The 72089-nt window shown below is 38.1% G+C and overlaps 1 protein-coding gene across 1 annotated transcript; it reads right to left on the reverse strand.

Annotated features, from left to right (window-relative positions):
• Positions 1-34118: 34118 nt before the first annotated feature.
• UFM1 (ubiquitin fold modifier 1) lies at positions 34119-45605 on the reverse strand. The gene is made up of 6 exons (XM_069882082.1): positions 45545-45605; positions 45398-45454; positions 43960-44017; positions 41232-41271; positions 40781-40813; positions 34119-35427 (listed from the first exon to the last, which is right to left on the reverse strand). Coding segments are annotated over exons 1-6 (258 nt in total). The 5' UTR covers positions 45547-45605; the 3' UTR covers positions 34119-35359.
• Between the last annotated feature and the right edge of the window lie 26484 nt (positions 45606-72089).

Raw genomic sequence — 72089 nt, forward strand, 5'->3', positions numbered from 1 at the left:
AGGGGAATGGTTTAGAGTTTCGTAGGAATGGTTGGACTCGATGATCCAGTGGGTCTCTTCCAACCTGGTTATTCTATGATTCTATGATTCTATAAGTACTGTTGGAGACTAATTTTTTGTTTAAGAACACTTGAGGCCATTAATGCCCATACTAATGTTCACTGTACATTGAAATGTACTCGCTAAAAGACTTCTTATCATAATTCTTTCTTCATAGTATATATGAGTAGTTATTTGTAAGAAAAACTAAATTCCTCATCAGCCTCCACACTCTGGAGTCAAAAGATATTTACAATAATTAAATCGCACATTTGTAGTAAGAGAGTTAAGCAAACGAAGCAGGCAGTCCAAGGAGAAAACAGCATCTCAAACCAATAATTTAACTAATTGACCATCTTTTATTCAAAGATGATCTTCTGCAGTACCTCATAGTAGGCACTCAAAATCAAAATTCCTGGTTGCTTTGTAGCCAATAGACAAATACCAATCTATTAGATCATTGTATTAAAGGTATGTATGGACCCATTGTATGGGTCAGGGCACTCTGCGGTTTCAATACAGGATGGAGTATGACATAATTGTAAGCAGCCCTGAGGAGAAGGACTTGGGGGTGCTGACTGATGAGAAGCTTGACATGAGCCAGTAATGCATGCCTACAGCCCGGAAGGCCAACCACGTCCTGAGCTGCATCAGAAGAAGAGGGGCCAGCAGGTCGAGGGAGGTATTCAAGGCCAGGTTGGATGGGTCCTTGAGCAGCCTGATCTGGTGGAAGGTGTCCCTGCCCATGGGAGGGGGGTTGGAACTAGATGATATTTAAGGTCCCTTCCAATCCAAACCATAATACGATTCTATGATAATTGAGGAGAATGGCAGCTGGTCCAAAGAATTTAGTGGACCTTACATCTTGCCCTAAAAATGTATGAAATCTGAATGAAAAAAAAAGGGTAAGACTCTGACACAATGATAGCAATGGTTACACTAGTGAAATATGTTCATTTAGGTGTAGGCTAATTTATTTTCCTCTCTTTTTAAATACTGCAGTGTTCTGTAAGATTTCAGAGTTCTCTGGAGTAACACTTATTATCCTCCATCAGCAGCATTTAGAATTCTATTATTTCGCTGCCAAAGTAGGCAGCCAAGCTTACTCTTGTTCCTATTATTGTAACAACAATACAAAAGTTAGGGCATTTTTCAAAACAAAGCTCATTGGAAATAATCCATTTTTGCAAGCAGAGAAAGATAAGAACAGGATCAGGCTGATTGCAAGGCTGTAGTCAATTCACAGTCCTTAGAAACCTCTCAGAATATGCAGCAGTTGTCAATTAACTTCCTTCTTAGAAGTCAGTCAATCTTCTTTTGGGAAGTGGTTAGTAAACAGAGTGGCCTGTTTCAAAACCTTTAAACTAATAACCAGAACCCCTTGTACATCTACTAACTCCAGTAAACAGAGTAATGGGATCTAAAGCCACTTTGCAGCTGTGTTTTTATAAATTGAAAACAGTATTGTGTTCAGCAAAATACAAAGTATTCCTTCTTGATTCATAACAGAATTTTATGAAATCTGAGTTCAAATTTCCAGCTGAGTAGGTGCCTACAGACACAGGCATTTGTCAAAACTTTGAAAACCATCTAGATACTTTTGTACATTTTTTTAACATCCTGCCCTAAGGTTTTTAATTTATTTTTTTTCAGTATAGAAGATGGTAGCTACTGAAAGAGTCTGTAATAAGGCAAATAAGGAGCATTTACCCCAGACATTCTTTGTATCTTGCAGAGTGCTGCTTTATCATTATACTGTTTATCAGAGGTTTAAACAGAGAAAGACATGGGAAAATAAGTTTTAAGGTGCATTCACAGAGACTAACATCAGCCTCCAGAAGATAATCTACCTATATTTCTTTCTGAGTGTAGAAACAGGAAAGATGGAAGTGGGAAAAAGGCTTGCCAGAACATAGGTCAGAAATGGGGTTGAAATTCAATTGTTTGAACTTACTCCCTGGAGTAAGTGTGTCCTACTACAGTAATCCTAGGAGGAATTTAGGGAAATTAACTCAGGTCTCTAAATCCAGTTATGAATTTAAATCCTGAAAACCAAAGTAGGAAGATACAAGCCTAAATACATGCCTCTCTAACTTTTGCTTAGCTTTTTATTAGAAAAAACTCACACAAACACCTCTGAACTATGTCACTTACCATATCCTGAGACAGTGCTCATTACTTAGGAGCAAGACTTGTGCGTGTCTCACATTGGTTAAACTGTGAGTAGAATTAGTCATGCTGGCTGGCAGAGACGATTGAAACTCAGCCTTTTTCTCTTTCACTGAGTTACTGATTGATTTTGCTTTTCTAAGTCTAAATCATTCATGGAAGAACCTATGAAAATTAATTTCAGCCTCTTCATTATTTGTGAAATGTCCACTGTGACAGTGTGCAGCTTGTGATCAATTACTGGAATAGCCTTTGTCCCCTCTCTTCTTGAAATGGCCATTGCAAATATTTTAAGCAGGAGGATAACGCCAAATATAGGTCATTTTCAAACATCATTTAGGGCTGAGGGAAGGAAGAAATAATCACTGGCAGGATAGTGTACATCTATATGTACAGCACAAGAACACTGCGTTTCTAGTGGAGATGTATGTACACAGTTTTGAGACTATTGACCAAATCTTAGGTGAGATCTGTTGAAACTTTGATTTACAAGAGGAATTTACAAAGAAATATAAAAAGAATGGAGGATGAGTCTCCTTAGGACAATAAGCAGCACAAAAATTTTCAGCTGTAAATAAGAACCAATTTGAAACTCAGATCAATTTCTCATTTAAAAAAAGAAAAAAGGAAATGATCTTTTGAGTTCAGACAAGTGGGCTATTATCACACAGCCTAGATTCAGGCCGCTAGAAAAGCTTGTTTGTTTTAAAAGTATTATTCACATGCTTGAGAAACATTTCTAGATATGGGATTGAAGTAAGTTTAAAAATTTATTAGCTAACATGTATCAGTTCAATTTTTCTTCAACATAATATTGTTCAATAAATTTAGGCTTCTTTATCAGAGGCAACCTGATAGAGGGCAAAAATCTTGATATTAATATCAAGCCCTTGAGCTGTACTTATACATAAACCAATTTAAACATGAAACATCTCTAGCATCCTTTATTTGAGATATTTAGGTATATCTGCACCTTTCAGTGATACCATTTACACTTCAGAGTATAGGTAAATGTAGTGTTTACAGCTCCCCCTGTACTGGAGCTGCAGAATTTTTGTTGTGATATTGTAGGTTATAAAAGAGTGAAAAGTACCCAGGATGGATCAAGAATCACAGATATTCCAGCAAGAATGAATTGCCTAGTGAAAATGAGTTGCCAAATTCTTTTGAGCCTTAACTACTTTTCAGCAGATGGCACTATAAGAACATTTGAACTAAATTCCAGAATACGCTTCATATGTTTGATTGTAGACATAAATTAGTCCTTAACATTGAAATTTGGCATTTCAAGATAAATGACTCCTTTTGAATGATTTTTTTTGAATCAGTGGGAGAGAGGATAACACCTAAATAATAAAGTAATATAGCACTGACTTGGGATACTTCATTTTGGATTACTACACACACATCTAATAACAACAAGGTTATTTTAACTTAAGCTAAAATGTGATCTAGCCCCTTTTCACGTATCTATAACATTAATATATAGAGTAGTTTGTTCTGATGCTTAAACGTATGTTTCCCACTTCATGGGAAAAGGTAATGTCAAACTGAGGATTGCATTTTCTCTCTGGATATTTGACCAGTCTCATGTGAAAGTAGAGTCGAGCCAGTCTATCTACCATTGTCTCTAAGCATATCTTGGAAGCTATTTGCTATACTGTCTAAAGCTTTTATGCACCGATACAGTGGATATTGTCATTGCTTTGGATCAATATTTGTCTTTGTTCTCAGTATTTCAAATGTTAGTTTAAAGCTGAATACATTTAACTCCATCCCCCAAGCACCAACACAGCAACCAGTCAACCACTTCGTATTCCTTCATGCCAGGGTCTTATTCCCTTTGTGGTTCATTCCTTACACCACTTCATCCTTTCTCAGCCACAAGTTCTCCAGTTCCTTCATCTTAAACATGTTTCTTTCTCCGTAACTCTTCAACTGTTATTTCTCACCTAGCCCCTCATTTCCACTGCTATCATCTGTTACTTTGCTGTTTTCTTGTTACAATTTACATAGGAACTGCAGCACTCGGTACTGTTTTGGGATCCTAGCCCACTCTGACACTCCTAAGCAACCCAAAGATGCAAAGTGAAAAGCAGACATGTCAAGGTTAAAGGTGAAGTGAAAGAATGGTCATGCACAATATTCCAGTCACATTAAAAACTGAGCATGGGTTATTTGAAAGAAATAATAGTTCTGAGAAAAGTTGAGAAGATGCATGGCCTTTCTGAATCTTTAACTGATGCATTTGTTACCATTTATCACTATGGAGCAGATCAGTGAATTTTCTGATCTAGAGAATAGAGATTTTTGACAAATCAGAATTTGAAAACACTTATTTTCGGGGGGGGGTGGGGAATTCTTTTTGAATGTTCACAGTAGTTTTTTTTCAAACCTCAAAACCACTCTTAATCTTTCAAAGTTCTCCCTCTCCATATCATTCTTCTTTCCAGGAAAAAAAAGGGAACAAAAACTTGAAGCAGCTCCTGAGAAAGAGGGCAAGTTATGGCTACTGCTTTGAGTTGGGTTTTCCTGATACTTTCACTGACTTGTGGACTATGAAGAGAACACTGGCTCCAGCTGATAGAACAATGGGAACTCTTTGAGCAGGAAACCAGACAGATAATGAGAAAAAGAGTGACTCTCAAAGACCTGTGTGTACCTTCAAGTCCCTTGAGGAATATGGGAATTAAATACTTTTTATAAAGTGTTTAGGTTTTCATTTAATTGACATATTATCCATGGCTCTGATTCAGCACTGTACATGACTACTTTCTGTGAGCTTTTACTGAGATCAATAAAACAACAAATGTACTTGAAGTTCATGAATCGCAACAGTGATGAATTCACTTCTGTTCTGCGAGGAGCCCACCACAACTAAGAATTCAGTGCCTGAACAGTGAAGCCTGAGTGACTCTGATGATATATGAGACTGAGAACTAGATATTTGTGAAGAAAGAGGACAGAGAGTTTAATGTCTTAAAGTCAAGGGACAAATTATGAAACCAAATGAGTGGATAGTACATTGGGGAGCGGGTGTGGGAGAGCTAATGGAAGACTGTGTGAGGTGCCAGAAGAATTACAGCTAGTAACAGCTATATAGACATAATTCCTGGGTGACATTACAGGGACAGACCAGCTAACTGCCTAGCTAAATATAGAATGTTGAAAGGAGAATGTGTGGAAACGGCTAAGAGCTCTTGGCATAAATAACCAGAAAATGAGAAAATTTGCTACTTTCAGAGAAGTCATGTTTTGGATATTGATCACCAGCTTTTTTAGTTTGATTATTTAAATGTGTATAAAACAGTTATAGTGGAATATTTTACCAGATAAATTACTTATAATTTCATTCAGCTTCCATGAGGCATCTATCACACCTCTCAGGCATCTAAGAAAAACTGGGAATGATCTCACTCAGTGTGCTTGAATACACCTCTTCATAATGCAAAGACATGAACTACTTTTAAGCTCAGATTTGTGTAACTTTCAGAATTTATCTATACAATGTCAGGAAAAAGATGCCATCTCTCTCCCTGTCAGAATAAATTAAAATCTGTTCACTTATTTCAGTTAAATGCATCCATCTTAATGTTACAGACACCAGAAGTACAACAAAAGATCATTCCAGAATTCTATCACAGGTCAGGTATCTAAATCTAGTTCTAAGGAAAAGACACCTTATATATAAGCAAACTGGGTATGATTTTGTCCTGGAGTGAAAAAGGTCTAATCATATAGGTAGTGGAAAGGCCATAATACACTGTTTTCCAGAAGTCATTAAAACTACAACATGTCTTTGGCTTTTCCCCCAGGAAACAGTATATGCACAGTCATGTTACGTAACTGTCTACTGGCCTCAAATCCTTTATTCCTGAAATTTTTGGCTAATTTCAGCTAAATTTGAGTATTGTGAAAGGTGGTATTGGGCACAGAGCTGACCTGTTTCTCGTGATAAACAGAGGAGTAGAAGGGAAAGAGTCCTGCTCACTGACAGAAGTCTGCAGTGTCAGATTAACTAGACTATTAGACAAAAGAGAACTTGCAACTCTCAGTCTCAGGAGTAGGCTTACCTGGAATTTGTATTTAATTGACTATTGGCTATTACAAACCCAGATGACAAAATGTCAGGAAAGCAAGCTTCAGGCCCCTTGACTACAGAACTAGATGCTTTTCAGAAGCTTTTTTTTTTTTTTTTCCATCTGTATCTGCCTTCCTTTGAAGATATACATTTTCTTACACATTTTAGAAACCCAAGCCTCTGTAACTAAAGTTATCTAAATGTACAATTATAATGGAAAATCTGTGTGTGAAAGGTTCAAAACTGGTCTAACCTCATTGTTTTTTTGCAAACAGATTATATTCCTTTGGTACATAATTGTATACCAGCAGAATTAAAATCGAAGAATTGCACTTCATTTAGTTATCCTTGTATAAAGCTTTGCAATAAATTGTTAACAATGGCAAATGGTGTATTAGTTACTTGATGTAAGCAAGTGAGACATTATTACTTGCCCTGATGTTTCTGCACATTTCCTTAAAATTTTAATAAAAAAAAATAAAAATGAATAAATGTGCTGCAGCTCTTATGCAAAAATCACTGTTCCAGAGCAAGTCTGCAGTGGGATTATGTGGGAGAAGGAATCTCTAGAGACACTGTGACTGACTCATACCAGCAGTGGCTGAAGAGACTGTATATTTCCCTCTAAACATATGAATTTAATTCAAATTAATAGGAAAAATAGATGTATTCTTTTTACTTGGGAGAATTTATGCACAAGCAGAAATACTGTTTCAATACAGCTGTCAAAGTTTTAAATTTTCTTGACTGTGAAGTATTTTTCTGACAACAGAAATATCCCCTAACCAGTTCCTTGCTTCTGTGTTACTTATTCCTGCCTCCAGAATTTCTTTGAAGGTAATGCCCATTCTTCTTTCTCTGCCTATAACTTTGTGTCCTTTTCTGGAAACATAAACCTTTCTTCAGATATTTTAAATTACTTGTACTGAGAATAGAATAATCCCCAAACATACATCCCAAACTAGTAGCTGTAACTGTAGTAGCACTAACTTAAATTATTTTCTTATTTGCAGTGCATTTTAGGCACATTCAGGTCATATCTCATTGACTGTGTGCTTTGCAGACATTCTGGCATTGAACAGGGACATGAACAACGTTAAGTGCATTGTCACCCGGAAGATGTAGTAAGTTATTCTGACATTTATGAGAGGAAACCTATCCCTTTTCTGCAGTAGAGACTTTAGGATTGATTTAAATATTATCATAAAGGAAACTAGAAATCATACAAATCATAGATTCATTTATGTTGGAAAAGGCCTCTAAGATCATCAAGTCCAATCGTAAATCCAACAGTCTCAAGTCCACCACAAAATCATGTCTCATGGTGCCACACGTTTATGTCTTTTAAATACCTGCAGGGATGGTGACTCAATCACTTCCGTGGGCAGCCTGTTCTAATGCTCAATAGCCATTTCAATGCAGAAATTTTTCCCAATATCCAATCTAAATTTCCCCTGACGCAACTTGAGGCCATTGCCTCTCAACCTATCACTTGTTATTTTGGAAAAGAGGCCGACACCCACCTTGTTATAACCTCCTTTCAGGTAATTGTAGAGTATCAAGTTGTCCCCTGAGAGAGTAATTTCAATTCAGTGCTCTTTCCTGTTTTTTTTCAGCCTCTCACTTCTTCCCCTACAAGTGAAATCAAACAGCTTTCTGCTCTAAAAGGTGGGGACAATTGGAACCCCACCAGATATCAGAATGTGTCAAAGCAGGAACTTTGGAATATGTGCAGCTGTGGAGCTGGGGTTCAATGTGGCTTCTAAGCAACTTTGACATCTTTTTACATGCCAGCTGTTAAACGTCCCAAGGTAGTCTTTGTCACTCAGTCCTACTTATTACTGACACTGTTTACGTGGTGCTCGAGTCCTATATAGGTCTATCTACACCTATTAGGCATTAATTAATTAAGCTTCACATATGTCCAGCATCCAGACTTCTTTACTGTGAATTAGCCCCTTTCCAAATGCAGCAAGGATTTTGGCAGTTAGCAGTTCTCTGCCCCTACTGTCTTCCACCAGGTCACCCATGCAGAAGAAGAGGTGCTAAATACAGACAAATACATATGACAAATTGCAGGAAAACAAAGAGAGATTAACTATGTACAAATACATATCACACACTGCAAGAAACCAAATTCAAAGGAGGGAAAATATATCAAGAGACTGTAATGTTCTTGCAGAACAGTGATTCACCACCAGGAAACTGCTACTTGCAGGAATTCTCACCCACTCCTGGCAAGACGGAGACCAGCATGGTGGGAAACTCAAGAGTGCAATCGGCAAGCACTGGCTCACAGCTTGGCTGCGCCCCAAGTTCCCCACTAAGAAAAGGGGTAGGAACGGAGGGGGAAAACCACCTATTCTCCTGACTGGCTTAGGTGTGAACAGCCAGGCTACTGGCAGTGCTGCAACAAAGGTGCTTCCACTGCTGCTGTGATTGCTGCCGCGAGACTGGAAAACAAATATTGCAATTGATTTTTAGGCTAGAGACCTTTTTCTGTGAAGACATGGCATTTTAAGGAAGGATGTGAAGTCTGACAAAAGGTCAGGCTACCTGTATTTATATAACCTATAAATTGTAGCAGTTTCTTTTACGCACTGCCTGGGAACTCTTCTCCAAAATGTTTATCTTCTTCATCCAGTCTATTTCTTCAGGACATTTTGAGTATGAGAACTTTGAAAGTTTCTCTTACAGCTGTCTCCTATGATGTCTAGTAATGTTTGTCTCCAGCTAAACAGATACCATAAATACTGCTTTAATGCTTCTATCCAGAAACAGTGTAAGAACAACCTTGTACTGTACATATGATGGGGAATAGAGAACTTATCCAAGGTGTACAAAGCTCTGCAGTTTCAGTCCACAGGAATGTAGAAGACAATTTCCTTTTATTTCAAAGGGGCATGGTTTAGTGTTTGATAGGAACGGTTGGACACGATGATCGGGTGGGTCTCTTCCAACCTAGTGATTCTATGATTCTATGATTTATAGACAGAAATCTTAGATAATTCAGAATTTCAAAGTAAAACTCAGTTTCACGTATGTCCCTTTAAAATCCATTTAAAACCCATTTAAAATTCTACCTCTTCTTTAAAAAGAGAGTAGCATGAAAAAACAAACAAGGCTTTGCCATAATAAAGAATTTATATACATGCTTAACTATACACACAGCATTTAATCTCAATTTCAATGAAATGTACAGTAGTGTGTATATATATATCTTTACAGTGTAAAGATATAAATAAATCTGCAGGATTGAGATTTGTTTAAATTTCAACTTTGTAAGAAAACTGTAAACTAGACAATTTCCGCAAGTCACAGACTTTTCAAAGCTCTTTTTTCAGAACAGTGTAGTGGAGGATTTGTGTGTATATGGGGGAGGGAGTCCTGTAAAGAACTGGTAGAATCCTTCTTACCAATATGCATGTAGGAGGTAGGGTCAATTATCTTTAGCATATACAAGGTTTTTATTTCCTTTATCCCTGCTAACAATACTTGCTGTAGTGTCTGGTCATGTAATGTCAAAGAAGCTGCATCATTACAGAGCTGTCACATGCTTTTCATACCTTGCAGAACTGGCAGACCAGGGTGGTTACTTGCAGATAGTTTGTTAATTGAACCAGAATCATAATGAAGTATAGCTTTTCATATAAGAGAAATGCCAAAAAAAGCTATTCTTACCATGTTGAAGACAAATTTGATCAAAAAGTGAGCTGGAATGTTAACTTTAAGTACCTTTCCATTTTTCTAGGGTTCTGGATTTGATGTCATTTGAGACATTGAAGAAGAGACAAACTTGTAAAAGGATTGTAAGCCCAAGTCAAGTTTAAGAATGTGCTTATAATGCTTATAAAAATGTACTTATAAAATTAAACATGGATTGTTTATCATGCTCATTCTTTCTTTAATAAATGACACTTACTTCTTAGAGGCAATGCCTCTCAGAGTATATTCAGTAACAGCCTGCTTCAGGACTCCTTTTTTTACTCCTTTTCTGTACTTTGGTCTGTTCCCAAACACCTGGATCTCTCCCTCTCAGGCTCCACTGTCACATATCTCTGTTTACTGTGGAAACTTGTCGCTCACTTTTATTTTAACAAGGTAATTTTATTTTGCAGTCAGTGATATTTTTCTTGACCTTTTCTTCTTTCTTTGGCATGGATTAATATGTTGCTTTAAAAAAAAAGAGTGAATGGAAAATGGATACAAATGACCGTAGAGCATGTAATGCACCATATGATTTATTCAGCACAATTCAAAATTAATTACTGGTAACAAGCAACTAAGACTGATGGTGTTCATGTTTGGGACTGAAGCTAACAGTTATAAAAGCAATGGTTTCTCAATGACCTGAAATTTTAGTACAATGACTTATTTGAAAGTAAGATATAAAACCCCCCACAAAGAACAAAGTTGAATACCATTCATTTGAAGAAATTATGCCTTTGGCTGCTTTTTCTGGAATGTTTTTGTCAGAGTGCCATTATTTCACTGTTTTCTTTCTGAAGTGGGCCTGGGGAATATAGGATTTTTCTTTGCTCCTTGTGTGGGTTTTATATGGAAAGCTTCAATATGAACTGTGATTGACATAATTAAGTCCTTTTGTATCTAGGATACCAGTATGACCTGAATATTTATGATTGAAAGTACCTGCTATCCTGAACAAAGTTCAGTTAATAATATATGTGGGTAGGCATATTGATTCCTCTTTCAAATCCAACCTGCAAGTAGTGAGTGTAGTTTCTACATGATACGTAGAAAGAAGTGCCAGAAACATTAATACCACATACAAAATAACACATTGCCTTAAAGCTGCATCAACCCTAACATACTCAGTAAGTTTAAAGATTTATCTGTCTCAGCAATGGCTAATCTGTGTGCCGTTTGCTGAAGACCACTGTAAAATAATGAAGAGAAATACATTTTAAAGTAGGCAGTCTAAATCATTCTATTGCTAAACTGAGAAAAGCCAGATGTAGCTAATTTGTAAACTATAGTGACTTGGACTAGATGAGACCAACCAGCAAGAATTAAGTTAAGACAAAGACAGCATTCATTGCATACAGGCTGTGATAAGTGCTCCTGGCTCCTATATTCACAGTCCACTCTCTAGCTTGCCAAGGTCAGTGAAGTCAACCAAACTAGCAGAGTTTGCTGAAGATCTGATGATTTGTCTTCAAACAACTTGACCTACAGGTGACAAGCCCGGGACATTTTACTACGTGCAAATTCATGACATGAAATAGAGTACAATAAACCCAAAACAGAGCGAAAGGGAAAAGTTGAGGGTGAATTTAAATATTTGGGTCCAGATAAAATCTTATATGTATCTTAAATATGTCTCAGATGAATGCTAGAGGAATCTGTGCTCCACTTTCTGTGAGGCTACAAATCTGTTCCAAGCTGTCCCATCTGAGCACCTCAGTTCTAGCTCACTTTCAAACCAAATCCTCCTTTTTTATTTCTTGTCTTAGTCCATCAGATGATTTCCAAAGACTCTTTGCATGGAGTGGCAGGATCAAGGTCAGCTATGAAAATGGCAGCAGATAGGTTTTTTTTCTTTTAAAACTGATGGATGAGATAAAACTCATCATTTATATCATACCCTGACCCAAGCAGTGGGATACTTGTGTTGAAATCATAATTTAGTTCATAAATTCAAAACTAGCCTTTTGAACTTCAAAATAAATGAAAGGTAGGTTGAGTTGCACCCTAATGGTTTAAGCACGCAGCTGGAAGAGAAAGCACTGGATTTCATTTTTCCGATCACTTTATACATAAATTATAACACAACCATATTATTAAAAAATGGAGAATGAGTGGTAAGTTCCACACTGACAAGTGTGTACCTGTGCTAGAACTAAGGAAAAATGAAACCAACCAAAAAAAACCCCATTCAAAGCAGCAATGCTCTTGAACTTCTGTTTGACAGGGGTTTAACCGCATGGGGAACAAACAATTGTCCTGTGAGGACAAAACTGTGTTCCCCTAAAGAATTGCCCACTCATTCAGACAACACAGAGGACATGACCCAGTCTGCATGGGTACTAAAGGAACCCCTTTTTTCATTTTTTTCATTTTCATTAAAACCATGTCCTAAGATGACACAAAATTCCTGCATGTTATCAGAGGAAAGCAGAGGCATCATACTAAGTAGAGACTATTGTCTTAGCAGCTGAAACTGCAGAACAAAAAAAAAACCAACCCCCACATCAAAAGAACAAGATTGGAATCACAAAGACGAATATTCAAAAGCAGGGAAGTGACAGAATGAAGACCTCCAGAGTTTTCTTATAAACAATTTTAACTCTGAGTATATAGCTGCATGTTGTTGAATGGTCACCAGCCTTCATTTCTTGCACAAGAGTGAATAGTTACTATATTCAAATTAATGAGTAGTTATGCTTATTTTCTTCTTATTGTTGTGTAGATAGCTCTGTGCCTTTATACAATACATTTCGAAAATTTCAGAGTAGTAAGAGGTGATATTAACCTCAGTTTTATGGCTCTGGAACTAAGGTATGAAGAAAACGAGATGCAATGTTTTCACTAATTTCAAATGACAATTTCAGAATAATTAGAAGCTCATTTTTCAGAGCATATGAGCTTGTACAACACATTACATATGCGACACGGCTTTATTTGCAGTTGCCATTGACTTACCCTATCTAAAAATCACACCTTAGTGTCTTACATTAGGTATACATAAAATGGGAAATATGCACTTTGTAGTTTTCCATTAAAAGATTTTGTGAAATGATTTGCCCAGAATTTCTCATGCACATTATGGAAAAGCCAAGGATGATACTACATTTCAAGAGTAGCAAAAGGAAAGTCTGGTTAATGCTGGAAGTAATTAAGCCAGAGGATGGATCATTTGGAGATTAAACTATTGAAATAATTTTCTCTTCATCAAGTGTGAACTGTGATTATCAAACACTCAGTCAGGAAAAAAAAAACCTTCATGACTGATATGTATCAAAGTTTTCTGGTAAAATTTTTATATTATATACACAGTGTGTGAATTTATGCTAAGTATACACAGAGAGAGCTGCATCCAACTGAAAAGACTGGCTACAGATCTTCTTTTTTTGTTAAGAAGGGAAACTCCTTTCTCATTACTTTTCAAATACTGAAAGTAAATTTTAAAATAATGTTTTGGTACATATAATAAAAATTGCCTTTCTCTATACACATTTCTTTTGGTTTTTAATGACCATGTTGCATTTACTAATTCCATGTCAAGATAGGAAGTGGGAATCCTTTGTGACAAAGCACACATGAGACGTATGGAAAGGCAAATGCACACTGGGCTGCACACTTCTGGCCTCCTTATGTTGTTCCCATTTTATACTACTGCAGCTGCACTTGATTTGAATGTGGAGCTAGTCTGTAATGACATACATGAAAGTAAGAGGAGAATTGGCTCCTGCATAATGGTTTCATTCTGTGTGGCCAGAAGATAATGGATGCAAACTTTTACATTAACTGTAAAAGTCAGTTTACTGAGAAAATATTAAATAATTTAAATCAAGACTTTTTTTGTCACAACAAAACAGCTATTAGTGTAGTCAGATCACTCATGCAGGCTTGAGGGAGTGCATGTGCTCCCTGGTAATGGTAAGTGTATTATTAATGCATATAACTTGCTTGAGTACATAATAGCTGTCACCTTATATTTAATCTGTGTCATCGGTTGACAAAAACATACACTGCTTTTGAAACAGCTAATTTGGGTTAGCTATCACTATGGAAAACTCTTGTCAAGGCAAAAGAAAATCAATTTTACCTCTATGTCAATAAATATAGTAAAGTTTAGACTCTTCCCTGATATGCTCCCACAGCTCCTTCAGCAGCCAGAGATGCAGAACTACCCAGCGTGCTAGTTTCATCTCCAGACTTACAGCAATTCAGGAGTACCTGCTACAGATTTTGGCCTAAAAAAGGAAATGACCTTTTGTCTTGACAGGTGAGTATCTTGGTCCTCAAACAGCATAAAAAAATCACATATATGTTGGCTGAATTCCTGAAATACGACACTATCTTCCAACATGCTGAAGTTTCCCTAGAGGTCTCTCATTCTAGTCCTAGTGCAAATGTGCCTTGTTAGCAACAAAAGTCTTAGATGTTTTCTACATAGATGACTATATCTAAGCTAGTAACTACAAAGTCCTTCTATAATTAAGGAAAATCAAAATACACTTGCGTAAGTTTTGAATTTTTCCTCCACTGACAAAGGTAACCTAGGGAAAACAACTCACCTGTTATTAGTTGAAGATGGCTGAAGTCAGAGAAGATGAATACCACCCACAATGATGAGATTATAAACAGTTTATATCTGACAAAAGGTTTTTTGTTCCAGTTACCTGAAGAACACAGGAAAGGATTAACTCTGCTAATAAGGTTATCCAAGGCGTAAAATAATACCAGTAGAAGTCTTCTGTAGATTTAATGAGCATACAACTTTCTCTTATTTTCCCTACATATATATATTGAAAATAAAATAGGTCAATTTCTTGAACATTTCAATTGTGAACTTCTTTCCTAATACTAAAATAGATAAAAGCATTTTATTATGCTGATGACTCCTACATTTACATAATCTTGCAAATATTGTCTACCTGGACAGTATTAAGACATACATTCAATCTTGAAATCAGTTAAGTCCTCCTTCTTATTCTAAAAATATCTGAGACCATTGACAATTTGAGTTTGAAGGTACAGATATTGCCAGAATTTTCTAAAACTAAGATTTCTGCTTTTATACACCTGGGCTATGACTACAGATACATTGGTCATTAAGATTTTCATGTACCACATTTCTTAGTACGTTCTTCTGGTGCATTTTTATAACTGGAGGTGAATAGCCACCATTTAAGCATGGTATCTATGTGAAAGCACCTGCTATAATCAGCAGAGATCTAGGACAGAATTTAATTGCATAAACATAGGCATCTGACATCATTTGAGGTACTACAGGGTATTTTATCATGCTTCTAGCTGCAAAAAGTCTCCCATAGTCCTAAATATTTAACTCATACAGTCAGCAGAGCTCAGACCGTGACTAAAGTCATCATAAACTGACCTATATTTAGTGAGCTGACATGCTCCCCAGCCTATTACAGGCATAAATTTTCACCACAGAGCTACAACAAATCTGGGTAATGAGTAAGAGGAGGCTGAGGTACAATCTCCTACAACGGTGTGGCTCACCACTCTAACCACTAATTCTAAAGCCACATTCCAGGCTTTCACATTAGTACTTTTTCATTGATGTCTGAGTTAGGCACCTGATGTACTTAGGGCTAGGTTAAACTGCCAGACTGTAGATGTTTAATGTAATGGCTTGTGATTTGCGTCAATAGAGAGATGAATGGATCAAAACACTGCTGTCTTTGGCAGCCAACTACTACCTTTCCATACCTTCACTGGATAAAACAGTGATTATGTTGTCAAAGCTCATGTCTTAGAAGAGTGGAAAGGTTAAAAGCTTTCAAACTCCTCTGGAAAACCCATAGTCCTCTGCTTATTAATAAATGGTAAAACAAATTATAAGATGAAGCAGGATAAAGTATTGATGGAAATATCCTATTAACTACTAAAAAATCTTGCAACAGAACTATGTCTGATATATGAAAATAGATGTTTGAAAATAAATACATGAAATTATACAAACTAAAGCAGAAACCAAGTAATTCTGAATCACTAGAAGTGACTGCTGAAGAATATCTAAATAACGTTTCCTTGAAATCAGCCCTATTAGTCTATGGAATAATCTCCTCCAAAAAAATTATTATTGTCCTCCTTTGGGATATTTAATACCAGGTTAGGTGAAACCTCAAAATCCTTTAAAACAAATCCAACATTTGCAGTAGAATGAAACTGATAATTGGCAAGGTTATATCCTAGGTCTGACCCCTCAATGTTGAGTGCTTCTTTTATTGTATTTTACTCAGTCAACTTACATATTGCTTTTATTTTACTTATGATCAGATGTATCTTGATTATTTTAGAGCACACTGTGTTGATCATCGTTCACTCTTTTCCTCCAATAACTAAAGACTTCTGCAGTTCCCATTTTCAGCTGCTTGCTCTTTAGTCTTCATTCAGAACAGTAACTGGTTTCATAATCAGACTCTGACTTTTCTTTTTAAGGTTTACAATAATCAATTTTAAGGGGAGCTTGACTCTTCCTATTTTTTCCTCTCAGAAGTAAATACTGCAAGAACAGAATATTGGTAACATGACAGCAGCTCTGACAGCTTGTTTCAAAAGGTATGATTTATAGTTGCATATGAGATACTGATCATGTATATAATTCTTACCTACTGATTTTAAAGCACTTTACAAAGAAAGGATAATTTCCATATTATATTTTAAAGTGCCCATTTATTTTTTCCTCTCACTTCTAACAAAAGTCTCTGTCTTTAAGTAAATGTTTTTACAGCTCTGACCTCCAGATATCCTCAGACTCATAGATAAGGAACATTATCTTTTTTTGAGGGTGCACATATGTCTGGCCTTCCAGATATTTTTGGAAAGACTCTTATTAAGACACATTATTGCAAAATTACTCCAAGGAGACCATTGCACAGGATGCGACAATTCTCTCAGCTGTCCCGAGAACATCCCTTCCCTTATCGTCAGCACACTGATATCGCAGTACCTGCTAAGATGGCAACACCTTATAGGTTTTCCCTTATAGTTCAGTTCCCAAGGTTTGATCCAGAGCTACTCCACATCCCCTGAAGAAAGAGGAAAGCACCTTCAGCCTCAGGGTCCTCCAACAGCAGATACGATGCCCTGGGAAGTCTACAGCTTACTCAATTGCTCCATCCCTCTGCCTGGTACTTGAGTAAAGCATGAAAAGATGAGAGATAAGAGGGAAGGCAAAACAAGGCAGGTAGGACAGACAGTGTGGGTTAGGGAGGCCATGGGATGCAGGATAGGAAAGGGTGGGAACTGGAGCAGGACCAGCAGAGAAAGGAGAAGGAAGAAGACATCATGACAGGAGCTATGAACAGCTGTGAATTATTTCACAGGACTAGCTAACCAGGTAACTAACTCTCCTCTTCATTTTTTTCTTCAATAATTACAATACGAATTGTTCTCTTCATGGATATTTTTCTTATTCTTTTGGCCTCCTTCTGGGAGATTCAACGGATCTGTCTTGGTTTTAATTTCAGTAATAAAGCCTAGCAGTGATACTTCTATAATTTTAGTGATTTACTAATATTATAGATGAATATAAACTGCCTGGGCATCAGTTCTCCCTATAGCTCTTTTTCAATATTGCAGAATTTCTCTTTTTTCTTATGTTCTTTCAATAACAGTGAAAAATGTTCCCTTTTCATTCATTCATCTCTCTTCTTTCTCCCAGTATAAATAAATAAATAAATTACCCCTGAAATATAGATAGGGACCACATAGGGGATCTAGGAAGAGACATTGTTGGCTGAAAGTGGGCTCATGGAAGGAGGCTCTCAATGCCGGAGGAGATATGGGATTCTACCCACTCTGAGAGGACGGCAGTTGCGGCAACACAAGTGCCAGGGTGGGGACACCCCTAAGGAGCTGCAGCCCTTGGGCAATGTGTGTAAAGGTGGGGAAATCCCCAAAGGGACTGCAGCATACTGAGGAACCCATGAGCAGAGGAAAAAAAAAACAAGAAGAAAGTAGTGGAGACATGAAGCGCAACCTCCTTTGTTGCCTGTGCCTGTCACCTCACTGAAGGGATTAAGAGGGTGTGGGTGAAAAGTGCTGCAAAAATAAGAGAAGTCAAGACCAGAAAGAGAAAAGATTTTTCAGCAATTACTTCCAATGACAACAGAAGAGCAGGTCAGGACAGTAAAGAATGTAAAGGAAGCATGAAGAAAAGAAATGTTGCACAAAAGTTGTGTTAAGCTCTTGATCTTCTGTCAAAACTCCCTGTTTTTTCTTTCTTTTCTGAGGTAGCACAGAGTGTATTGTCCAAAGAGCAGCAAGGTCTAGAAAGGACTGAAGTTTTGACTCCAGCATAAATGAGTTCTTACATGAACATCGTATCAGTTTCCGTGTATGCCACTATGCAGACAAACTCCAATATATAATACTAGACACTATAGCGTCATAATATCAGCGTGGGTGTCTGGCATACTGGACACAACAAAATCATACATTTGATCTTTCCCTTTTCAGATCACTTGCATGAAGGCAAGAATTACTAACCACACCCCTATTTCCAAATACTTTATCAATTCTAGGAACAAGTGTCATAACAAACAACAAGAAGATGAAAGAAAATGAGCACCACTAATATGAGTTACTTGGGGGACTGAAATCAAATAAGATATTAAAATTTTATGTAAATGTTTCAAGATCATACATCTTGGATATTACATTGAGAATTGTCCAGTTCAGGTGCAACAGTGAATGCAGTTGGTCCGTACAGACTCATACATAGCCCAAAAGAATAAAAATCTCTGAGTGACATAGATATAAACCCACGACATTTCCCAAGACCTTAGACTTGTAGAGGGCAAGACATTGTTTGAGGAATGAATGGTTGGGAATTACGGTTGTTGCTTTGAAACTTTAGATCTACTGAGAGAGAGAAAAGAAATTTCTCTGAAACTGTGGTGACTTCTAACCTGAATTTCCCTATAACTTCACATTCTTTTTTCTTTCCTGATTGTAGAAATACATCAAGTGGTCATAGTGCTGCTCCTACAAATATCACAGTACAAAAAGAAATGTGGCTGAATTTAGTTTTGTGATTAAATAGACTTTCTTTCCAAAGAAAATTGAAGCAGGGATTTAAAAGCATGGTGTCATTTTTCTAGTTCATTGCCAAGCAGTCTGTGTGCAGTATATAAACACAACTGTTTGAGGAATCATATTTTACTACAGTGATCAAGAAATGTGCTCCATTTTAGGAGCATCAAAACAGACTGCAGAAAACAGGAGGCTCTAATCCATCTCGGTTTACTATTATGCAGGTCCTAACTAGTAATGATTTCCCAGCTCCAGGACATAACATGAAGAATACCAAAACCAAAACTTAAGACTTATTCTTGATTTTCCCCTTAATCATACAATTAGATAATGGCAAGAACTATATAGTTATATGGATGATCAGCTCTAAGTTCTAGAAATTACAGCCCTCATACTGGGTATGAATGAGAGTATAGTAGCTGGTTTGGACCTAGTTTGCTAGTGTTCTTGATTAAAATACTAGTGAATGTGAAACTGCCTGTACTCTTTCTTTCCAAAAAACTTTGCATTTCTTGTTGTTGAATTTTATAAGGTTCTGGTTAGCCTATTTCTCCAGCCTATTGAGGTCTCTCTGCATGGCAGCACAATCCTCTGGCATATCAGCACCTCCTCCCAGTTTGGTACTGTCTACAACCTTGCTGAGATCACACTCTGTTCCATCATCCAGTTTAATAATCAAGATGTTAAACAGGACTGGATCCAGTACTGACCGCTGGGGTACAGCACTAGCCACTGATGCACAACTAGGCTTCATGCTACCAAACATCACCATCTTGGCATGTTCACTCAGCTATGTTTCAATCCACCTCACTGTTCATCAGTTTCTCTAGTGGGATCTTCCAGGAGACAATATAGAAAGCCCCGCTGCAATCATGGTAGACAATATCCACTGCTCTCCCCTCACTTACCAAGCCTGTCACATCATTGTGGAAGATTAGCAGGACTTCATAGACCCTAAAATTAAATGGAAGTTTTGTTTGTTCATTATTACTGTTTTGGAACATTTCAAAAATATTAGGGACAACTAATAAATAAATGTAATTTATTATTATTATTAAAATAAAATAAATGTAATTTAGGAAAAACTAAAAATAACTAAAAAGAACACAAATCAAATACTGGATCATTTTGAAAGATTGATTTGTATCCTCCCTCTGTACTCGGCACTGGTGAGACCGCTCCTCGAATACTGTGTTCAGTTCTGGGCCCCTCACCACAAGAAGGATGTTGAGGCTCTGGAGAGAGTACAGAGAAGAGCAACAAAGCTGGTGAAAGGGCTGGAGAACAGGCCTTATGAGGAGCGGCTGAGAGAGCTGGGGTTGTTTAGCCTGGAGAAGAGGAGGCTGAGGGGTGACCTCATTGCTCTCTACAACTACCTGAAAGGAGGTTGTAGAGAGGAGGGTGCTGGCCTCTTCTCCCAAGTGACAGGGGACAGGACAAGAGGGAATGGCCTCAAGCTCCGACAGGGGAGGTTTAGGCTAGACGTTAGGAAAAAATTCTTTACAGAAAGGGTCATTGGGCGCTGGAACAGGCTGCCCAGGGAGGAGGTTGAGTCGCCTTCCCTGGAGGTGTTTAAGGCACGGGTGGACGAGGTGCTGAGGGATATGGTTTAGTGTTTGGTAGGAACGGTTGGACTCGGTGATCCGGTGGGTCTCTTCCAACCTGGTTATTCTGTGATTCTGTGATTCTGTAAATATTTTAAACACTAATTAAAAAAACTGACCAGCATAAGAAATATAGTTTAATGTGGATTCATATTTAATTATCATACTTTCTGTACTGACTAGATATCTACCAGGAAATTAATTGAACTAATTTTTACAATGAATCTGTACACTATACAACATTTGAAATTATTGTAGTGCTGTATAAGAAATAATAAATGTGTATTCATTTAAATCCCTCACTGTTAACAGCTTAAATTACAAATCTACAGCCTGACATAAGAATTATGACAACTCAATAGGATTCTGTGACAGTTTAAACTTATTTAGGCATGAATTTATTTTTAATAACTGAAAAAAATTAATATTTGATAGACGTGTCAGTCTGTGGAGTAGACTTCATCCCGCACAGATTTTATCAGGTAGTAGTGATGGCCAGTGGCTTCCTAAGGGACGAGGAGCCAGGGCAGGAGGGTAGGTTATGGCACTAAGGGCCCGTCCCACCACCCCAGCCAGAACAAGAGCAAGCTAGGGAGCAACCCAGTCTTTAACACACAAGGTACTTCCACCTACTTCTAACCTACATTTATGCACGGAATTTTGTATCCATTTGTTCTTGTGCCAATACTGACTTTTAGTTTTAATAGCTGCTTTCTTCCTTAATGTTTGTTGCTTTCATGTATTTATGAAAAGAAATTATTTCCACTCTTATCCTTCATTTTGAAAGAATGAACAAGCCCAGGTTTAAAATTTCTGTTCATAAAACAAGCTACCGTTTTCCTTTATCATTTTAACAGTTGTCTTTACACCCATGCCATTAAGATTTATCTTAAAATATGAAGTTGTGGGGAGTGTTCTCATGCAAAGTGTCATCAATGCCCATTATTTAATCTAGACTGTCAGATGCTACATGCTGGATGACATTTGTTTCCTCATATGATAGCCCACGATCCAGATGTATTGTGATGGACTGCTAAATTCATGTCTTTCTCTGAAGTATTTCAGCTTTTCTACAATGCATGTCTTGTATAGGGAAGACAAGTCTGAAATCTCCCTGGGACCAGATGCGCAAACTAGTGGGGCGATGGCTCAGTCTTTTATCAGGTTTGCATCCTGAGACTACTACTTCCGCATCCCTAGAAGACTTAGTAAATCCCTTAAATTCAGTCTTTCACACCTAAATGCAGGTATTCAGACAAGTAATACATTATTTTTTATTTATCTGTACATTTTGCTGAATGCATGAGAAATTTGTAAACACATTTTCATTCAAAAGAAATGGAGTTAGTGGGAAAATTATATAGTTTAGTCAAAAAGGGTGGGATTTACATTCCCTTATTCCTCACAGCTCTTCTTCACTGTAAACCTTCGCCATCCTGGATGATGTCCCATCACAAACAAGGGACTTGCTTTTTCCTTGCTTTCTCTGTTTTTGCCTGGATTCCACTATACATCTAGGACAGCCTGATCTGTTTAGGGCAGTTCCTCAGAAGGGAAGGATAGCAGGGAAGTCTCATGGGCTGCATGAATGCATCATGTAGTGTAACAAATAAGACAGAAAAAGTTTGCCATCACTTATCTCATGGACTATCATATATCAAACATACAAGATGAGTCCTTGGTCAAACAGTGATGTCATCCAGTTGCCCATGGAGCCTGGCAGAAAGCTCTATCTGCAGTTTTAAGAAAACTATTTTCCATGTTTCATATTTCTGCCAGCAAGAGTTTGTATTGAGCCCTGTGCTTTTAACAACTTCAGGAATTAATTTAATAAACAGGAATTCATTGTGACTTTCTAGACAGAAATCAAATTTCCCAGGCAGCTATAATTAATAATAACATACTGTATCAGAAAGTCTTGCCTAGTGCTTACATAAGAACATTTTATAATTCTTACTATGTCTATCTTGTTTGGAACTGTTATTTTACGTAGTGCCAAAATGTAAAATTTATGTTTTGAAGAGACAAATGAAGCAGCAGAGGTATTCTGAGTTTCTAGCCATTTAAGGCATTTTCCTTAGCAGGCTTAATAAATCAATAAAGTTTGATTAATTAAATTCTTCTGTCTTGCTTTTTTTTTAGGAATGTAGTGAATGCACTTTTATCCTGTTCTGGAGTCACAGATCTATAGAAATAAATCCAAATATTTCCAGAGGAAAACTGTTCTTCCTCAATCACATTCCATCTCACATTAAGAACGTACCTTCCATACACATGAGAGCAGACACACTAGTTTTTGTTATTTGAAATATTTTGTTCTATGGGGTAATTTTACTATTTTTTCTCCCTCTATCATGAGATTTTAAGAAAAGGTCCTTCCATTTCATCAACTTTGTGCTTTTTCTGATGAAAAAAAATTACCAAAACCAAGACTGATCCTAAATCTTACCTTAAAAATGTATGAGCTGACAGGAAGTGCTCACTGAGGAATTAGAAGCTGAATATTACTGTAGTCTTGTTGACTGATGTACGTATTGCACTAGAAAGGCAATTTATATCAGCTTCACACACATACTGTTCTGTTTGATTTCTCACCTCTATATAAATTACATTTATGTTTACATTATTGCAAGCTGTCATACTTGATATTATTACCTACTTTCTACAGTTATATCTCCTGACATAACAACTTCCTAGGGCTTACACTACTGACAATAGAAATTTTGCCAAAAAGAAATCTAGCTCTCATTTCTAAAAAATATCTGTCTGTAGCTCAGTTCAGTCCTTGAAGGGAAGCATGCCAAGAAAGAACAGCGGAAGCCTTACAGTGTTATCACATCTTTGGAGTCAGAGAGCCCTTATATCACATTTACCCCATATTATGGGCAACACATATTCTCTTGGAGGTGGAGGGAATTTTACAGTTTACGGTCCTTCCTCTGTGATGTGCAGAAAGGACATGCATTTGGAGTACTACAGATGAAAGGAACAGAGTCATAGAAGAACCAGCTCTAATGCCTCCTTCTGTTTTTCCTTATCTGATTTTATGTATGTTTGATTATGCATAAGGCAAGGGCAGGTGTTCTAACTGCAACAGAAGGAAAGCAACCATAACCGAAAAGAAGAATTGCGTATTAATTTACTCTCCTATAAGCTGGATCAAAATGTTAAGTTAGCATTTCTTAGTGGCAGACAGTTAGGGAGTTTCCTGCAGCAAATAGTCACTCTCAGTTTCAGATATTCAGCCATAAAGCTAAAAGTTCATACTGTCACAGGTTGCTTTCCACAGAATCATAGAATCATAGAATAACCAGGTTGGAAGAGACCCACCGGATCATCGAGTCCAACCATTCCTATCAAACACTAAACCACAGCACACTAATAACAGGAATGCTGCTATTCAACAGAATACACAGCTTTGCAAAGTGTTTTGTTTAACAATAACAGGAGTGTGCTGCAAAGTGGCAATATTAAATATGGTGAGAATCCAGCCAATTTTTGCACCCCTGCAAGGCCCACACTGAATGAGATGTGTGGGCTGTACTCTCCAGCAATACAAACCCTGTATTAGCTTCTACACTTCTGAAGGGAAGGCAAATTTGCGCTGTATTTGAGGTGTGCTGGTGCCAAATTACTATTCTGCTCCCCTTCTTCAAGATTGGTGGAACTTTTCTCAGCAATAAGTAGATGGAAATGCTAATTAGCAGGAGGAAAGGCGATGTATGGGGGTGGGGACATAGAAGCAAGAATGTCTGGAGTTCATGCATATGTGTTCAGAGATACCAATAACCTATTTCAAGACATGCTGACTCTTGGAAGATAAGACCCCTTGTATTTTTACTTCTTCCTTTTTCCTAGATTAGATCTTTTTACCCAGCCCACGTCACACTTAAAATCACTCAATAACATTCATCAGACCCTCTTCTGTTCCTAGAAGGTGGCAGATCTGTGCATCTCCTGAGAGAAGTACCTCAGTGCTCGAGACCATTTTTATAGCTTCCATGAAGGATTAACAAAAAATTCTGTTACTTAATTAAGTAAAGACTTTTTTTTATTATTACAATTCTCCAAATACCTTAAGTTTTATAGTCTCTTACTGCAATTAGGCTTATTTTAAAATCCTGATTCATTTTCTCATGCTCCATTCATTGTGTTTTCATCACTTTGCATGGCAGCTGGTCATACTAATTATCAGCTGCTATAGTTAGCAAGGAAATAATAGCATCTGGTGATTTTGTAGGATAACGGGATAGTTTTGTAGGATAATGGGAAGTATAAACTATTCCAGAAAACAAAAAAAAGAAAGAAAAAAAGAGAAAGATAGGCAAAGTAAAAATTAAAACCAAACCCAAAGAACGAAAGGAAAACTAAAGAGGATAAATAACACGCAAAAGTAATATATGACTTGTTTAAAGTCACTCAAAGTAGCTTAGGTTTGCTAGTTTATGGCTTGCTCAAAGTTCTGCAAAAACAGATACAACAATTAGAGAATTCTTGAATCCCTTGAGTGTTAGTGCTCTAACCAAAAGAGACCATCATGCTTTTGTCTTCCTGTCAACTACCTGCAGCACTCTTGGTCTATACCATAGAAATCCCTAATCCAAAGCTCACCCAGCTCTACAAAAACATCTATCCTTGGTTTTTCATAAGCAGTAAACATATATATACATATGTATATATGTATACATATCTATTATGTACATATATATATGTATACATATCTATTTTTCAGAAAAATAAAGTACACTTAATTATGGATGTGAAAAGAACCAATGTTTAGAAGAATACACAATTACCAAACCTCTGCTGTAATATAAACAGAGGTAATTAATGACCTAAAACAATAAGGTTCTCAAGAAAAAAAGATTAAACCACCCTGCAATGGGATGGAAAACCCACTTTGCTGTTCACCAGGTGCTCAAAGGAAAGTTCTTCTACCTCAGAGTACGTTCCTACTTCACACAACTTCTTCCAGTTCTGAATCTTTTGAGTAACACAAACTTACTTCTACTGAAGGACTGTAGAGATTATTAAAAAACATCAAGAATAACATTAAAAGGACAAATCTAATTTAATTATTGAATTGTCCAGACTGATATATTATGTTTCCAGAAAGATGGAGCTTGTGATCTGCATGTCTGGTGCTTTTTTAATTATTATTTTTCTTTTTTGATGAACTTGAATTTGTATCAAGGAGACTTTTCCACCTATATACACTAACATTCCAGCACCTCCTCACACACAAAATTAGCCCTGGGGCTGGGAAGAGGCAAAAACACCACAGACAAGGCATCAGCTAAACTGGAGCTTAAGAAAGGAAAACAGGCAGGAGGGTTGTTCAGGAATTCATAACAAGTCAGCAACATGGACCACTTCAATTGTACTACATTAAATAACAGAAATAAGGACTCTGAGAAGGTCTCAGGCAAAGGAGGGAAAAAAGGAGTTCAAAGAGCTAGGATGGAACAAAGCTCAAACTAATGACAGACATCTGACTTGGATTAAAACAAAGGGGGAAGGGAATTATAAAAAGGAAGATGGGGAGAGAATTCTGGAAAAAAAAAGAATGAAGTGTGAAAATGACAGCATTAACTAAAGTGAAAAAAGCACCTTAGTGAAGAGAGATTAACAACTTCAAATGTATGATGTAAGAAATTAATTAAATTGATAAAGCTATTTATAAGATTCCAAATTAATTTATTGCCTGAATACCTCTGACAGGAGTTTAATTAAAGCAGAATCTACAGGGATTTTTCAGCTTAGTTTCCAACAGTTTTTTAGGCTGCCCAAGTTTATGACCAGCAATACTGTGGATAGCCAGGAAGCTAATTAAACCAATGATCTGTAGAGAACAGGAAACACCATCTCCCACGTCTATGCTGTTCATTAAATGCATTAAGGACATGTTTGTTTTATGTAAGTGCCTCCCTCACTGGAACCCATCTTACCTGTACTAGTAGACCATTTAGCCAAATTTATTGACTAGGCTTCTCCTATACCCGGTAGAAATAGGAACCTGCATTTATCAGTTCCATCAGTTGTTCTATGTATACACTGGGAAAAGAGGAAGGAGAAGAGGGCTTAGTTTTCATAAAATAAAATGGAGTTTGGGAAAAACTTTCTAAATGTATGTGTAGTAAAGCACTGGACTTGAAAACCTCCATAGACTGCAGCATTTTTATTACTAGCATTTGAAAACGTTTGCAGAAATATTTTCTATTACAGTTAGAATTATTCTTGTCTTATTCTTTAACTGTTGCAGGACCAATAGTTAAAACAGGTTAATTTTATTCAGCCATTTTCAATTTTAGACCCCTAACAATTTTCCAGAACAGTTGCAGATCCATTTGGAAATTTCACCTCTGACAAAAGTAGAGAATTCCTGTAAGTTGACAACAGAAATAGGTGAATAATAATTGTATTTGAAAATGTTACAATTCTTTGTACTTAAGTCTTCTGCATTAAATCAAATAGAATGGTCCTGACACTGTTTTTGGCAAACCAAAATGAAGCAGAGTCAGTGCATTTCATTTCAGTTGCAGCTATTCCCTATCCATCTTATGACAATATTTCTTTTTTTTAATACTAATAAAGTTCACATGAACTTAACTAGATGTTGAACTAAAAGCATGTTGTTTTTCCTTGTATTTGGACAGAATTGATGTTTCAGTCCACCACCACCGGATAGCGGAAGTAATTATTCATCTTCATTCAGCATTTACATGGAACATGAACTGCAGTACAATGTGGAAGATTTAGTATGCAGTGTTATCCTTCATATCAGGGAAACATTACTAAAACATATTTGAGCACTAACAAGCAGGAATTAATTTTGCATTTAGCATCGTCTAATGCCATACCTTCAGACAAAAGCTGTGAAGGGTTACATTAAAATAATTTCCTCTAACTAGACAAATCCTGATTTAAAACATCTTCACAAACATCTTGACTTTGTGATGAACAATGGAAGCTGTTACAGCCTTTCCGAGCCATTCTAATTTGAGGTCATCAAGTAATGCAAGAATATCATAGCAGCAAGTTGATAAAGGTTTATTTTCCAGGCAGTCTCACCATTCAAACTGAACATAAAATATGTATTTAATACACAAAATGAAAAAATGAATGCATACTTCACTTTGATAGCTGCCATTTTCAGTATGAAGTGGTAAAGTTGCAGGTTTTCTTCTAACTTTATTTCGGGGAGCTAAAAATACCTGATAACTTTGATAGAATCATAGAATCATTAGGTTGGAAAGGACCTTAGGGATCATCAACTCCCACCATAACTATCTACTACTAAATCATGCCCCCAAGAACCTCATCTACCTGCTTTTTAAATGTGTCCAGGGATGGTGACTCCACCACCTCCCTGGGCAGCTTGTTCCAGTGCTTGATAACACTTTTGGTGAAGAAATTTTTCCTAATGTCCGTCTAAACTTCCCCTAGTGCAGCTTGATGCCATTTCCTCTTGTCCTATCACCTGTCACTTGGGAGAAGAGACCAACACCCACCTCTTGCCAACCTCCTTTCAGGCAATTGTAGAGAGAAACAAGGTCTCCCCTCAGCCTCCTCCAGGCCAAACAACCCCAGTTCCCTCAGCCACTCCTCACAAGACTTGTTCTCCAGCCCTTTCACCAGCTTTTTTACTCTTTACAGGACACGTTTCAGGACCTCAGTGTCTTTCTTATAGTGAGGGGACCCAAACTCAACACAGTATTCGAGGTGCATTCTCACTAGTGCTGAGTCCAGGGGCAGAATCACTTTCCTGGTACTGTTGGCCATTGTTTCTGATACAAGCCAAGATGCTGTTGGCCTTCTTGGCCACCTGGGCACACTGCTGGCTCATGTTCTGTCAGCTGTCAACAAATACCCCCAGGTCCTTCTCCCCCAGGCACCTTTCTAGCTGCTCTTCCCCAAGCCTGTAGTACTGCACGGGGTTTTTGTGTCTCAAGTGCAGGACTCTGCACTTGGCCTTATTAAACCGCATCCTATCCAGCAGTCCAGCCTGGTCAGATCTCTTTGCAGAGCCTCCCTCCCCTCTAACAAGTCAACGCTTCCTCCCAGCTTAGTGTCATCCACAAACTTTCTAAGGGTGCATTCAATCCCCTCATTCAGGTCATTGACAAAGATACTGAATGGGACTGGACCCAGCACTGAGCCCTGGGGAACACCACTTGTGCCCGGCCCCCAGCTGGATTTCACACCATTCACCATCACCCTTTGGGCCCGGCCATCCAGCCAGTTTTTAATCCAGCAGAGGGTGCACCTGTCCAGGCCAGCAGTAGCCAGCTTCTCAAGTAGGATACTGTGAGAAACTGTGTCAAAGTCATTACTAAAATCCAGGTACACTATATCCACAGTCTTTCCCTCATCCATAAAGTGGGTCACTTTAACTATTTATAGAATAGGGCCCAAGACACTTTGTGTATTTGCTCTGTTTCCTTGGCTGGGAGTGCTACCCAGTGCAAACTGCACTACTTTAATCATTTAGAAACAAGAGTCTAGGCTACTTGGATGACAAAAGACACTATCACTGATATCAGAGAGAAAACTGTCCTGAATGGTCAGAACCAAAAGAATTAAAGAGTGTTTTTTAAGAGAGTTGCCTTTTCAGTTCATATTTGGAAGTGTTTGGAATCAGGGCAATGGAATAACCAGAGGGCAGTGGTCAGCAATTAAAGTTGGGAGAGAACTGCAACATTGAAACAGGATGCCAAATCTCATCATTCCCGAAGCACTAAAGTGCTCTCATTTTTATGATCCTCTAGAGTTTTTTATTTTAACCCTGTCTAAGCATTTTCCATGGCTGCAATTTTTTTCGGCATTGTTAAATTCCACTAGCATGTCAGTAAGACAGAAGCAATTTTAAAGCCACATCACATTGGTAAATCACTTCTTTCCTCTATCATTTGCAGATGTTCAGAATCATTGTTTAAATCTTCAGGAATCCCTGACCCTAAAGGCTGAAAATCAATGGAAGATCTCTGTCCTAAATTTCGATGGCCACAAGATTACTAATAAAAATGAAATCAGTAAACTTCAGATCAGCTTTTAAATGACAGATTCCTTGACCCAAGACCACAGTGCTCTGACTTCTCCTGCAATCCCTCTCTGGAATAGGTCTGTCTTGGAAACAGTTGGAATTGTGCAAAACAGAGCCATGAAATAAGAATAACCGGTACCTGAGCTCAATCTGGCCACTCTTTGTGCTACAGATGCATTTATCTGGAACAATATTTAGTCAAGATGTGGGAATTAAATGAATCTGACATAAATAATTGGACCATTTTGATTTCATTGTCACCCATAAAGGATAACATCGACTACTATGCAGTTGGCAAGACGTGCTGTGCCCTTGTTCATGTACTAATAATCTGCCCTGCATGGATGGTGCTTATTGACATTGAGTGCTGGTATGATCTTTCACTAGTCATGCTGGGGGAAAAGGTGCCTAGCTGCTGTTATTGTTATCCAGTATTTTTTGTACCTTCCTCAACAGCCCATAGCAATAGAACAGAACCCTGTCACAAATTAATGGGTCTCCACTGCTAAATCACTACCGCTAACTGGAAACGTCAATGCAAAAATGAAAGATGTTAATTTTTCAGGCAACATGGATCTCTCTGACAGCATTTTATTACAGTAATGCTATTTACATTCCCTCCCTCACCCACATGAGAAAAATGTGGTTTAGAAAACTACTGCAATGAACATTACCTGATCAGCTACATTCAACATTCTTTTTGTTTTCAATGTAAAAAATGTAATTTACAAAATGTTCAGTATTAACACCATAATGAATATACGTGCATCTATATTTCATCTATCAGACTCCAGACTTCTCATCTAACTGTCACAGCATCACAGCTTCCACATAACAGTACAGGATATTAAGATTCTGACTGTTTCCTCTGGTCAAACTTACTGCCACACCAGCAGGAGGTCAAAGACTAAATCTTTACAGGTATTCTGAGAAAGTACAGGCATGCAAGAGAGCAAAAAGTGGTCTAGTAGGAAGAGCTGGGGATCTGTCATGTTTCCACTATCTGGGCAGATACCCAAGGTAAAGCAAGACACATCTTGAAGAAAAAGTGGGAAGAGAGAGATTAAAGAAATAAATGGCCAGGGACTCTTAGGTTGGAAAGCACCTCTGGGGTTTATCTGGTTCACAGGGGCCAGCCTCAGTCACATCAGTTCTCCAGGCTTTGTACAATCATCTTTTGAGTATCAGCAAAGATAAAGACTGCACAGCCTCTCTTCACAACCAGTTCCACTGTCCAAGCACGCTATGAATATTTCTTCCCTTATAATTAATGAGAAATTTCCATTTGACAATCTACGCCCATTGCTTTCACCATCGACTTCTAACTCAATTTTGTCTTCATCTTCTATACAACCACTCCTTAGACATTTGAAAGATTCCCCCTTACCTTTCTCTGCTTCAGGCTGAATAAAGCCAGGCCTGTCACTCTCTCCTCCTTCAGTATGTGCTTCAGTTCTCTAACTATTCTGGTAGTCCACTTTACCACTGCTCTTCATTTGTACTGTATGCCCTTCAAAAATCTGCTAACCAGAAAGATGTGTATTGAGATTATGTGGCAAGGTTTTGGTCATGGGAAGGGGCATGTGCAGCAACAGTGGTGGCTTCTGTGAGAAGCTGCTAGAAGCTTTCCCTTTGTTTGATAGAACCAATTGCAGGCAGCTACAAGACAGACCCACCACTGGCCAAGGCCAAGCCCATCAGCGACAGTGGTAGCGCCTCTGGGATAACCTAGTTAAGCAGGAAAAAAATGCACAACAGCAGCCAGAGAGAGGAATGAGAATAAGTGAGAGAAACAACTCTACAGACACCAAGGGCAGTGAAGAAGGGAGAGGAGTAGGAGGAAGAAGCAGCAGAGACAAAAAATTCCCCTATTCCTGTGCCGCTCAGTGGGAGGACATAGAGAAATCAGGAGTGAAGTTGAGCCCAGGAAGAAGGGAGGGGTGGGTGGAAGGTGTTTTAAGATTTGGTTTTATTTCTTATTACCCTACTCTGATTTGATCAGCAATAAATTAAATGAGTTTCTTTGAGATGAGTCTGTTTTGCCCATTATGGTAATTGGTGAGTGATCTCTTCCTGTCCTTATCTCAATCTATGACTCCTTCTGTTGTATTTTGCTCTTCTCTGTCCAGCTGATGAGAGGAAGTAAAGCAGCAGTTTTGTTAGGTACCTGGTGCTGAACTAATTTTAACCTGACAAAGTTTTCTGTAAAGAACAACAAGCCTTCCCACACTCCCACCAAGGCTGCTGAACTTGTATAAAGAAGAGAAACGATATGCATTCAAATGGTTATATCACATAAAAAAGCAAGTTTTAATGCAAACAATTTCTTGTAATTTTGGTTATGAATATGTCCCTGGGAGCTTTGTATCACATGCTAAACATCAAGATTAAACAACAGTGAGTAGGCAGTACAACGCTGTAACATAATATTGACAGGAGGTGAAAGTGCCTGTCAGGAAAGTTATTCACAAATGTTAACATTAGCCCCTGCAGGTTAATGCCTCAATGGCTTTTTTCTAGTCAGTATGAGAGAAAGGCTCCTCCAGAGGGCTACTCAGACCTGAAGATTCATTTAGCTACTCAGTCGCTGAGGAGGAACCTCACTCCCATTAAATTCAGTAACAGCCTGCAGAGATTAGCCTCAAAAACATCATGCTACCTTTATGAAGATATTTACCTTTCATCAGAAGCAGCAGCGGCTGGAATTCACTACGGAGAGGTACAGTTGAGTACACTGTTTTTAAATCAGAGTACTATGGACTGATTTTACTCAGCTGGAGCTTAGTGCCCCTGCCAGTAGCTCTGAAACTCAGTCTTCACAGCGCTACTAGGATTATTTAGTTTTTTCTACTGCCCATGAAAGTGATCCATTTGATGGCCAGCCACATGCTGTCACAAAGAACGGCTGTGCCCCCCGCACCTTCAGAATCCACTAACATTTTGCAGTCATGCTGGCAAAGCTCCTTTTCTCACTCTGACTGCTCATAGTATCACTGGAGCAGCAGTAGAAGCTGGGTTTTCATCACCAAAATCAACGCAAAGAAGCAATATTCTCAACTTTTGATACCTCCTGTCAACAATGGTTATTATTTAGTAGCAAAATGAGAGAAAAATGGTCTTTTAATCTCAAACACAGAAAAAAGTTGGATTTCGTGGCTTGGTAACATAAGCCATAGCCCTGTCAAAACTATTATCAGGGCATTTCCTAAATCTTCCAGTTCTTCTACACTTTATCAGATCATTATGCCTCCCTCCCTGAAGAATTTCGATGATATCTTCAAATTCTGTCATATAATAGATTTGAGAAAAGAATAAGACCTGTATAATACTATATAAAGCAAAAGAATGACTACAGCTCTGTAGAAGTTTAGATGTGGTGGGACTTTTCATAACAATGCTGTATGATTCTGCCAACATTTATCTTCATAGAATATCTTTGTATAAACCAGCGATCTTTCTACAAATGTAAAATACAGAAAAAACCAAAGACCTTTTAAATTGACTTCAGCTAAGGTGTGACACAGTTAATCACAAAAAAAAGGAAGTCTTTCATTTAACATTTATCAAGTTATAACCAGATCCAGAGACAACATAAACTCCAAGTAGAGTCAATTTCCAATGTATGCATTAAGTATGGTCAGACAAACCCATATCAGTCGAGTACAGCACTTTCCACAATCTTATGACAACTCCCAGGCCCTAGGAAGTCTGGTCCTAAACTTTCATTTTTCCTGTAAAACCATGTCAAACATGACCTAGACATAATAAAATGAACTTGCAAATGTCAAATCAACTTGCAAACATCTGCTAAGTACATTTTACCATGGAAATCAAATGTCTTTACCAAGCAGAGAAGCTATGTTCAGATTTTAGAGAACATATACAGGTAAAGGTGTAATGAACATAGAACATACTACAAAGACCAGTTATTGTTCCAAATGAATAAATCTTTTCCACACTGCATAAACAACTTGCAATTCAGTACGTCAAACAAACACTTCATTCTGTGTTATTATCTAATTAAGTGTAAAAAATGTTAGCCCCCGGGTGAAATTATTTTGACATAACCATCTTTTGCATATCATCAGAGAATCTTAGTTTCAAAACGCATTTAACCATGATGGCCTTTAGAAAACAATTCTGCAGCCTCAGACAGGAGAAAAAATAAAGGTTCATTTGTTATATTCGTGTGTATATGTCAGGTGTTTTTTCCAGGTATTCAGTCAAGAGATTTTCAGACAAAAAGTACAAGTAATTAATTTTGTTCATCCTGATTATATTGTGTCCTTAAGGGGAGTGTTCTGTAGAATTCTGCATAATAAGAATCTTTTGGCTTGAAATGAAACTCAAAGGATGTTGATTAGAAGGTGAAAGGGCAGAATTGTTAATTACTGTTAAAACCTTATTCAGAATATGAGAGAAGAACAAAGTTTGCAGGGTTTTTTTCATATAATCATTTATTAAAATAAAGAAAAATCCAGATTTTGATAGTTCATCTTAGAGCTGGAAAATGTTTATGGTCAAATATCACTTTCAAGAGAGTTTCCCCGTATATACTCCATCTACACGCACTCAGAAGGCATTTAATACTTCTGCACTATCTGACATATTAGCGGAACATCTTTCTAAAGCACGATTATTGCACAGGACAGTTGTATTTGTGACAATACTATTTAACCAAGCGCTACATTGCCTATTGTTCTCTGTGTTAAACTCAGCAGGGCAGAAAAAATTCAATAAGGGTACGATTCTGCCAAATATATTATATCACAAAATAGATTACCATTTCAGGAAAAGCAGCAATTTCTCTAATTAAAATACACAACTGGTAGTTTACCCCAGCAATTTACAAACAAGAAGCATATAGTCTGAACACAAACATTTCAGAATTCTATGCTGTTTCCCATCCAACACACAGTAACAAAACAAGACTTTGAGAAAGAACGAATATTAGTTTGCTGAAAAAGGAATGATATATTTGACCAGTATCTACACATTCCCAAATCACACTGCAATCCTTCTCAGCTGATGGCACTTCATATAAGGAGGTTAGGTCTCAAATTAAATGCAATTTCAGAGAATTTAACTTCACAACATGTCAAATGAAGTTTTGACATACAGACACCTCTGTTTTTCTCCTTTGGCAATTATTTACTTATTGGAGTAATAAACCCCTGAAATAAGCTTAATACTTTAACCATGGGAAAATTGTTCCTCTAAACATGGGTGTAAGTTTAGGAAAAAAAAAAAAAAAGGAAGAAATATTAAAAGTTTTAGCACTCAGTAGGAACAATTTCTTTGCAGCAAATCCATAACACAGTTCCACAATGTAGGCTCAACAATAGCCAATATTTTAAATATCTATTGTTCGTGATTGTGTTTACCTTTGTAATGTCAGTAACACCAATAGAGAAGTCCATCCTTCTTTCAGGAACATAATATGGAATCATAAGCCCGTTCTTCTACTAGTCAGGGAAGAACCAGTGTATAAGTTAATATATTTGAACACGAAAGGAAACCTTATCTCTGTTTCAAAAAAAAAGAAAAATCAAATCCAGGGAAGTCATTTTTTCTAGCTTTAATAAAAGCCAATTCATTAGTTGCATTCTGGAGTTCTGTAAAGCTTTTGCTGCATGGCACCGTCAATTATTCTGAAGCTTTCAGTAGACGTTAAGATCTCCCAACTCGATCTCTAGGAATAAGCCGTAGATCTGAACCATGCTTTAGAAATACATTTCCTAAAAGAACAAACAAATTAGAATGTGTTACCCACAGACAAAATAAAATGTTACCTAAAGAAGCATACACATTTAAAGGATAATAATGTTAGGTCACTGGTTAACATCTTGTAGTAATTCCTCTAATATACTAGAAATGTATTGTTTATGTTCCCACAGATTATCATCTTATCCCCCTTACTCCAAAGAGTTCTCGTTTTTAAATAACAATATCAAACTCCAAGTAATAGAGTAAGACTTGCAAGCTATGGCCTTTCAAACTCTGCAATTCCATACTTGTATATCTGATTTCACTTATACAACGTAATAATTTCAAGACCAGGAAATGAAGTTTTATTTCTCTGTAATTATTTTTTTTTTAATCTTGAAGTCATTCATGCATATACTCAATTTAATTCTCCCTGTGGTTCAGTACTTATCTGCTTCTAACTTCAGAACCTTAACTGTACTTTTCTTTTAGGAAGGCTTTCCACATATCCAAGCATAAATCAGTCTCATTTTAGCATAAAAGAATCTTGAACGTCATACTTATTACTATAAAGTCTTAATTACGACAGTCTTTTCAAGAGGCCACAGCATGAAAATTAGACGTTTCTAATACTTCAACATCTGGAATATTTACTGTATGTATTCCGGATGGTCATTTAGGTTGCCATATTCTTCTATTAAATGTAAAATTTGAAAATGAAACCACATGGCTAAACATGATGCATTATTTAATAGGGAACTTTTAACTTCATACTGCTACTGCATGAAACAGACTATATGTAACTCTACAATATCAGGTTTTAAACAGTATCTACCTAGTCTTACTCATCTTCATGTTGACTTGCAAGACCAGAATAACTGTATATCTCTCCCAAGCACCCCATTTCAGGAAAGTAGAGTGCTTTTATAAAAAAGGATTAAGATATTTAACATCTGTTCAGGTTATTAGCATATTGGAACAAAGCTACTCTTTCAAACTTCATTTTCCCAGCAGGTGGATCAGGATCAAAACTATTCTGCTTACTCAACATAACGAGTATTAGAAAACTGGCTCAGGAGAATATATTATCAGAAGATGTTCTGTATTTAGAGAACCATCAACATCACATATGGAAGAGATCTACAGAACTCACTGAACACAAACCTGTCACACCAGCAAACTAGAGAACTAAGCTCACTAACCTAGATTAAAGGTATCTGTATTGCAATGGCCATCATAAAACTCTCAAATTTTAAATCAGGCCACAGCTACACCTCATGCAGACAACAGTTCACCCCACCTCTCAGTCTCTTTCCATCACGAATATTACAGTGATATTATTAAGGTTATGGTATACTACTCCCTGAACAATCAAGGACTTAAAATTTAAATCAATACAGGAATTAAGTGCTAAGCCGTGATTTTTCAGCTTTAATTTCCCATGCTCCATAGAATCATGTACGGAGAATGAAAGTCATACCTGAGGAGTACTTTCATTCAGAAAGGTTGGAAAATCATGGAACAGTACAAAACCTCCCAATTCCCAAGGATTACTAAGATTTTATTCCTGGATCACCTTAGTTTGGGAAGTTTCTGAGGACTAAAGTAACTGTTTAATCTACAGGAACTTTAACGTATGCAAAAAAAACACAAAGAGAAAAAATAGTTCATTTTACTCTTATCAAGTTTCTGAGATATCAATTAATAAAGCTGAACATAAGGTTATATCTAAGCTGTATGTGTTAACTTCTAAACTGAGGAGGGAATTTGGCCTGGGTTTTGGGTTCGATGTAGGTGTTTTTGCTTGTGTTTTTCTGGGGGAAAATGGATTTGAGGATAGTTTCCACACTCCCCCACTCCATTTAAAGGCAACACCACACAGCACTGTCAGGGCAACAGTACCTTCTAAAAAAATAATCCATGCGCCTAATCTTACATTTGCAGATAAGATTAAGCCTGTGGTGAAAACATTTTGCGTCAAGATGTTTTTGATTTACCCAGTCCTTGATTATGAGATGTTGTTTTATGTTACTACTGAATAATTCCTAAATATTTTTAAGAACTTAGGAGATGCAAAGCAAATCAAGTGGAGATATGAATTCAATATGCATAGTAGCAAGCATGATGAACTACCATATGCATGTTTTCATTCAGGAATCAAGTAGTTCTAAGTACATTTACTTTGCAGGAAATGAAAGTAGGCTTTTGAGGAAGAGAAACGGTGTAAGTATACCTTACTTAAGCAACTGACTTTACCTGTTTTGCCTAAGCATTCATAGAATCATAGAACCCGTAGGTTGGAAAAGACCTTTGAGATCAAGTCCAACCGTACCTGTCCACTACTAAATCATATCCCTAAGTACTTCATCTACCCATCTTTTAAATACCTCCAGGGATGGTGACTCAATCACCTCCCTGGGTAGCCTAGTCCAGTGCCTGATAAACCTTTCAGTGAAGATTTTCCTGTTGTCCAGTCTGAGCCTCCCCTGGCACAGGCTGAGGCCATTCCCTCTTGTCCTATCATCTGTCACTGGGGTAAAGAGACGAATACACATTCTGCTACAATGTCCTTTCACACAGCTGTAGACAGTGATTTCAGCCTCCTCCTCTGCAGGCTAAACAACCCCAGTTCCCTCAGCTGCTCCTCATAAGACTTTTTCTCCAGCTCCTTCACCAACTTCATCGCTCTTCTCCGGACACGCTCCAGAGTCTCAACATCCTTCTTGTAGTGAGGGGCCCAGAACCCAGAACTGAACACAGTATTTGAGGTGCGGTCTCACCAGTGCCGAGTACAGGGGGAGAAAAACCTCCCTGGTTAGTGTTACCTGCGAACTCACTAAGGGTACATTCAATACCTTCAGCCAGGTCATCGATAAAGATATTGTACAGATGAGTTCTAGGGGACACAACCTGTGACCTTCAACTGGATTTATTTCCATTTACCGCTCTCTGGGCCTGGCCATCCAGCCATTATTTTACCCAGCAGAGGATACTCCTGTCCAGGACAGTGGTAGCCAGTTTCTCAAGTAGAATACTGTGAGAAATCATAGAATCATAGAAGAGTTTGGGTTGGAAGGGACCTTAAAGATCGTCTAGTTCCAACCCCCCTGCCACAGGCAGGGACATCCCACTAGATCAGGTTACCCAAGGCCCCATCCAACCTGGCCTTGAACACCTGCAGGGATGGGGCATCCACAACTTCCCCTGGCAACCTGTTCCAGCGTCTCACCACTCTCATAGTGAAGAAATTCTTCCTAATGTCTAGTGTGAATCTGCCCTTCTCCAGTTTATACCCATTCTCCCTTGTCCTATCACCACAAGCCTTTATGAATAGTCACTTTCAGGTACTGGAAGGTCACTATATAATCACCTCAGAGCCTTCTCTTCTCCAGGCTGAACAAAACCAATTCTCTCAGCCTTGCAAAGGCTTTACTGAAGTCCAAGTACACTACATCCACAGCCTTTCCGTCATCCATTAAGCAGGTCACCTTGTCATAGAAGGTGATCAGGTTAGTTTGGCAGGACCTGCCTTTCATAAACCCATGCTGACTGCGCCTGATCACCTGGTTGTCTTGCGTGTGCTCTGTGACAGCACTCAAGACCCGTTTCATGATCTTCCCCAGCACCAAGGTCAGACTGACAGGCCTGTAGTTTCCAGAATCCTCCCTTTGGCTCTTCTTCTAAATGGGTGTAACATCTGCCAGCCTCCAGTCAAGTGGAACTTCCCCAGTGAGCGAGGACTGTTGGTTGATGATGGAAAGGTGTTTGGAAAGCACTTCCGCCAGCTCCCTTAATATCCTCACATGGATCCCATCTGAACCCACAGACTTGTGAATGTCTAATTGGCTGAGCAGGTCTTGAACCATTTCCTCATGGATCATGGGAGCTTTGTCTTCTGGCTCATGAGGCTGAGTATCCAGAGAACATCTTACACAATTATTAAAGACTGAGGCAAAGAAGGCATTAAGTATCTCAGCATTACCCTCACCCTTTGTCACTAATGTCTCCCCTACATCCAGTAAAGGATGGAAATTATCCTTTGCCCTCCTTTTGTTGTTGATATATTTGTAGAAAGATATTTTATTATCTTTCACAGAATCAGCCAATTTAAGTTCTAGCTGGGCTCCAGCTCTTCTGATTTTCTCTCTATGTGGTTTCATTTCATCCCTGTAGTGTTCCCAAGATGCCTGCCCCTTACTCCCAAGCTCATATATTTTCCTGTTTTTTTCTGATATCCACCCAGATCTCTCTGCTCAGCCAGGTTGGTTTTCTCCCCTGATGGCTCATTTTCCAGCACATGGGGATGGCCTGCTTTTATGCTGCCAGGATTTCCTTCTTAAAAAGCACCCAGCCCTTTAGGATTGCCTCCCATATAGAACTTTATCAATCAAATGCTGATAATACCTTCCTTTCTATACTCTCTATAGATCTGAAAAAAAAAGGTATGGTATGTTAAATGACTGGCGGACAGAGGGCACAAATGAATGAGACCTGGGAGAGATTTAACGCAAAAAACAAAGAAGTGGCAAGTCTCCATCAACTGTTCATCATATTTGCAAGTAGGAGTAAAATTAGATTCACAGCTTTCACTGGATGACTGTGTTCCACAAACACTTATGCCATTTTTATTTTTCGTAGAAAGTTATGAACATTTCTTCCCTAACAAGATACTCCACTCCACTATAACTCGTCTCAAATGGATTGAGATTAGATTGCTGTAGTCATTTCCAAATTAATTTAAAAGCACAGCTATTCAGGAAAGGGTCCAAAAAAGCCTGCTTCCAGACAACAGATAGTTCAGAACCTACACTACATTCCCATGTATTTCAGGAGGAGATGGGGAAAAACTTTACACTTTGCTGTGACAAGGGAAATTCTTGTCTCATAGCAAGCCTCCACAATTGAAATTAGAGATACCTCACATGGAGTCCACTGGGAATAACAAGAGGGCTAGTGGCAAGAAGATCCTTTCTTCTTGAAAGCATGCTTTCCAAAGCACCTAGAGTTCCTGTTTTAAAACCGAGTACTATTTTTCAAACAAATCAGAAGTGCTGCTAAAATAGCAAATAATTCTGAGTTAGATAGTGTGGGAAAAAATATACCTATTACTTGTTATTTCAGTAACATGTAATACAGTAGTGCTCTTTTAAACTGCACACAAAATAGCTAGCTGAAAATGAGAAGTGCCTCATTTGTTCACAGACCTAAATAAACAAATGCTGAATAATAGTTCTGTGGATTTAACTACACTGATGGTAGTTTCCAATTAACTTCTCCCATTTAAGAAATCAAAACTTAAAATAAATCAATCCTGAGTGCTATGCTTTAGTTTAAAAGAAAAATAACTGAGGTTTTTAACACCGAGCTTCATAAATAATAACCTACCTGCTGTCTGTGCAGGGTTTATTCCTATACCATCTAGGGAAAAAAAAAATAAGAAAAAAGAGGGGAAGACAAAACAGACATTACATAAACTTACAGCTCAAAAAATATAATAGACAAACAAGATACAATTATTACAAGATACAATTATTACATCAGGTCTTTATGCAGCTATTTCCTATAACTGAAACTAGTACTGACAGGAGCTAACAAGAGAACTTCAATACAGAAAATCCAAGGCATATATTTGGACAAAATCCAATTAGTAATATTAGTGGTTTAATACCTTCATCCCATGCACAAGCAAATTAAATAATGCTGCAACATTATTAAACTCAATTTACAATCTGTAGAGGTTGTGAAAGACAAGACACCTTTGCCGTTATCCATAGTCCTTCACTGAAACTACAATAGAAAACCTATTAAAAAATATATAGACAAACTATATTCTTACCATTTGTTATAATGGCACTTGTTGCTGCAGGAACTTTGAACTAAAGGAAATAAGAGTAGCACAGATAACATAAAAGTCACAGTTAAAGCAAAAAGTACAAGGGGAATAGTCAAAGCTATTATAATTTTAGCTGGTTCAAGTACACAAAAATTACGAGAAAAGATGCCTGTCAGATTTATAGATATAGCAAAATAAACATTTAAAGTCAAAGTTGATTAGAGACTGCAATACAGGATAAGACATTTGCAGGAGTCAACAACTAATTAAATCAATTATTATTACTCATAGGATAAAATATAAAAGTTCAGCCACCACAAAGTTAAGAAATATTAGTTCTTATTGTACTAAACAAAAGAATACCTGAAACATATGGAAATGAACTTGTAAGAAGCATACCTATTATGTCTAACAGGAGTTAAACAAGACTTAGCTTGAGCTAACCTTGGTTAATTTTGACCAGTTTCCTAGCTTTCTCTCTAGCTCTATTGAGACCTCTCCAAATGCACTGCTTCAAGAGTAGAGTTCACTCCAGGATTTGTTTATAAAGATAAGCTCTAACAGCACTGCATCACATCTGGCTCTCTCCTCGTATTTCTAACACCGGCCTAAGCAGGCTTTGCGCTCCCAGTCACCACTGCATGCCTCCACAGTACCACACCTCCATGCACATCATAAGTAGTCATATATAGACTCCAAAACACGTCTACCATTAATCTATAAAACTGTGTTGATCCAGAGTGGTCTGAAGTCAAACAGCAAAACTCACATGGACGCTAAAAATAGTCACATCAGCTGAAAAAAATTTTCTAAATGTGAATATTTAAGTAATTATTCTTCTCTAAATCCATTTCACAGAGGATCCTATCACCAACTAACATTGTGGTTACATGAGTAGTTGAAGTTAACAGCTTTCATGAAAACCCTCCCACAAGACGTGGACCCTCACTCCTGGTGCCTCCAACTGCTCAGTTCAACTTCTACCTTTCCTGGTCCCACATACCAGTCTATTAGACTTTCAGTCCAGGTCTCTATGAATGTGAGATGGCATCTTGGCTCGTATCAGAAATAGTGTGGCCAGCAGGTCCAGGGAGGTTACTCTCCCTCCGTACTCGGCACTGGTGAGACCGCTCCTTGAATACTGTGTTCAGTTCTGGGCCCCTCATCACAAGAAGGATGTTGAGGCTCTGGAGCGAGTCCAGAGAAGAGCCATGAAGCTGCTGAAGGAGCTGGAGAACAAGTCTTACGAGAAGCAGGTGAGGGAGCTGGGGTTGTTCAGCCTGGAGAAGGAGAGGCTGAGGGGAGACCTCATTGCTCTCTACAACTACCTGAAAGGAGGTTGTAGAGAGGAGGGTGCTGGCCTCTTCTTCCAAGTGACAGGGGACAGGACAAGGGGGAATGGCCTCAAGCTGCACCAAAGGAGGTTCTGACTGGACATCAGAAAAAGATTTTTCACAGAAAGAGTCACTGGGCATTGGAAAGGGCTGCTGTGGGAGGTGGTTGATTCACCATCCCTGGAGGTATTTAAAAGACGGGTGGATGAGGTGCTCAGGGACACAGTTTAGTTGTTGACAGGGATGGTTTGAGTTGATGATCCTGGAGGTCTTTTCCAAACTAGTGATTATGCAATTCTGTATGGATTGTACGGACACAGCTGCATCAGTGCAGATTAAAATAACCGTGAATAAAACACAGAAAAAAAAAATGCAACTAGATCAGCAAATATCTTTAAAAGAATTTGTTATTCTATGTATATGTTCTGTTCAAGTAAACTTACAACAGCCAAACAATCCACCACCTCCCTTCACAAGCTGTGTTTCCACTAAGAACTTCTGTCACGTAGTGGTATAACACCAACAACATAAGGAGATTCAAGGCACTCAGTCCATTATCCTTTCTAATTATTTATTTTATTACAATCCCAATGCTTGAACAAATTAAATTTTCAGTAACCTCAAACTTCCTAATTTTTCCTAAATAGAGAGAAGGGGAATCTCAAGAACAGACTCTCAGATGAATCTTTCTCCTGACTAGATGAAAAAGCCATTATGTTTTGAGCATTTTATTTTGCTGCTTACACCCAGATGAACATCTCTTAACTTAAAACAAACAGGATGCATCACTTCAATTACATTATACGTGCATTTAGTGGATTTGGATTCCATGTGAAAGACCAAATACATTAACCAACTATTAGTCACTAAAGTCTGTGTTTTGAATTTAGCCCATAGACTCAATCTCAATACATTCTACTATGAAAAATAATGTCTACTAAAGTCAGAGATTACTGGAGCCGAATGTGAGAAGAGTTAAGAATTTCCTGAATAATTCCAAAGAATTTTTTGGATATCCTACGTTAGGAATTAGACGTCTTGACTCGATGATCCAGTGGGTCCTTTCCAACCTAGTGATTCTATGATTCAACGGCAGCACCTTTTAGTTATGTTCCTTGTCATAAATTTATACATTATTGACATCAAATGATTTAATTTAATTGCAAAAAAGAACAGGAAGTGTGTCAATACCTACCGCTGATGTGTAAACTGTGCAAGAATTGCTAAGTATCAGATTCTGAAAGTTTCGGCAGACCCACACTGACATCAGTAAAACTCTGCATACCCAACAAGAGTGTTCTGTGTACTGAATTAACCATTTCATTTTAAAATTAAAAAGCTTTTGCTTTCATGAATGTTCAGAAAGTTAAAATCCAATGTCCTCGCTTTCTACTTACTTCTTCTGCAGCAAACTTCAAGACAGCTGTGAAAGGCGTGCTTTCAGGCACACTTAACCTGCAATTACAACATAAGTAAATACATGACTGCTAAGACAAAATAAAAAGCAACTTTATTTGCTATTAAACTAATCAATACTTCACTTTTACTAATGGTAATACCCTTAGCAAAGGCATGTACTTAAGGCGTAGATCAAATCCTAAAAGAATACACATAGCAGTAGAACAAGGTAGCGAAGCACTGACAGGAAAGCTCACCACAGAAATCCGCCTTTCATTTCACATGCAGGTAGAAAAATGCCTTTTCTGCCCATGCAAGAGCGCCGTTAGAATGCTCATTCAAAGCCACATGGCCCAGGAGCACCTGTTTGCACTGCCACCAGTTGCATGGCCTCCTCACATAGACTCATAGAATAACTTGGGTGGAAGAGACCTCAAAGATCACCTAGTTCCAACCCCCCTGCCATGGGCAGGGACACATCCTGCTAGGTCAGGCTGCCCAAGGCCCCATCCAACCTGGCCTTGAACACTTTCAGGGATGGGGCATCCACAACTTCCCTGGACAATCTGTGCCAGTGCCTCACCACTCTCATGATGAAGACATTCATCCCTATGTTTAGCGTGAATCTGCCTTTCTCTAGTTTATATCTACTGCCCTTGTCCTATCACCACAAGCCTTTGTAAACAGTCCCTCCCCAGCATTCTTATAGCCCCTTCAGGTACTGGAATGCTGCTATAAGATCTCCGCAGAGGCTTCTCTTCTCCGGGCTGAACACGCCCCACTCTTTCAGCCTGTTCTCATATGGGAGGTACTCCAGCCCTCTGATCATCCTTGTAGCCCTCCTCTGGACCCATTCCAACAGCTCCATATTCTTCTTACACTAAGGATTTCAGAACTGCACACAGTAGTCCAGATGAGGTCTCACAAGAGAGGAACAGAGTAACAGAATCTCTTCCCTGGACCTGCTGGCCACGCTTCTTTTGATGCAGCCCAGGATACAGTTGGCCTTTTGAGCTGTGAGCATGTATTGCTGGCTCATGTTGAGCTTCTCACCAACCAGCACCCCCAAGTCCTTCTCTGTAGAGGTGCTTTCAATCATGTCATCCCCCATCATGTATTGAAACTGTGGATTGCCCTGACCCAGGTGTAGGACCTTGCACTTGGCCTTGTTGAACCTCACGAGGTTCTCACAGCCCCACCTCTCCAGCCTTTCCAGGTTTCTCTGGATGACATCCCGTCCTTCTGGTGTGGCAACTGCACCACTCAGCTTGGTGTCATCTGCAGACTTCCTGAAGGAGCACATCACGCAGCGACACCAGCAGCGACGTGCCCCCGTGGTAGGGCGTGAGAACTAAATGATATTTAAACTCCCTTCCAACCCAGACTATGATTCTATGACATCGGCAGCGACACCGCGGCCCAAGCGCTACCACTCACACTTTGTAGGGCAGCCGCGGGTCCGAGGTGAGCGTCACTTTAAAGGTAACCTTCGACCTGGGGACAGCAAGGAGAGAGCACGGGTTAGGTCTGTAGGGACGGGGCCCGGGGCCGTGAGGTCGCTCCCCGCCGCCCTGCCCCACTCACATGGTGCCGCGCCCGCCGCTCCCCGCCGACACGTCAACGCCGCCCGGCGCCCGCGGGGGCCTTCGCGGCCCCTGCCGCCTTCTGGGCTGCCCCCGGCTCGCCTGACAGACAAAGGGAGAATAAAAGCTCCCCACCGACCGCTGTGAGGGAAGGAGCTGGGCGTGTTCTGCCTCACAACCCTACTAGAGCGGAGAGGGGAGAGGCTGAGGGGCGGACGAGCGCATCGGCGGACGGCGGTGAGGACTTTTGATAAGGCAGTATCTCGGGCTGTCCGGGGGTGGAGATGGGGCCCCGGTACGAGGACCCCCGAGTATCCGTAGGCGGTGTGGAGCAGTGGGCGGGGGGAATGGGGGTTGAGGGGTCGGTGGGTGGTGTGTCCCCCCGCCTCCATGTCCCCCGCTCTTCACGGCAAAGGGACAGCGTGTGGCAGCCTGCCCGCTTCCCACCGGGGGCTGCGGAACAAGGGTGTGTTCCCAGCAGGGGCCTGGTGGATTTAAATGCGTGTTCATATGTACGCATGGGGGTGCGCGCGCGCGCGTGTGTGTTTATATACATGTGAGTATTTGTAAGTGTGTGTGTGAGTGCGGTTCATCCTTGGATTTGGTTACCTGAGGTTTCGAGTCCGCGTGTTGCTCTGAAACCAAAATGTTCCACAGGTGCTCGTTACACCTGTGCAGGGAAAGATGGATGCAAATACACACTGATTTTCACTGCCTTAATATTCAAAATCCTTCGGATCTTTCTTGTGATGGGGGAGCTACAGGCTGGAATTTTGGTTGGAGTAGTGGTGGGCGCTATTATGGCAGAAAAGCAGCAGGTTCTGTGTTTGTAACTTTTAGCAACCTGATTTCTTCTTAAGGCTTGCATGTAAATATAAAGTAATTTTTTTTCCCCATGCTTGTACTGTTAATGCAAGTGATGACTAAGTTTCCAACTCTGAAGATGTCAGTGTTGCCACGGTAGAAAATATTTGCCAGACTGCTTTTGTATTTCCCAGTCAGTGCCTTCTGCAGGAAGGACAACTTTCCCTGTAGACTGAGGTGCTTGTGGTCACACGCTGCTGCCAGGCTGGTCACGGCAAAACACTGTGTGTTCACTATAATTGGGGTCTCATTAAGTGTAATGTTGAAGAAAGGCTATACAAAAGGCAATTGATACATTGGAGTTACTAATCTTTTACATAAGGACTGGCTCAGTGCCCAGCTATGAAGTTCAGCTTTTCACCCTTACGTTGCTCTTATTTGAACATAAGGGAAAATGAACAGTAATAATAAAAAAACTTTCACTATTAGCTTGTACAACAGCATCAATATTTCTCTATATCTCCTGTGTTTGCCATTATGTTACAATGTCTGTCTTTCATCATTGTATCCCATGGTTGGCTTATGCTTATTTTGTAACCCATTAGTGATCTGGCTTTTTTGTCTGCCTGCTTCTAAGAGATCACACCTTAAGTTAGAAGTAATTAATAGTAGTCTCTGAGCATGCAACATTTATTTTGTGTAGCTAAATGTCATCCCATATTTATTCTTGCCCTCTTCAAAATCGGTCACCTTTGTATGCTATTACATCTTTGATTTATACAACTCTGTAATCTGCAGCTTTCATTAATGCATTGCTGTTTTCTGTGCCAAGGTCATTAATGTAGATATGAAATAAAAGACTAATCATTTTAGAACTTAATTTCTTGCGTTTTACTCTAAGGACTTGCCCTTTGAGCACTCCAAAATATTCATGCTGTTAAAGCTCTTAATATGCAAGGATAATCTGAATTGATCGTATGTGTTCTATAATGCTGCTAAAGACAGTCTAAATCTAGGCTGGGTAATCCAGTGTTCTGGCCACGTGGTCTTGTCCTTTGCCAGGCAGAATAACCAACCCCAATGACCAGGCAGAGAGTCAGTTCAGGTAATTGATTTGGCAAAACACCGCATTTTCCCCTGTAGGTGGTTTTCATCTGATTAGCTTCCTGAACCTGCAGAGAGAAGGGCATGGCAAAGCACGTCTGGCTGACAGTGAAATTGCATTGCACTTTAGGTCAGCTTAAAATGCTGTGGAGCTGTATCCTGAACAGGTACCAAGAGTATGATGGTATCCTTATTTGCTGGTAGCATCAGGATCAGGATCTTTGAATGCTGATTGAGGAATCCAAGTGATATCATAAAAATAAAACTTTTTCAGTGCTAGAAATGTATAATTTGACTATGCTGTCTAACCTGTTAAAAGCTAGCAGCACTGTTTTTTTTCTTTCTGAGAGTTTAGAATACATAAAGAAAAGAGGACGTGTGTGATTTTTCTCTTTCAGCTGGAAGAGTTGATGGGACTGGGGATCCCGTCTGTAAACAAGCCAGAGATGGAGTAGAGGTGACTGCATGTAACGGGTTTATACACAACAACATTTTCCTTAACTCCAGAAAAACTGGTCCATTCCCAGTGAAATCTGCCCTCCTTTACCCAAGACTGAAACCAAAGGAGAAACAGGAGTTCTTTATTCAATTTGTTTTCCCTACAGATCTTACTTACCCACACTTAAATATGTTTTTTGATAGCAATGATATGTAATGATCTGACAACGATATGACATTTCTAGCTGAGTAGATGGCAAAAGGGATGACAATTTCAGCAATTAAAACAATTGGGCTCTCTGGCAATTTGTAAACACATTAGTACAACAGAAAGCTTTTATGTTAGGAAAATGTGGAAAAAAAACAAACAGACCCAAACCAACAGAAAGTGACGAAAAAAAAAACCCAACCCTCTGGATGCTAAGATGTGACATGTGAATTTAAATAGCTCTGACAGCACTTCAGGGAAATGCCTCTAGTTGTAAATAGCATTGCAAGAGAGACCAGCACTGCAATATATAGGAGCTATTCATACCATATGCTTGTATCATAGAGGTGGCCACCTGTCTGGACCTATTCTGTGTGAGAGGGGAACAACGGAGCAGTAAGATAGGAAATAGAATTTTAAAATTACAAAAAATTTACCTTGCCAGGATCTGGTGATCAGTATTTAACTGCCTGAGCATGATGATCGTTTTTCATAACCAGAGTTAAAAGTGTTTTAGAAGGTGCAGCTGTTTCTTGAAATAAGATGGGACATGTAAAATTACAATGGGAGGTGGAGGCAGATGTTTGTTTCTGAAGCAGTTGCATGTTATATAGAGGCATTTCCTTACTTGTAGCCAGGATACAATTTCCTAATACGTTCTGAGTTGCCATAATTAATTACAATAATTATTTTGCTAGTATGCAACATGGGAATAAAAGTGGACATTCAACTAGAGTAGCACCACAATGCAGAACTGGGAATTTTCCTGCTCATCTAGCAGCGAGTAAACATGGTAACAGTTCAGACTCTGACCATAAAAGTAAGCTGCGGTATTCGTGTTTTCAAATTATTTCTTGTTTGATTCTGAGGCACATGGTGTGTTTTAAAATCTTTTAACATAATAATCTTTTATCTAACATTCATAAGTGCATCATTTCATGCATTTATGCTACAAAAAAAGTGCTCATTTGGGGAAAGGTTGCTTTCAACCTTTTTGGTTTTGGACTGAATAAGGAACATTTAACTTCCAAGAATCTGTGCTGAAAAAGCCCTGAATTAGGCCTCTTAGCAGGTACCCAGTTTGCACTTGGCAGACTTTTCTTCTATGCTCACAAACAATGAATTAAATAAATGAGCATTGCCAAGCAATGTGTTATAGGAGGAAGAGAGGAAGGCAAAGGAAACACTGTGTTTCACCCACCAACCACTTCCATACTGAACACATGGGTAACAGTCCAATTTCTTCTAGTCTCAGTGAAGCTGTGGTTTCACCAGATGGATCGAGCAGTGCTAACCCCTGTGAAATGGAGAGGTCCTGCTTTTCTCCCTGTTTCTGCCTCACTCTCTGTTCCTAGCCTCCTGCCTGCTCGCTGCTCCTTGCTCTACCCTTGTTACTCACTGGATCAACTTGTGAGTAATTTCAAATCAGCAGAAGACAGGGTTGTTTCCCAGCTGGCTCGGAGCATTGAATCAGCTCAGGGAAAGGTCTGAGCTGACGCAGCAGAGGACTCTACAAGATCTTCCTCTTTTGTCAGTAGAGGAACATGGATAAGACTTTATACCATTTCCCATTGTCAGAGGGCTGGGGTTCTCTGGTGGGTACATGCTGTTAAGACTTCTTTGGTTCAGGGTCATCATGTGTGTCTCTGCTCTCCCCCTGGTCTGGGTCAAGCTTTCTAATGGTAAGCCTGTGACTCTTCCCAGTGTACAGAGGCATTTTCTTGGCTGCAGGGTCCTGCTATGTTGGCAGAAGCCAGTTACTTTTCTCCGGTAATCTGCTTCTGGTTGCTCTGGTGGGACTTTTCTGTAGAAAATTTCTCTCTCCAAAAAGGAAGCAATGGCACTGCATGATTTCTAGGGTTCTTTTTTTTTTTTTTGTTGCAGAACCTGAAAAGTTGATTTTATGCACCTTTCTTTGCCAGAGTTTCTGTTTTCCAAGGGTATGAGGTACAATATTAAGCTGGACTGACTGCTCTGAGCACATAGGCTGTAGTTGCTTTGCCCTGACTTTTTGCTCCCCAACAATTACAGATGCTATGTTTTCTCAATTTTTAGGCAGAAATAGTAACATAACATGCAACATAAATTTAGCTTGTTTAAACTAGCTTGTTGGTACCTAGCAGTGAGAAAAGCTTTAACCTCCTTTGAACAGGGAGTTTCTACGTTCATTAGCCTGCAGTCTGTGTGAGACAAAAGTGTTTTTCTATTACTGATTATAACAATTTAGCAATGCAATATGAACAATCAGACAAGTTAGCACACCTTCATAATCTTCTTTCAACAAAATAATTATTAAAAATCTATTACAATTCTTGTGTCACATTTTACAATAATAATCTCAAAATCAGAAGATTGCATACAAATGTCATATTAGTTGTATAGAAATCATAATGCTAGGATCGAGACTTCAGAAATTTTATTATATGTGTGTATTAGATAGTATAGATTACTGTATAGCAACCCAAGGATTAGTCTTAAGAATCACCAGCACTGGATGTATTGATTATCTGTAGATAGTGTTCCTTTTTCCACATATGAAAGTCTGGTAGTTTGGTAGGAGGGTTTCTTCAGTTGCTTTGAAAAACTTATTACTAAAAAAATCTTTAAATCAAAAGGATAGTAGGCATTAAACAGGAAAAATACCTGGAAGAAGAAAAAGTGGGTCTTCTTTCTTCTTCTAGGTTGCTTTTTTTGTCACAGAATTTTCTTTAAGTAATAACATCATTTTATATATATTTTTATATATATATGTATGTACTGTGTCCTCTTTTCTGGAATTTATTTGAAACCACTTTACCTGTGAACAATTTTCCAGGTGAATCATTTTCCAGGTTTTAAAAGCAATTTGAATTATATATCTTTTGTCATCATGACAATGACATTTTTGTTACTGATATTTTGGTTTTATGTCAGGAAATATTTTTAAAGTAGTTTCTATATGATTCATATCCATATTTATATTTTTATCGAGCACTAAGAAACAAATACTATCTTTTGATTTGAGATTGTCTAATAAACTGTAGTTCTCCAACTCTGGAGGGCATCCAACCTTTCCAGGAGGAAAGGAAGATGTTTTGGGGCATTTTGTATGGCTACAAAGAAAGTATGTCCAGATCTACAGTTTTTCCAGAACTGTTAACTATAACAAAATCCTTCTTGCTTGTACAGACAGCAAACACAGTTAGCTTCGTGTTTCATAGATTGTTTTAAAAACTATGTTTTGGTGAACTGTGAAAAGATTGCATTTTGTTGGCTAGTCACCAGTCTCAGAAAAAATGTCTGCCTTTATTAATTGTCTGCTACAAGCAGCAAATTCTGTGACCTGAGCATGCTGCTCTGAGGTGACCCAAGGTGTATTTTCATCTAATTATGCAGATTCTTTTATCCAGTAAGCTTTCCTGTGCATTGATTTCCTTGCATCCATCGTCAGACTGTGCAATTTTATTATCTATTTTTACTACCATTATGTACTACAGTGGTTGAGCTTCCTACTGGAGATAAAATCACCTTGTTTACAAGATGATTCAGAGAATTGGACAATATAGTCAGATGTATTGCAGACTCCTATAGTGAAACGTAAGAGTGTACTGAGCCATAAGTTCGGGCTTCCAACTGAGATGCTTTTCCAATGCTAACCACAGTAGTTTTCTTATGTTTCACATCTTGTGCTTTATCTGCAGAATTAAGTTGCAATGAAGTCCATGAAAATTCAGTGAGAGACTAAAATTCCATTTTTTATGTATAGCCATGACAAAAGAACCAGTGAGGGTCTTGATTAATTTCCTACTCTAATTTAGTTCTAATTGAGGTGTGCTTTTTTTAAAAAAAATACTTTAAATAAATTAGGTTGTTCTGGTGACTTCAGAGTTAATATTTAATTAAAAAGCCAGCACAGATTCTTGCTGAAGTGAAGGAAGAAATTAAGCCAAATTATGTTTCCCTTTTTATATGTAAGGACTGGCAAAGAGAAGGAGACTAAAGAAGAAATTTAATTTCAGGTCCAGGAAGCTGTGATTCTGACAGGCTTCGTACAAGATGTCAACTGTGATATTCCTCACAGTTTTCTGAACATGGTCATCTTGTACATATTTTTTTGTTGTTGTTCAGTCATTTGTTATGAAGATACCTCTTGAGTTCGTCCTCCTTTTCTTTTTGTCTTCTCTTTGATGGCAAGCCCAGAAAATTTTATATGGTCTGCAAGTATAACTGCAGGAGGACAGTTTTCACTGATACGGAGATGAGGTTATGCAGATCACTAGTTTAGTGTTTCAAGGGATCAGAGGAGAAATTTACTGAGATGGCAGAAGGTGATGCATCTGTGTGAAAATGAAAGAGAAGTGAAAACCTATGTTGTGTTTTCAAAATCTGGACTTCTAAATTGCAAAAGCTTTGTTTGGCAAAAAGATAAACATGACCTTTAATTTTCTTCATCTAGAACAGGCCTTTCTAACCTGCTGTGGTTCAGGACACCAGCCTTCATAACTTGACTCTGTTTATCAGGCTTTGCCTTCTAATTTCTTTGGATACAAAGCCAAGAATTTCTCTGCGTGTTGCCTTCCTGTGGGCTTCTTAATGGATAGGGGTTTAGCTGGAATGTTCTGACCTGAGAAACAGACCTCCTCATTCACTGCTTGCTGTAGCACAATCCTGAAGATTTGCCTGCACATTTAAGATGCTTTTGTGTTAGACGTGGTGAGAAAGTTCTTATTTCTGGACCATTACCCATAAAGCAAAATTAATTCTAGTAAATGCAAAATTGTATTGGCACAAGGGATTTTTAAGCTCTGAAGTGTAACACTATTAGAAACAAAGAAACAAGCAGAGAACAGAAAATGGCCCTTAAATAGCAGATGAAGACTTGAGCTATGTTGTGCTAAATGAGTTTGTGCAATTCATTTCAGTAACTTATTGTTTGGTTTCCATTGCAGTGTTTTTTATAAAATGTATTATCTCATTAGGATATCTTTGTGCCTTTTCCTAAATGTTACTGTTTAGCAAGACATAAGAAATTATATAAGTATATGAACAACAAGGTTTGGAGAGGTGAACCACAGCCTAGGTTCTCTGCTGTTCTGGAGCTTTATAATCCAGAGCCCGTGTTCCACCATTCCTCTTATATAATTTTAGGCACCCGGTTGAACTCAACTTGCTTTTATATGGTTCTCTCATTAGAATGTGGGGAGAGGCAGGTAACTTCAGGCTGTAACCTAGCCAATGTATGAATTGCTCTTTTGAGTGGTTCTGAATTTTATAGGTCCAAAAAGAAATTATTTTTGGATCTTCTCTTTATACTGTATTCTTGGAAGTGAAAATAATACAAAGCATGATGTATTAGATCAGTCTTTATTTAAAAAAAAAAAAAAATCTCAGTTAACAGTCATGCCATGCATGAAATTAAAATCAGATTAGGGTCTGAAAGAAGAAGAAATTGAAGTAGGATTTCAGTGGAAAATACAGTAATGGTTAACATACTGCACACCTATACAAAACCAAAAGAATAACTAAATTTCACATTTTGCCATCAACATGGTTGAGGCTAATGTGGTATCTTCACAGAAGAGGGTATCTTCTATCTACCAAAAGTTTGCATAATTAAACCTCTAAGGTTTTCCTGCTGTGAAAAGAAGAAACTAAAACAATTGCTTTAGTGATGATTCAAATATTCACTTGGATGTTTGTCCTTCACACCCTCTATCCTGCAGTTCTTATCACTCATACCGGGATCAGTTTTGTCACCCCGTGGAGTCAGTTTGGGCTATTATACCTCTAACTTGAGCAGGTAATTCTCTTTTATTGGAAGCTGCATTGCTCCTATTCCCTTCAGCAATTGCTCTGGGAACACTCACAAAGAGAAATCCAGATTGTGTATGTTAGAAGGGCGGTGTAATATACAGAGAATATAAAACAGAATGGCAAATGGCAGCATAGGACTGAATAAAAGAAAGGAAGTGGAAAAAATGTGAAAGGAAGATTGAATGCAATCATTGGAAAGAAGATATCACAAAGTCACAGAATAGTTTAAATGGAAGGGACCTTTGGAGGGAATCTGGTCTAACCTCCATGCTCAAACATGAGTCACCTAGAGTAGGTGGCCTAGGACCATGGGATTTTGTGTATCTTCAAGGATGGAGACTGGGCAACCTGAGCCACTGGTTGGGCTGCTCCACAGTGAAAAATTGTTCCCTGATACTGAGGAGGAACCTCTAGTGTTTCAGTTTGTGCTCATTGCTTCTTGTCCTAGTTCAATGCGCAAATTCAAAGGAAATGAGCTGTGTAGGAAAGCGATGACAGAAAATTTAAATACAAAGTAGATTGGAAAAGAATGGAGAAAATATGTGGGCATCATCTGTCTGCTGCCCAGATGGAAAGAATGAAAATAATAAAAGGACTGCTAATGAAGTAGTCAGGTAATTGAAACTATGTATGATAGGAAAATGAAATGGGGAACTATGAGATAACATCAAACACATCATTAACTGTCAATATCTACCCAAAACTCAAATGACATAGGGAAAAAAAATACTCTGAATTTTACTTTTTTCCGTAGTTTCATTCTTGGCTACATGTGAACATTCTGCATTTGGACACCTTTTATTTTTGTAGTCTGGCAAAATACTGGCACTATGCTGTTAGGTAGTTTTCTTTCTCTTCTACATCAATTGAAGGTTTTCAGCCTGTATAATTCCAGCACTATTTACATTTTCTCTTTGCTTCCTAGTTTCTTTTGCTGATCCCTACCTTATTTGCACTCAGTGCATCTTTTTCCTCTTATCTCTCTGGCTTCCTCATGCTGTGCTCCCTGTACTCAATCACAGAATCACTAGGTTGGAAGAGACCCACAGGATCAGAGAGTCCAACCATTACTACCAACCACTAAACCATGCCCCTCAGCACCTCAACCACCCGTCTTTTAAATACCTCCAAGGAAGGTGACACAACCACCTCCCTGGGAAGCCTTTTCCAGTGTCCAATGACCCTTTCTGTGAATTTTTTTTTTCTGATGTCCAGTCTGAACCTCCCCTGGCAGAGCTTGAGGCCATTCCCTCTTGTCCTGTCCCCTGCCACTTGGGAGAAGAGGCCAGCACCCTCCTCTCTACAACCTCCTTTCAGGTAGTTGTAGAGAGCAATGAGGTCTCCCCTCAGCCACCTCTTCTCCAGGCTAAGCAACCCCAGTTTCCTCAACTGCTTCTCATAAGACTTGTTCTCCAGCCTCTTCAGCAGCTTCGTGGCTCTTCTCTGGACTCGCTCCAGAGCCTCAACATCCTTCTTGTGGTGAGGGGCCCAGAACTGAACACAGTATTCGAGGACTCGATAATCCTGGAGGTCTTTTCCAACCTTGTCATACTGTGATAGTAAGTGAAGTCCATGCCATATTGTGCAGACTCAGATTAGCCAGAAACACCAAGACCGGATAAGATTGCATTTCCTCTGTTCTGCCTGTTGTTTTCTTGTACAGTCTATGCTGAATTAATGCATGAAGTAGAACGTGGGTTTTGGGGTTTTTTTTCCAGATAAAGCTCCTATTGACTTCCTAGGCAGAAAGAAGAGCATGGAAACTTATGTTCTGAAGTAGACCTTCCCATGATTGTGTTTACTCAGTCACTTGTCGCCCCATACAAAATGGTCCTACTTGCTACTGATATTTTGTCAGACTAAACTATAGTATTTTTCACTTCAAAGAGATTCTTATTAACTCTTTTTCATGAAGGTATGTTTTATCAAGTGCTCTATCAGCAATGTGGAAGTGGATATTCCAAGAAACCTAATTAACTTCTTGAGTCAATTATTCTCTTAAAGCCACTTGTATGGTTTTCAGAACATTTATAGGAAGGAGGTAATCTTGCAATTTTCTGGCACACTGAAGGTTTTTATGTTGTTACCTTTATTGTTGATTACAGAATTGCAGAATAGTTCAAGCCGGAAGGCATCTCTGGAGATCTCTACTTTATTTCCCCTTTTCAAATCCAAGTCACCTAGATCAGATTGCCCAGGACCTTTTGAAGTTAAGTTTTGAATATCTCCAAGAGATGGAGACTCCACAGCGTCTCTGGGTAACTGGTGAAGGGTTTGACCACCTGACAGTAAAAAAGTTTTTCTTACATTGAAATGGAATTTCTTGTATTTGAATTTATGCTCATTGCCTCTTGTCCTGTCACTGGGCACTACTGAGAAGAACCCGTCTCTGTCCACTATACTCTCCCTTTCAGGTTTTTATAGATTGCCCTGATCCTTTTCTTCTGCAGACTAAACTGTCCCAACTGATATGTCAGATATTTCAGTCTCTAAATCATGTTAGTGGCCCTTTGCTTTACTTGCTTCCATGTTTCCATGTCTTTTTTGTATTTGGAAGCCCAGAACTGGACCCAGAAAACAAAATCTGTTACATCAGTGCTGAGTGGAGGGGAAGGATCCCTTAGCTGGACCTGCTGGCAATGCTCTTGATGCAACGCAGGAGGCAGTTGTCTTTGCCACAAGGACATACTGGTCAGCTTGTCTACCAGATCCCAGGATACCCAGCATCGTTTTCTGCAAAACTGCTTTCCAGCCAGCCACTCCAGGCCTTTACTGGTGCATGAATTGACATAATTAGAGTTTATATCCTGGAATGATGTGCAGAAATATGGATTATACACTTGATTTTATTGCAGATGTGTACAGAGGAACAAAATAATCTGGAAGTATTTCACTGGCTGAAGGCAACAGTGAAATCCACTCCATTAGTCTTCTTATGCTTGAAAAAAAAGAAAAATCATGCTATTCAACCTTTCTTTGTATTTTGTTTGCTTCAGCTCTCTAGTCATCTTGGTGGCCGTGGAGTAAGCTTGCTTGATTTCTCAAAATCTTCCTTTTATTAGGGATTCCAAAACTGCACGGAATACTCTGGATGCAGTCTCAGGTGCTAAACATAGATTTATCACTTCCCTTAACCCTTTGGTTTCATTCTTTCTATTGTTGGCCAATAGTGTACTTGACCTTCATTGCTCAACTTGTCTACAAGGCCCTCCAGGTCCTTTTTTCCACAACTGATATCTCCAACAAACTTTGTTTTCTGATGTTATTACCTCCCAGGAGCAAAACTTTGCATTTGCCCTTGTTGAACTTTGTGAGATTCCAGTCTGAGAATCTCAGCCTCTTCACGTCCTGCTGAACAGCAGCACTGCCCTCAAGCATACTGATTTTACTGCTTTCCACAGGCTTCCTAGTGGTGCATTCTTTCTCATTATCTAGACTGTTAATAAAGATATTATCTTCCCCAATAGTGACCCACAAGGAGCACCACTCCCAGCTGGACTTCATAGTGTTGATCATAACCCTTTAAGTGTAGAAATCCAGCTAATCTGCCATCTGCATTATAGCACACTTATTGCAACTCTCTTTGCTTAAAGGCTACTATGGGAGACAATCCTGAGAACTTTACCTGAAACAAGATAAATAACGCCCACTGCTTTCCCATCTGCTGCTTGGCTGATTATTTCTTCACAGAAAGATATCAAGTTGCTCGAGCAGGGCTTGCCCTTTGTATATCTGTGCTGATGGCTTGCAGTCACCTTCATCATATGCCGTAGATAAAGAATCCAGGAGGATATGTTCCATAACCTTTCCAGGGACTGATTTGAGAATGACTGGCCTCTAGATCCCCAAAGCCTCCGTGTTACCCTTCCTGAAGGTCAATTTGTTGTTAATGTTTTACTAGTCATCAGGAACCTCCCATGATTGCCACAAACTTTCAAAGATGTTACAGTGTAGCCTTGAAGTGACACTGGCCAGTTCCCTCAGTATCACCTTTATCTCAGAAGTTCTTTACTAAAAAAAAAAAAGCAACTTAATATTTGATGGTTTGCATTAAAATACATTTCTACTTCTCTCTCACTCCCTATACACATATATACAAAGAAAGAGAAACGTTTAGGTAGAGAGATTCCAAGCCAGTGGTTAGAGAATATAGATTTTTCAAAAAAATGTTAGCATGGAACTTAGATTTCTGAACTTTTTGAAGTCAAAAGGAGTTTTTGAAATTTGTATCAGTGGATCCAAAATTTCACTCACAGTATTTATGACTTTATTAAATTTGGAACATTAACTGCCTTTGAGTCAAATGCAGAAATTTCTTTACAACTAGTTCTAAAGTTTTAGAAAGGAAAATAAATATAAATTGGAATTGTAATTTAAAAAAACCCCAAAACTTAAAAGTTAGACCATTCACAGTTTTTTTTCTATAAACTCTTGACACATTCTATGAAAAAATAGGGCATAAATGAAAATTAATTTCCATATTGTGATTGATGACAAATTTTTATCCTTTATATTGGATTGATGTTAACTTATTCATGTGACTCCATTCATATAAATACACAGAATCCCCTTTGACTAAGAATTTTTATTTTGCATGTGGTGGGCAAGAGGCTCGCTAAAAGAGAGGATGCCTGTGAAAATGAAGTTTCTCCTGGGAGTTGCTTAGTGGCTGCAAGCATTTTATTTGACCAGAGTTATGCAGTCAAAAGTGTACAAAAAGTCCATTTAGATGATAAAATGACAGGCATACATTAAAGATTATAAACACAAATAAGCACTATACTCTCTTATGAGAAAGAGAAAAGGAGACATTTTAAGGCAATTTTTTAATGTGAGTCTATGCCTAAACTGTCTTGTTGGAGACAAAGAGACTGCAGAGTATAGTGTCCAGCAGATGTGATAACCTTCAACACGATAGAATAGGGAGTCAAATGAGATGTGAGTGTCGTCTTTGCCTCAGTATGGTGAAGATCATTGTGATAGACAGTGGGAATGGAAGAGCAAGGAAATTGGTGGAAAATTTAATTAAGGGAGATAACAATTCTCTCACTGATCTATAATGACAGCTAGCAGAGCCAAAGACTGTTGCGGGAGAAAATTCATGTAGTTAATACTCAGTCTAGACACTATTAAGTTTCCACGAAAATATAAAGAAAAACATTTTCTAAATGTATACTCGCTAATCATGTTTCCCAAACTATAAGACATAATTCTACAAACCCTTAGAAAAAGGAAAGGATTAGTTTTGATCCACATGAAGTAGTGAATTCAGCTAAAAAGACAGAAATTATTAAGATTAAGGAACTAGACACTTCATCCAGTCTGTTTAACGGAAACTGAAAATGAACACATTCTACTTCTAATATTTGCAGATTTCTTAGTTGGGAAGAGTTATTTTTGCTGTTGGCAACATTTCAGTTAGAGGTTGTATTTTTTTTTTCTTTTCAAAATCAGTTCTGCAACATATTTTGGATCCAATTTGTTAACACTTACTTTGCTTGTTCAAATAATTTTTTTTTTACCCCATATTAATGCTTACCTGATTGATCAAGGAATTTTTTTTTCACCCTGTGCCCCAAGAACATTAAAAATAATGGCAATGGCATGACTTCCTCATCAACTTTTCTCCAGGAAGTAATAGCTCCTGCTTTGTTACTTAACATGGAGGCTCTAGCAATAAGAGTGAGGCATCCTTTCAGTATGGAGTAGCATGGCATGTGGCACCATCATGCCATCTCACGTCTGCATAGATTTCCTCCTTGTGTTTTTTAACTATGTCTGGTCAGTCAGTCTGAAACCCATGCTAAAGATCCAACTTCGAAAGCCGAATTTGTTACCTACATTTTGTCTTATGGAAGTGGCTCCAGACCTTTTCCAAAGTCTCGAAGAATTCCTCAGAAGAGTCCAGCATACACACTTCTTTCTTGTTGTAAAAAGAGTATGAAAAATATTGAAGCATCTAATTTTGCTATGCTATCCTTTGTCTTTTGTTCTTTGCTATGCCGTTCTTTGGTTTTGTAATTAGATCATTGCAGGGCAGTAACATTTGGGCAGGATGGAATTCAGTTTCCTGAAAGTATTTTAGCTAGTACCATTTAAAACACTCTTTGTTGATCTTAGCCAGCTACACCAGTACATTCATACCTGGTGAATATGACACACTTCAGAGAGACTAGCTTCCTTCTTGCTTCTCAGTGTGATACCCACAATACCTAATGGCAGCTAAAATGGACCTACCCGCCAACATTGTGCATCTGAATCCTGTATCTAGCAGTTGGTCTGCTGAATCACTCTGGCATTCTGTCTTACATTACAACAGCTTATCCGCCTAGATTTTGGTGGTCATAATATCTGTCTGTATACCACTCTGCCTAGACTCCCATTATCATCAACAGAGAAAAGACAACTCTTCTAAATTGAGATTCGTTTGCACTATTTGAACTGTTACTTAAGATAAGTTACATCCTTAAAATGCCTGTTTCTCATTACTCTCTATTGAGGGCTGCCACATGCAGATATCCAGGTCTGATTCCTGTGCAATTCACTCCATTTGTATTTGGTGGCCCAGAAGTGCAACTTAATGATGCAGATTGGTTTTGGCATAGAAAGTATTGAAACTTGTTGTCAAATTCTCCTTGTATGATACATCAAATTAGTTGTCTTCCAAATAATGAGTAAAAAAGAGTCTGTTATAACCTACTTGTGTGTTTTATAGATTGAAAAGCTTTCCACTTATTTTTGATTATAGCTATTATTACTTATCACACCTTAATTACAGCTGCTTCTATACCAATTTCTGTCTCTCCAGTAATATTTTGCATGTATTCTTCTTCCCTGAGTATTACTGATTTTTTACAGCATAATAATAAAATAAATGTGGATGTCACAGAGAAGTAGCTCTTCCCTCTATCTAAAGGGAAGTGGAAAAGAAGAATAGAAATTGAGAATTGAAAAGTTCTTGCTCAAATACTAAATGTTAAGAACCTGAATCTGCACTGTTAATTGTTTAGATCCAGAGAACTGAGTGTAAGATACCAGCATTTAAAAAATAAAAACACCTCAATAATCTAGAAGAGTGTAAGAGGAATCAGTTTCCCAAATTTTCTTGTTCTTTATAAGGCAATATTAATTTTAATTTCTTGATGTCCAAATGGATTCTGAATGAGATATATGTATATATAACTGCTGTAGGTTTTATTTAGTTTACTAATCCTACTCTGAAGTAAAAGCTTTTCTTTCTTTTTATTAGTGCGAACTTACATTCTCCAGGTAGAAAGCCTGAGAAATATGTTCTTTCTCATTAACTTGATTTTATATGAAACCAAATTATATTAATCACCCTGCAGATATTCTCAGCATATAAAAAGGAATTAAAATAGGGATGCACCCCGTGTTATGAAGTTTATTCACAAGTTTTGATTTAGCAAGTTTGCCAGTAGTCAAAGGAGCATAACATTGGTATGAAGCTGAAAAAGAAAATGCTGTGTGAAGAAACCCATCCTACTGTATTAGAAATGGAAAACACATAAGAGTGAAGACACAAAACACAGGTTTGTGTTCAGGCCTAATTAATTTCCCTAGCCCATTTCCAAAGCCAATCTTCCTCACTTGCCAGTGCTAAGAATCATTTAACTAATACATGTTTAAACACTCAGACCATTTAAATCAGTTAGCATAACAATTTTTTTGGCAGAATTTTGCGTGAGTGCTGTCTCTTTTTCTTTTCTTAAGATTTCTAATGTAAAACAGTATCTTATCTAAATAAAATTAGAACAAAAGAGACTTATCATGCATAATGTCCTGTACCTGCTATAAAAATGGAAAATTCTCATCCAGAACTTACTACAGGAGTGGAAAATGATACAGTGCAATTATTCATTAAGAAAATAAGCAAAGACTACAATATTGAGTATTTTAGAAGTGTAATCAGGTTTTTAATCAGAAGCTACAGTGGTGATGAACATGTAACAAAGGAATTCTGCCACTACCTTTCTAATCTGTAGTCAGAGTTGGAAAAGATTCTTCCTCTCCCAAGATGCTGTTTCACTGGCTGCTTTCCTAAGGACTCACTGACCTTGGCAAGAATGTGATGCAATATTTCTGTAACTGCAAAGGAATGGGACATCAGGTTTGTTGGAGCCACACACACATGGTTTATTTTACTGTTGACATCTAAAGGAACTAAGAACCTAGCTCTAAAAATCAAACCTAAAATTCTGATTTACAATGAGACATTGAAAGGTATATACAGAAAATGCTGTAATGCTCTTTGCCTGAAAATAAGCTGCTGAGGTCCATTCTGTCAGGTTTGACAAAGTGATCTTCACAAATAAACTGGGTGTTCTAATGATAATGTAACCAGAAGCATCACACAGGCAGATTCCATTTTGTTGTCCTAACAAAGATAGACTAATGGGAAAAGCATGTTGTCTCACTGTGACTTTTGCCTGACCATACTAGCAGCAAAGAAACCCAGGAGGAGATTTGGACCACAGATCATAACAGCCCTCCCTTCTACATATTTCCTTGAATTGTCAAATGTCTCTGTCTTGTACAAACTGCAGATAATAGGCTGTCAGCCTTGTCTGTCCCCCGTTTGGAAATGTGGGTATGGACAACCCAGGTAAGAAGCTAGAAAGCATCAAAGCTTAATTGTTATAGTGATGTGGCCAGACCTTCCTCCTCTCTCACTTTATTTTGAACTACAAGAGAGAAAAACATTTTGAGTATCCATGGAAGCCATTAGATGATAAAAGTATTTGCCTCAACCTTGTTTTCTTGCTTTGTTTACAGCTGCATGGCATCTCTGCCACATCTCTCCTAGCTGATCTAACTAAGTCTCCTCACAATCATGGACTGATGTCACACTGTTTGGCCTTTTCAGAAATCCAGTAACAGCTCATATTTTTTCTTTGCATGCAGGAAGTTAACTGTATCCTTTTTTTGCACTGACAACTTATTGATCAAGAAAATGTCAAAACAGAGAGCAAAATATCAAGTTTTAGTACAAGATTCAATAATCTTTTTTGTGCTGTTTCTTTGAGCTGGGGAATACTAAAATGTAGTGAAGGTGTAGGACAGAAACTGAGATATGGCAGTTGAGTATAACAGATCGGCAGGAAGGGCTTCATTTTGCTAAAATTTGTTTATTATGTTATATCTACAGCCATTCTAAGCAAGGGCACCTAAGGAATACAATTGACACAATAACAATAGCTGCTTATTATGAATCAGAAAATTATTCTGAGTCAAAACTTAGATTTGTTCCAAAAGTCTGAGACTGACAGTCCTAGAAGCGGTAGTTTTGTATGGCTTTTCTTTTCTTATTTCTTTTTTAGTGGCAGAGAAATTTGACACACCTTTGAATTCAACTTCTTACTCCAGTTTAACATAGAAACCATGTTACCAAATATCAGCTGCCATGCTCTCAAGTGAGATCCTGTGATGCAAAGACAAAAGGAGAGCATATGAGCTGTGTTAGCCAGGCATGTAGAGATCTGTCTAAGGCAAAGAATTCTGCAGCTCCCATGTACTGCCAGGTCAGTGCCTCTGCAGCTTATATTTGTAGAGTTAAACGTGTCCCTTGTTGAACTTCTTAAAGTTGGAGGGGTCCAGCTAATGTATTAAAAGTAGAAAAGATCTTCCCAGCTTTTGTCTCATTGTGTCCTTTTAATTTCAATGCTTTAAGCATAGGTAGTTCCGAGAAAAACTCTGGGCTGAGTGGTACATAATTCTCTGCAGAGGTTTTAAAAAAATCTACATATATTTGCAAACTGCAGAGACTGTTTCCTCATTTATTATTTCTTCATTCCCAGTGGCAATAATGTATTTGTTATGTTAAATGAAAAGCCTCATGTTTTTGTAGTGGTTTATTTTTTCCAAATTATTTGCATAACGGGTACTATAATTTCTTTCAAACCTGCAGCAACACATTTATTTGTTCATATATATAGAATCGTGACAGAATAGAAGTGCATATCAATTAATTTAACTGCATTTAAATCCTGCTTTCCTGTTGAAATACTTGTTCAGATAGAAGTGAAGAAAATTCAGAGGTCATTCAAATTAGAAGTTTTATTTATTCATCATCTGAGTAGCAATTAACAGGGTTAGGAGCTGAGAACAAAGGTAGTCTATTATCATAATGAAATTAAAATGACCTTATTAATTTTGATGCTATAACACCTGAAGTTACAAGTAAGATGCTGCATTTTGAAACTAGTTCTTCTAGGCAATTCAAAACCCATCCTTTGGTAACTATTTTTTATTTTAGATAATCAAACTTTTTGCTAGAACACGCTATGCAGAGTTTCATACTGCCATTGTATCTTTGTTTCCTGAAGTTCACAGGCATTATCAAATCAGGCTGAATATGTCCTGAATGATCAATTCTAACAAATGATAGTTCTGTTGCATTATGGAGAGTGCACAAACACAGTGTCTCTGCAATGCAATGTAACTGTAATTTGTTTTACAACAACTTTCTATGAAGTATTTCATTTTCACAAATCATTTTACATTAAAAGTTACAGTCTTAGTAGCAATAAGCATGAACACTGTTCTGTTGTTTTACTCATTCACTTGTTGATTTTACCACTCAAACTCTGTTTTTAAATTCTATGCTATTAGAAAAGTGTTACAATGACAAGTCTTTGATTTCATGCTCTGTCCACCAAAGATTCTCTTCCATTAACACCCTCCTAGTTTCAACTCTCAAATATCTCCTCTTATATTAAAAAACTAAGATATAAATTAAGCTACTCCAGATCCATCTTGAACATATCAGCTCTGAGATATGGTTTCACCAATTCCATTTCTTGTCTCTGTTTTCTTAGTTTTACATTTTGAAATTTATAGCTAATCACAAAGTTCTGAAAATTGCCATCAAACACTTCATATTTTCTGCAGACACACATGAGTCACTTACTTATCGTATGCAGGTATTTCTATATAAAAGTATATCCCATTCATTAAACCATGAGACAACTGTTACTTACAACATTTTTTTTTTTTGAAATCTGGAAAGGAAAATCACTAGATCAATTTTATAGAAAGGAAAGAAGGAAGCGTTAGGACTGTATGACTTACAAGTCACCTTATGGCTATGACTTGAAAGTTACCTCATGACTAAGGTAAACCTATAAACTTTACTGTCTTATGTGACCTATCTTTTTTTGTTGTTGTTGTTGTTTTGGTTTTGTTTTACATTCTAGTCAAAATAACATGCCTTATGTTTATACACAACTCTTGTGCTTCTTTTTTCCAGCCTGAAATTCAGGCTTCTAGACTTCATTGTCAAATGTCTCCAAGGTATTATTCTGTTTATATCATTGTCAAGAATTAATGGGGTCCAGTTATCTCTGACCAAATCTACTGGATTTATCCCACATAAAGTACAAGTAAAAAAATTAAGATCTCTCTGTTCAAAGGAACTAAGAGCTATTGCATTTATTTCAGAGAAAGCCTTTGATCTAAGTGAACTGAACTATCTGAAAAAGTTTGCATAGGGCAAGAACTTCCAAGCATGAGTGGAATGGTTTTTGTTTATTGCAAATGAATGAGTCATCATGAAGAAATGGCAACAGAGCCATAGATCTATAGAGACTGTTTATGCCGCTGGTGTTAACAACACCAGGAACCGACTATGCTAATAATACAAGTATTTTTGATATTCATATCACAATATATTGCACTGAGCCACAGAAAACCTTTTCTAAAAATCAAGAAAATCTAGCAGATCATAGTAAAATCTAAGATTCATTGTGATAATTTCATGATGTAGCATATAATTAAAAAAAAAACAACATAGAACATATTATGCAGATTGGAATTACAGCTGAATGGCAGAAAGGAACAAAGGACTTGAGGATTAGAGTGATTAAATAAAAGATAAATTAACCTGCCTGGATCATTCAGATTTTGTCTGGCTTCTTGGAAGCTACTGCAATAAAGAATATCGACTAAGGAAGAACAGCTTGAGCATGTGTATTTCAGACAGACATATCTTAGCAACCATGATTTTTAGGGGAGAGGCATTAGGCTGGATCAAAGGAGCAGTGATTTTTGAGTACTTAAAGGCTTTTTTTATGACAGCAGATCTAAATCACTCATTTCAAAAAGTCACACAGTAGGGAAGTTTGTTAAGGACAGAATCAGTATGAAAAAAAAGTGGTTTGTTAAAATGTCATTTTCCAAAACATGCTGCAGAAGGTAGGATAGGCAAATTTATTAACAACTGAGGGGATGCATTCAAAGTCATATTTCAAGGGACAGCAAATTTTCTCCCTTGCCTGTTAATCTTGTGTTGCTAGGGCCTGGGAAGAGAGCTAGACTCTGAATATATTCTATGGAGAATATTGCTTATCTAACAGACACTATAATTGTCTGTCCAAGTGAAAATGAAAATTTGTCATGTAGCTACTTTTAGGAGTAAGAATAACAACACTCACTTTTTGTTATAAAATTGTTACCATTGATTGTGATAAAATTGTTCTTTGTAGTTCAGTAAAGATTGCATATAAATGTAACCATTTTATAAAAGAAGCCTGGTTTTGTTTGGTTTTCTTATCGTATAGAACACTACATTAAAAATCATTTTATGTAAAAAAAAAAACAATGGAATGACCAACCATGCAGCCAATTGGGAGGAAAGTGGCCCAAATGCTCAAATGATAGCAGACCTCTCTATAACAGGTCAGCATACTGAAAAATACTGCTAGGTTCCCTGTAGCACTACAAATCATAGAATCATAGAATCATAGAATAACCAGGTTGGAAGAGACCCACCGGATCATCGAGTCCAACCATTCCTATCAAACACTAAACCATGCCCCTTAGCACCTCGTCCACCCGTGCCTTAAACACCTCCAGGGAAGGTGAATCAACCACCTCCCTGGGCAGCCTCTTCCAGTGCCCAATGACCCTTTCTGTAAAGAATTTTTTCCTAACGTCTAGCCTAAACCTCCCCTGGCGGAGCTTGAGGCCATTCCCTCTTGTCCTGTCCCCTGTCGCTTGGGAGAAGAGCCCAGCACCCTCCTCTCTACAACCTCCTTTCAGGTAGTTGTAGAGAGCAATGAGGTCTCCCCTCAGCCTCCTCTTCTCCAGGCTAAACAACCCCAGCTCTCTCAGCTGTTCCTCGTAAGACCTGCTCTCCAGCCCCCTCACCAGCTTTGTTGCTCTTCTCTGGACTCGCTCCAGAGCCTCAACATCCTTCTTGTGGTGAGGGGCCCAGAACTGAACACAGTATATCAGAAAGCTTACACATATATGTGGGTCATCCTAGCACACCAAACTAAGTTATTGAACTTTGTGGGAGAGTGCAGCACATGGTCAAGCCTTGAAAATAACTTCTGCAACTAACCCCCCCCCCAATTTAATTATCCATTTTTTTACAGTCCTATATAAAATCAGCAACAGTGTCTTCACTTAAGTGATTTAATGTCCAGCTTTCCTGCTGCTGTTAAATGTGACAGTTTGTTTTCAAATAGCAACTAATACTCAGCAACTAAAGTATATGCAAGTACAGTGTGTATTAGTAAGCTATTTTTAGTGCTCTGTTCAATATCTAGCCTATATACAGATACCCAGGATTAAAACATTTGAACTACATTTTATTTCTTTGCAAGAGATTGTAGGTAGGAGAGGGTAGCTGAATAAGACATTATCTACCATTTCAGATCTCTACAGGGTTAGCTTTCTTGAACCTCTTAAAGATACTGCTTCCAGCTTTTTGAAAATTACCACCTCCCAAATTCCACAATTGTCAGGGCATTTATTGAAAGCATGCTGAAGTGCAGTTGTTCATAAACTTGCAATATATCTCATAATTAAATGCACCTTTTTATGCTATAGTGTACCTTTTCCAACTCTGTGGCAAATAATCTGGCAGATCTAAGGAAGGAGGTCAGTGTCTGGATGGCATTATATTTTAACTTTTTTTTCTGTTGAAATAGTTTTGCCCTTTTCCAGATCTGATCACAGATCCCCAGTACATAACAGCCCTTTGAAAAAGGTTGCATTTAAAAAGGAACATATCCAGAGCATGGCCAGGCAGTTTCTTCATTAGCTGATTCTCTGAAAAAGATAAATTACCGAAGAAGGCAACTGCCTCACTGAGAGGCATTTTAGTGATGATTGGTTTTAACCGAGTTTTGGAAGACAAATACAGCATTTGTCAAGCTGTTTAAAGAATTTTCCAGGAAGAAATTTAGAGTGGGTGTTCATGGGAATTTAGTTTCTGTTTTCACAAGTAAACGCTGTAAATCCTGAACACAAAGCCACAGGGAATGAGAAATAAATACTTTAAATCATTAGGTTGAAGGTTCCCCATCACTTAGAAAATAATAATTTTATTTCGTGGGCATGTTATTGGACATACATGAAGAATGTATTACCCTACAGTTATTACTTTGATCATTGGTATGTATGAACACTGTAAGCATCTTTCAAATGTTAATCCTTCTGCTTTTCTCCAGACAAATTACTGGCCATCTCAAGGTGCAGTCAAGATAAAATCTTGAGAAGGGATTTCCTTAGACAGTCATTTAAGAATATATACTCTCTGTGGTTTGTATCTTCAGCTGCTTTCTCAAGAAGGACCCCTCAGGAGCATCAAGTCTGAGCCTACTTAAAACAAATTGCACAGAAATCATTAAATATCATGTAGCTACTTTGGAAGAAATTATTTCCCTCCAGCAGCTGACCTGGGGAGGATGTATGCATTTGGACTGGTGCATTAATCATCCAGGAAAGAAGTTCCATGTCTTTCTCTCCGTTTTGCTGGCATTTAAATGCTGCCTCTTCCCTCCTCGTTTTCCTCAGAAATCCTCCTGGCTTGCAGGAAGTGTGGCTTTTTCCTGCATCTGTGCTAAGAAATGCGAACAAACTCAAGAAAGGAAGATTTGTTCAGCACTTTCAGGCTTCTGTGGAGGCTGTGGATTATTATTTATCTTTCTAGCCAGGAAGGCCAGAAGAAAGGGCCCCAAAATCTCCAGGCTTCTGTGTACAGCCAGCTGGGTGCTACAGGCTGTCTGGGAAGGAAAGGGTGGTAGGTGTAGGCGGTGGGAGAAAGGCAGCCGTTGTGTTGAGTAGGTTGGGCTGTTTCACAGCTCGAGCCACAGCTGTTTTCAACAGGAGGGAGCTCTAAATGCATTAGTGAGCCATTTGGTTCAGAGAGAATAAAGGATGTGAAGAAATTGAAAGAGAAAAACCACACCCCCTTCTTTCACATTCGAACACATTGGATTTTCAATATAATCCATTAACCTACACACAGCCTTTCATTAGAGCCCCTGGGAGGCTGTAATATTTTTGGCAATGTACTGTTACGAAAAATACAAGTAAAAAACCCGCATAACTGCAATTGAAATGGCCATAGGGAAATTCAAATCTTTTCTGTGAGCATAACAAGATGTATGTGAAATTACATTCACATCAGATATGTTTCACTCCATATTTACGTAGTTTTTGTGAAGAAATAAAAAAATCACCCGTAATTTTGCCATAATTTCTTTACTTACTACTCAGTGTATAAAGCATATAGAAAGTCTTTTAAATATGTATAATTAGGGAAAAATACTTATAGGGTGGGAGAAATAGTGTGGTTTTAGTTTGGAAAGTAGTTGGAAAAATAGTCAGGATTAAATACTGCTTGAACCAGTAAATTTTTTTGATTCATGACAGAACTCTTAGTTTCACTGAAGGCATCTGGGGTATAGTACAAGAACTTGTTGGTCATTCTTGCTGACAGGATAACATATTATTTTCCAGTTTTGGCATGAGTCTCTGCTGTGATACCCTATAACATTTGCCTTAGCATCTTTTAAAGGACCTTCAAGATGCCCATTTTATTCACCTTAGCTACTGTCTTCATAACTCTTGTCTGGGATGACGTCGAGGGTGCTTGCAATTAACCATGTGACAAATAACGTGACCAATATTGTGCCAAAGAATTTCTTAAACATTTTTTGAAATACAAAGTCCTAATGTCTCTGATCAAAACTTCTTTGAAAACTGGAGAATAATTTTTCATGCATTTTTGCCAGACTTCTTTTACTGTCAGCATTATTCCATTAACCCTTTAAAATTAGGAAATTCTATTAAATATCTGTATTCCTATTTCTTTACGTTAATCTAAGCAAAGGAAAAAAGCATAATAATCCTGCTGGAGGTTTGGGTTTTTTTAACAAAATACTCCCTTCCAGATACCTGTTTGAAGGCCATACAGTTCACTTGGAGAAGCTGCCACAAATTTGTCGAAATATTTTAAATTTTGTATGTAACAGGTGGGATTTTGCCTCTGCTGAAATTGTTCCTGTTTCTCTTGTGGAACCTGGATTTTTATACAGTCATACTTTTAATTTTAGTACTGATATTTTGCATTGTTTGACATGTAAACTATGTATGTTCTATGTTTTCCCAGCAGATCATCTTTGAGGACTAATCAGACATTGCAGAGGAGCTATCAGTTATGTTAGAATGTTGCTACTATAATTATGGTTTTAAAATACTGTATTCAAAACTTTGTTTTTACTTGAAAGCCACCTCTTATAAACTAGATAAACACATTTTCCCCTATGACCATTGTTTTAAAATCACACCTTTTAACTGTTTCACTTCTGGTGTGTTTTGTCCACATTTAAAGAAATCCATGATGAAAATATCTAGAGTGGAAGCCTCAGACAGAAGCATATGCTATTTTTTCCATTTGGTTATTTGTTGTAGCTAACAGATGCTATGCAAACATATTATCAGCACCTATATCTTGCTGCAGCAAAATTTTACCCTTCTTTCTAATGGCTATTTCTATAATTTCCAACAGTTCTTTGTAAATACAGATTTTTTGGTATCAGCCACTTGATAAGAAAATTTCATTGATTTTCCACAAGGTGGCATGTATGAATCAGTCTGGCTGTATTTCAATCAATATAATTCAGTTAATATATACTTTGTATATATCAAATGCATGTGCATACTCAATGAAGAAGACATACATTCATAGTACAGTGAATACTGTGATTGGCTATTTAAATACAGTGTAGCAAGTGATGCTCTGTCAGCAGCTAAATTGTAGAATTGACTACTATTGTATAATTTAGAGAATAACTTATCAAAATAAAATCTAACATAAGCACTTCACAGCTACTTGTATCATGAAATGAAATAAAAACTTGTTGCATAGAATGAGATGCTGTGGAATCATGCAGTTACTTTAGGAGAAAATATTTATTCATTATTCCTTATATATTGATGCTTATATTTTATAAAAGACAAAGATCAATATGTATTTCTTTAATGCAGATAAATAATTTTTAAAGCATGCATTTAGTTATTAAAAGTTCCTCAGACAGTCATTCAGTCTGTGACTTACTGAGCAGTTTCTATTCAAGAGAACTTCCTACTCAAAAGAAGAAACAGTTTTGACCTAAGTTGCCATCCAAGCACAACACAGTCATGATTTTGAAGATCTAGTATTATTCAGCTAAGAATTGTTTTTTTTCCAGTGCTACAGATCTCCACATTCTCTAAATCTCTTGGCACTAAAGTAAATCAAAGAAAGAAAATCTGCTAAACTACTACCAATAATTGCTTATATAATATTTTTTCTGTCTTATTTAGAAGCTTAGTGGAAAGAAATCTGAGACGCTCTGAGTTTACAACAGATTTTTAGCGAAAGAGATTTTGGTATCTGAAAAACTGGGCACCGATCAGTACTGATCTTCTGCAACTTGAATGGGGTTCATCCTGGGCTCTGTCATGACAAAGATGGATGTTTGAATAAGTAAAGCTTTACATTATTCTAGTGCCAGAAAAACAGGTATAAATTTGATATTGTTGGTTTGTAATGAGCATTTTATATGTTTTAACCATCTCTGGGAAAGCAGGACTTTGTCACATGTAATGGTTATTTCAGATGATGAATGACACTACTCCAAACATCGCCTACTTCCTTCCTATTTGCCCCTGACTTTTATTGCTAAGTATGACATCATATAGTATGGGATACTCCTCATTCAGCCAAGGACAGCCACCCCAGCTGTGCTCCTCCCCAACCTCCTGTTCCCCCCAACACTTAGCAGCAGGGCACCAGGAGAATCAGAAAATGCTCTGATGCTGTTCAACCACTGCTCAGCAACAACTGAAACAACCCCCTGCCACCAACATCGCCCATATCACAAATCTAAAGCACAGCCCCATACAA

This window comes from Phaenicophaeus curvirostris, chromosome 1, assembly GCF_032191515.1.
Source record: "Phaenicophaeus curvirostris isolate KB17595 chromosome 1, BPBGC_Pcur_1.0, whole genome shotgun sequence".
In the NCBI taxonomy this organism is placed as follows: domain Eukaryota; kingdom Metazoa; phylum Chordata; class Aves; order Cuculiformes; family Cuculidae; genus Phaenicophaeus; species Phaenicophaeus curvirostris.

Bases quoted from the DNA above. Each gene is read 5' to 3' on its own strand.
- UFM1 (XM_069882082.1), bottom strand. The intron at 44,018-45,397 runs GTGAGTGGTAGC...TTGTAATTGCAG, and splicing joins CCGCGGCTGCCCTACAAAGT to GTTAAGTGTGCCTGAAAGCA. The intron at 41,272-43,959 runs GTAAGTAGAAAG...TATTTCCTTTAG, and splicing joins TGAAGTTTGCTGCAGAAGAA to TTCAAAGTTCCTGCAGCAAC.